The 63,290-nt window shown below is 33.2% G+C and overlaps 2 protein-coding genes, 1 long non-coding RNA gene and 1 pseudogene across 6 annotated transcripts; 1 reads left to right on the plus strand and 3 right to left on the minus strand.

Moving 5' to 3' along the window:
• The first annotated feature begins 33,305 nt into the window (after window positions 1-33,305).
• LOC18594603 (carboxylesterase 20 pseudogene) lies at window positions 33,306-34,636 on the plus strand (annotated as a pseudogene).
• Window positions 34,637-35,014: 378 nt separating this feature from the next.
• Window positions 35,015-38,461, minus strand: LOC18594604 (G-type lectin S-receptor-like serine/threonine-protein kinase At1g11330). 3 transcript variants are annotated; one of them, XM_088808336.1, is made up of 7 exons: window positions 37,281-38,461; window positions 36,864-36,974; window positions 36,522-36,730; window positions 36,196-36,406; window positions 35,777-36,014; window positions 35,517-35,667; window positions 35,015-35,423 (listed from the first exon to the last, which is right to left on the minus strand). In XM_088808336.1, exons 1-7 carry the CDS (start codon window positions 38,407-38,409, stop codon window positions 35,112-35,114), a joined length of 2,361 nt encoding a protein of 786 aa, XP_088664462.1. In that variant the 5' UTR covers window positions 38,410-38,461; the 3' UTR covers window positions 35,015-35,111. The 3 variants fall into 3 exon arrangements, with proteins under 3 accessions (XP_088664462.1, XP_088664461.1, XP_088664463.1); XM_088808335.1 differs by having other exon boundaries at window positions 37,122-38,461; XM_088808337.1 differs by lacking the exon at window positions 35,517-35,667 and having other exon boundaries at window positions 35,286-35,423; window positions 37,122-38,461.
• Window positions 38,462-46,038: 7,577 nt separating this feature from the next.
• LOC18594605 (G-type lectin S-receptor-like serine/threonine-protein kinase At1g11330) lies at window positions 46,039-49,749 on the minus strand. The gene is made up of 7 exons (XM_018125114.2): window positions 48,051-49,749; window positions 47,848-47,955; window positions 47,553-47,761; window positions 47,252-47,462; window positions 46,811-47,048; window positions 46,552-46,702; window positions 46,039-46,460 (listed from the first exon to the last, which is right to left on the minus strand). The coding sequence occupies exons 1-7, from the start codon at window positions 49,333-49,335 to the stop codon at window positions 46,149-46,151; spliced, it is 2,514 nt and encodes an 837-aa protein (XP_017980603.2). The 5' UTR covers window positions 49,336-49,749; the 3' UTR covers window positions 46,039-46,148.
• Window positions 49,750-57,988: 8,239 nt separating this feature from the next.
• Window positions 57,989-60,628, minus strand: LOC148761665 (uncharacterized). Of its 2 annotated transcripts, XR_016027574.1 has the most exons (4): window positions 60,506-60,628; window positions 59,773-59,856; window positions 58,840-58,903; window positions 57,989-58,045 (listed from the first exon to the last, which is right to left on the minus strand). It is a non-coding gene; the product is annotated as an uncharacterized LOC148761665 (long non-coding RNA). The 2 variants fall into 2 exon arrangements; XR_016027573.1 differs by lacking the exon at window positions 57,989-58,045 and having other exon boundaries at window positions 58,615-58,903.
• Window positions 60,629-63,290: the final 2,662 nt, after the last annotated feature.

The raw sequence follows: 63,290 nt of genomic DNA on the forward strand, positions 1-63,290 counted from the left end.
GAATTAAGTGATTTTAGTTAGGTTATATTGAAATATAGCAAAAATAAGCTAGAGAAATAATTTTCTCCCATTGAAACACATTATGCTGAATTTTCTAGGGGAATATTGGCTGCTGATCTTGATGTTTATTTGAGGAATTATGATGAATAATGATGAATTATGAGCCTAGAAAAATAATGGGAATTTTCAGAGTAAAAATATGAATTTTTACCCACTAGGGGTATTTTCGTAATTTGCTACCGAGATTGATAATTTGCACCACACTAAGGGACATTAAGTCAATTTGGGTGCAATTGAGGTATAGAAGCTGAAAAAAATTAATTTGGAGTTTAAACGGACGCGTATATCGATTTATCGGGTCAAAGACCGAAATAGGCTAACATCTCGTTTAGGCAAAATTTAGACATTTTGCACTTCATATCATGCATTAGTAGTATAAATTAGTTTATTTTGGTTTAGTACCAAAGTAGTAAACCTTTTAATTGTGCAATTTGTCAAGGTGGCGAATCCTCTAGCAAGGGCAAAGAAATCGCACTCAATGAGTAATAGTTGGAGTACCCGAATTTAGTTTTCAGAAACTGTGAGTAAACTTATTATCGTCTTAATTATCTAAAGTAGTTTTATACAATTGTGTGATATTTGGAAAATGGGTTTAAATGGTAAATTGCTATGTTTTAAGAGAAATTGTGATTTTATAAAATAATTTTATAAATTTTCTGAAAAATCGAATGCTGGTTTTGAAAATAGAATAATTGGAGACTGCCTGCTTGTGTTGTAAATTTATGGTTTTAAATTGAATGGCTTATGACAATAAATGAGCATGAATGGCTAAACTGATTTTGGTGTTAGAATTATTTGTACTGTGTATTTAGCCTTGAGAGGCTAGGTTGAGATAAATTGCCATGTCATATAGAAAAAGATTTTATAAATCAGGTGGTAGATAAAAGATTAGCTACTGCAGTGGTGGGGGGTTCCGTGGGCCATCCTATTAGAGGGGCACGATAAACTCCTTTATATTCTCACCTTGGTCGTAGAGGCGCGCAGGGTATCTCCTGAGGTGGGATTTTTGAGTGCATTTCACGTGGACCACCGCGTGAGAGTGAGACTCAGCCAACGCCAAGGAACGGCTATGTTTCAAAATAAAAATATGATTTATGTGAAATATGAATTTTAATAGCCTTGGTGGACTCGGTTGGATACCCTTGGTCTAGGTGTCCCCGAGTACAGGATTTGATATGAGCTAAGTTTTGAGTAATTCACGAGCCATATTGATTATTTGGTTGAAATGAATATTCGTGATGTGAAAAATTTGCTGAAATGAATTATTTTTAATTGTCTCCATTTACTCGCCTTTAGATAGTTTCGATGGTGTTTGTTTACTCGTTGGGATTTTATAATCTCACCACCCTCAATTCCCCACATTTCAGGTTCGGGATAGCCGGTAGATAGCCGATTGCATCAAGGACTTCAGTTAGTCTTGTATTGATAAACTTATAGGTTCACAGACTCGCATCTTATTGGTTAGTTGGGGGCTCACGTGTCATTATAAAAGTAATTTTATATTTTCGTTATCTGATTTAAAATATGTATGAACATATTTAGCTTTTACATCATGTTTTTGGCGAGTTTCGATATTATCGAACAAAAATGACAAAAATGACCCTGTGAGCTAGAAAATAATATTTTATTGTTTTAATTTGGAAACGACTTATGATTTCTTGAAATGTAAGATTTAATAACTGTCGCTCACCGGAGAGATGCGAAAGCTGATGCTAAGCCTTGTGGGGTTTCGATTGGCATTCGGGGTAATGAATGCCTATCGGGACGTCGCGGCGGTTGTCACGGGCCCGATGGAAGTTCCGGGTCGTGATAGAAATTATCATTATTTTTATCTTCTTCATTTATTTACCATCATAAACATCATTCATTCATTCCTTAGGCCTATTTAGACCTTAATAGCATCAAAAAAACCCACTCGTAGGAGCTCACCAAGAGAAATTACGAAATTACCCCTGGTCCGCATTATCGCGTCTACTTCTAGTTATGTGTCTATGGAGATCGAGATTTCACAAGTTCACTTTTGGATTACCCTTTTTTAACTCGAAAATTAACCTCAATTGACATCCGTAAACTTTATTAGCCACCGTATCAAAATACGGGGTACTACAACATCTATTCAGACGAATATCTTTAAAATTTAATAAACGTCTTTGAGACTTAATAGAAAATAATACATCCTTAAAGTAGTAATATATTAGCTCTTTTGGAGCCTTCAATTAATCTTGTACTACCAGATATTGAATTGACATTGCTTTTTTTTTGTTGTCAAGTAGGAAAAATATTTATTGTCTTTAAATATAGTATGTGTTATAGTAATGTCTGCTAAACATATATTTACATTATTGATTTTTGATCCAACAAGCTATATATCTATATTTTCTTCAATAAAATAAAATTTATACACTAAAGAAATTTACAAGTTAACATGAAATAACATTAAATATATAATTAAAACACATAATAAGAACATATCATTTAAATATAATGAAAACATATTAAAGCATCTTTCTGATATAGTTATACTGAATATACCAATTATTATTAAGTTCATTCTCGGATATTCCCATTACTAATTAAATGATCAATTCCTTTTACAGGACAAGAAAATCAACCATGAATATTTTCATTACCAATCATATAATCAATTCCTCTTTCAAGGTGGACAAAAATCTTAATGTGCTATATCAACTTGGCCATGATTAAAATCATCACAAGATGTTGTAGTTTTCGGTGATGCTTGATACAATTCAAGATGTACAACAGGTACGTAACCAATGGTCTTTCATGCCACATCAATGACAATATGTTTTCTATATTCCTCCTTTTTTTCATTTTGTATTTTCATTATTCATCCACTTTTGGTGGGTTAAAAGTATTTATCCACTTTTTGATGGGTTATTCATTTCTTGTAAAGCGCGACCTTATAAAATACTATTCATGACATACATGTGATAATAGCATGATTGCATGCTAGGAGAGTCCCGAAAAATTTACAAAAGTCGGTATTGTACCTAGAGGTACAACAAAGTTTATTTAATCCTCGAACTAGATCAAATAGGAATTTTAAGGTGAGATTAAGAGTTTCACAGTTCATGGATGACTTAAAATGGTAATTTGGAGTTTGAGGATCAATTTGGAGTCAAATCAAAATTTTCACTAACTACGGGCAAAATGGTCATTTGTCACTTGGGGACAAAATGGGAATTTTAGAAAAGATTTTTTTGACCCCATTTGACTTATTGGAGTATAATTTGACTTATTGAAGTATGATTTGAGGTTTAGAAGTGAAAAATTTTAATTTCGGTATAATTTGGAGTATAGGGGGAAAAAGGGAAATTTTGCCACCTCAGGGGCAAAATTGTAATTTTCCACCACCAGGATATTTTTTCCAGCACATGATCTTCCTTTGTCTTCATCTTTGACCCTTGACTAAACATGTTGTGGAGATAAAATGTTTAAATTTTTAAAATTTTAAAAACGGGCCAATGACATGATGCCATGTGTCATGCCTTTATTAATTTATTATTTTTCCTTTTTAAAAGGCACAAAATCAGCCCATCTTCCACCCCATGGCCGGCCAAACCAGCAAGAAGAGAGAGAAAACAAAAACAAAACCCTAGAGAGAGAAAATCAAAGAAAAAGTGTGAATTTTCAAGAAAATTAAGTGAAAAATGTGAGTTTTTTCTATTAAGCTTGAGTTTTCTTATTCCCAAGCATTTCTCTTTATTTTCCATGATTAAATTACATGTTTTCATGATGAATTCAATTCTGAAAAAATGGGTTAGGAGAGAGAAAGTTGTTGGATTTATTTGATTTGAATTTATGTTAGTGTTTTTAGTTAGTTTAGCATATTTAGAAACAAAACAACAAGAAAAGAATTTATTTTCTCCCCCAACCATTAATGGCTGAATTTACCATGTAGTGAGTGAGGATGAGTTTGATTTTATTCTAGGAGAATTGGTTAAGGAATGATGAATTATGAGCCTAGAAAAATAATGGGAATTTTCGGAGCAAAAATACGAATTTTTACCCACTAGGGGTATTTTCGTAATTTGCTGTTGGGACTTATAATTTGCACCACACTGAGGGACATTAAGTTAATTTGGGTGCAATTGAGGTATAGAAACTGAAAAGAATTAAATTGGAGTTTAAACGGACCCGTTAGGAATTTAATCGGGTGATAAGACGAATTAGGCCAATACCGGGTTTAGATAGTTACCAGTGCATTTTTGCATTCCATATCATGCATTGGTAATCTAAATTAGTTTAATTTTGATTTAGTACCAACTTGGTGAAACTCTCGATTTTGTATTGTGTCAAGGTGGTGAGTCCTCCGATAAAGGCAAGAAAATTGCATCCGAGGACCAGTAGACAGAGTGCTTCGAAAGTCTGCATTCTAGACATTGTGAGTAAACTTACTGTCATTTTAATTATCTAGGGTGGTTTTTAGATGCTTTCATGAATTCTATGGAAAAAGGAATTTAAAAAGATAAATTTTCATGTTTTATGAATAAATGAGTTTCAATGAAATTAAATTATAAATTGTTTTGAAATTAAAAGTGATTTTGAAAAATAGAGTACACGGAGACTGTTAATTGTGGCAATTTGATTGTTTAAATTAACTGACTTATGATAAATCGAGCATGATTGGCTAGTTGGCAATTGTATTGAAATGCGAATTGTTTGGTTACCTTGAAAAACTACGAATTACAAAATTGCCATATCATGTTATTGAGTTTTATTATATGGTGGATTATATATTAATTAATCACTGCAGTAGGGGGTTTCTGTGGACCAGCCTTTTAGAGGGGCACGGTAAACCCCATTATATTCTTACCTTGAACGGAGAGGCGCGTAGGGTATCTCCTGGGGTAAAGTTTAGGGTTCACTTCACGTTAAACCACCACGTGAGGGGGAACTCAGCCAACGCCAAGGAACGGCTATGTTTTCAAAAGAAAAACATGATTTATGTGAAATGTGAATTTTAATAGCCTTGGCGGTCTCGGTAGGATGCCTCGGCCAAGGTGTCCCCGAGAATGGATTTATGGCACAAGCCTAGATTTTTATGAGATTCATAAGCCTTTTTACGTATTTTGAACGAGATGTGTTCTAATTGTATAACCCAGTTTATGATTATTTACTTTATTGTCTCCATGTACTCAACTCTAGATGTTTATGATGATGTTTGTTTACTCATTGGGATTTTATAATCTCACCACCCTCCTTTCCACCCATTTCAGGTTCAGTATAGACTGTAGATAGCTGATCTCATCGAGGACTACAGTGGGATCTGCATTTTCCAAACCGTAGGCTCACAGTCCTCTTTACTTTTGTTTATTCGGGGGCACTCTTGTTATTGTAAATTAAATTAAATATTTTGGCTTACTGTATTTAAGTATGTATAAATTTATTTAGCTTTTACGTTATAAAAATTATTCACGTATAACTCTATAAATATTGTTTTATAAGAAAATAGAATATTTTACTTAATATTTCTTTTATTTTCTTATTATATTCAAATAACCATAATTTCGTTTTAAATGAAGATTTTAGACTTTTAAACTCATTTTGAATATCAATTGTGTGTTTTGTACTTGTATATTACGTTTTAGCCAGTTTTAAAATTTTTGAGAAAAATGACCAAAATACCTTTGTGAGACGAAAAATTAATATTTTATTTGTTTAAAGTTGGAAACGGCTTAAAATATTTTAGAACACGATATTTGACAATGGTTGCTCACAAGGGAACAAAGAAACTGATAGTAAAGCCTTGCGGGGTTTCAGGTTGACATTCTGGGCAATAAGTGTCTACCGGGATATCGCGGCGGTTGTCACGGCCTCGAGGGGAGTACCGGGTCGTGACAATTCGATTGGTATCAGAGCTTTTGATTTTCAAGATCAAAGTTTTTAGTTTTAAAGTTGTTTTAAAAATTTACAATATCAGTGTGGCCCCGGATTAAGTTAAGTTAGGTTAGGTTGGATAGAATGCATGCATTTGTATATAGAGCCTAAGGTTACCTAAACTTGCTCGTTTTTTTTTTATATAGATTATAATGCCTCCTCGACGCGGACGCCCACCTCTCACTAGATCGGTTGGGAGGGGAAGAGGTCGTTCCCAATGTCATCAGCCAGATACAGTAGAGGAGGAATCTGCTGCATCTACCATTCGGGCAGCACCTGCTGTTGAGCAGGCCGATAGTCCTCCACCTCCTCCATCTCCTCAGCCACCTACTGGTATTCCCGCCATGCCTACTGAGGCAACACAGGCATTGGCAGCTTTCTTTGCAGCAATAGCTGGTCAAGCTCAGACTGGTCAAGTTCCACCTGTAGTGCCTCCAGCTACTCCTTTAGTTCCACCACCAATACAGGATGTATCCATTTCCAAGAAGCTGAAGGAGGCTAGGCAATTGGGTTGTGTATCTTTCACTAGTGAGTTGGATGCCACTGTGGCAAAGGACTGGATTAATCAAGTGTCCGAGACTCTCTCTGATATGGGATTAGATGATGACATGAAGTTGATGGTGGCTACGAGATTATTAAAGAAGAGGGCTCGTACTTGGTGGAATTCGGTGAAGTCTTGTTCCGCTACTCTTTAGACATGGTCCGATTTTCTCAAGGAATTCGATGGTCAGTATTTCACTTATTTCCATCAAAAAGAAAAGAAGAGAGAATTTCTGAGTTTAAAACAGGGAAATCTAACTGTAGAGGAGTACGAGACTCGTTTTAACGAGTTGATGTTATATGTGCCGGATCTAGTGAAATCTGAGCAGGATCAGGCCAGCTATTTCGAGGAAGGGCTCCGTAATGAGATCAGAGAGCGAATGACAGTGATTGGTATGGAGCCACATAAGGAGGTGGTACAGATGGCTTTACGGGCTGAGAAGCTCGCGACTGAGAATAGAAGGATTCAGACTGAGTTTGCAAAAAGGAGGAATCCTGGTATGTCTTCTAGTCAGCCAGTAAAAAGAGGCAAGGACTCAGCGACTTCAGGGAGCACTACTTCTGTTTCTGTGACATCTCCTCGACCTCCATTTCCACCATCACAGCAGAGACCTTCGAGGTTTAGCAGATCTGCTATGACTGGTTCTGGGAAGAGTCTCGGAGGCTTTGACAGATGCAGAAATTGTGGGAATTATCATAGTGGGCTATGTAGAGGGCCAACAAGATGTTTCCAATGTGGACAGACAGGTCACATTAGGAGTAATTGCCCACAGTTAGGACGAGCCCCTGTAGCTGCATCATCTCCACCAGCTCGCACAGATATACAAAGGAGAGATTCTTCTGGGTTACCACCGAGACAGGGAGTAGCCATACGGTCTGGTGTGGAGAGTAATACCCTGTCACATCCACCTTCGAGACCACAGACTCGTACCGCGACAAGAGTTTTTGCTGTGACAGAAGATGAGGCACGAGTCCGACCTGGAGCAGTGACAGGTACTATGTCTTTATTTGATAAAGATGCTTTTTTTTTATAGATTCTGGCTCAGATAGATCTTATGTGAGTACGACATTTGCATCAATTACTGATAGAAACCTGTCACCATTAGAGGAAGAAATTGTAGTGCATACCCCTCTAGGAGAACAGTTGATTAGAAATACTTGTTATAGAGACTGTGGGGTAAGGGTAGGTGATGAAGAATTTAGGGGTGACTTAATTCCTCTAGAGATCTTGGATTTTGATTTAATAGTAGGTATGGACTGGTTAACTGCACATCGGGCGAACGTGGATTGTTTCCTAAAAGAAGTTGTTCTTCGGAATTCGGAGGGAGCAGAGATTGTGTTTGTAGGGGAACGTCGAGTATTACCATCTTGTGTAATCTCGGCCATCAAAGCTTCAAAATTAGTGCAAAAAGGGTATCCGACTTATTTGGCATACGTGATCGATACTTCAAAGGGGGAACCTAAGTTAGAGGATGTCCCAATAGTAAGTGAGTTTCCTAATGTATTTCCTGATGATTTACCGGGAATACCTCCTAATCGAGAGCTTGAGTTCCCTATTGATTTACTTCCGGGTACCGCACCTATTTCTATTCCTCCATATAGAATGGCTCCAGCAGAGTTGAAGGAACTGAAAGCCCAATTGCAAGATTTGGTGGATAAAGGTTTCATTCGCCCTAGCATTTCTCCTTGGGGAGCACCAGTCCTATTTGTAAAGAAGAAAGATGGCACTCTTCGATTGTGTATTGATTACCGTCAGCTGAACCGAGTGACCATCAAGAATAAATACCCTTTACCCCGGATAGATGATCTTTTTGATCAATTACGAGGTGCTATGGTATTCTCTAAGATTGATTTGAGATCTGGGTACTATCAGTTGAGGATTAAGGAGCAGGATGTACCTAAGACTGCCTTCAGGACGCGTTATGGGCATTATGAGTTTCTGGTGATGCCGTTTGGTTTGACTAATGCCCCGACAGTTTTTATGGATCTTATAAACAGGGTGTTCCATCCATACTTGGATAAGTTTGTGATAGTATTCATCGATGACATCCTGGTTTATTCGAAGAATGATGATGAACATGCTGCCCATTTGCGCATTGTGTTGCAAACTTTGCGCGAGAGACAACTCTATGCCAAGTTCTCTAAATGTGAATTCTGGTTGAAGGAAGTGGTTTTCTTGGGACATGTGGTGTCCGGAGCTGGAATTTATGTCGATCCCAAGAAGATTGAGGCAATCTTGCAATGGGAGCAACCGAGAACGGTAACTGAGATTCGTAGTTTCCTTGGCTTAGCCGGTTATTACCGGAGATTTGTTCAGGGATTTTCTTTGATAGCAGCTCCTCTGACTCGTTTGACTAGTAAAGGAGTTAAGTATGAGTGGGATGATGTTTGTGAGAATCGATTTCAGGAGCTAAAGAACCGGTTAACCTCCGCTCCCGTTTTTAACACTTCCTGTTAGTGGAAAAAAATTTGTGGTATACAGCGATGCATCTAAGTTGGGATTAGGGTGTGTGTTGATGCAGGATGAGAAAGTAATAGCTTATGCTTCCCGACAGTTGAAGAAGCACGAGACGAATTACCCTACTCATGACTTGGAGTTAGCAGCAGTAGTATTCGCATTGAAGATTTGGAGACATTATTTATATGGTGAGCGTTGTCGGATTTTTTCTGATCATAAAAGTTTGAAGTATTTGCTCACCCAGAAAAAGCTTAACTTGAGACAGAGACGATGGTTGGAGTTGATTAAGGATTATGACTTAGTGATTGATTATCATCCGGGAAAAACAAATGTTGTAGCGGATGCTTTAAGTCGTAAATCCTCATCGTCATTAGCAACACTTCGGAGTTCTTATTTTCCGATGTTACTTGAGATGAAATCTCTAGGGATCCAGTTGAATAATGGTGAGGATGGAACCCTACTTGCTAGTTTCGTCGTGAGACCTTCATTGTTGAATCATATCAGAGAATTGCAGAAATCTGATGATTGGTTGAAACAGGAAGTTCAAAAGCTGCAAGATGGAGAAGCTAGTGAGTTTAGACTCAGCGATGATGGTACTTTGATGCTTAGAGACCGAACTTGTGTCCCTAAGGATGATCAGTTGAGACGAGCTATTTTGGAGGAAGCTCATTCTTCCGCCTACGCTTTACATCCCGGAAGCACCAAGATGTATCGGACTATAAAAGAAAGTTATTGGTGACCGGGTATGAAACGAGACATAGCAGAGTTTGTAGCGAAATGTCTCACATGCCAACAGATCAAGGCGGAGCATCAAAAATCGTCAGGTACTCTTCAACCTTTATCGATTCCTGAATGGAAGTGGGAGCATGTGACTATGGACTTTGTATTGGGTTTGCCGCGGACACAAAGTGGGAAGGATGCTATTTGGGTGATTGTGGATAGATTGACTAAGTCCGCCCATTTCTTGGCTATCCATAGCACGTATTCTATTGAGAGGCTAGCAAGACTTTATATAGATGAGATTGTGAGATTACACGGAGTCCCAGTTTCTATTGTGTCAGATCGAGACCCTCGATTTACTTCTCAATTTTGGCCGAAATTTCAGGAAGCTCTTGGAACTTAATTGAGATTTAGTACTGCCTTTCATCCACAGACAGATGGTCAATCTGAGAGAACTATTCAGACCTTGGAGGATATGTTACGGGCTTGTGTCATTGACTTTATCGGGAGTTGGGACAGACACTTGCCATTGGTGGAGTTTGCTTATAATAACAGTTTTCAGTCTAGTATTGGGATGGCACCATAAGAGGCTTTGTATGGAAGGAAATGCCGAACTCCGCTCTGTTGGGATGAAGTAGGTGAGAGGAAATTGGTGAATGTGGAATTGATTGATTTGACAAACGATAAGGTCAAAGTTATTCGAGAGCGATTAAAGACAGCTCAAGATAGGCAGAAGAATTATTCGGATAAACGAAGGAAAGATTTGGAGTTTGAAGTCAACGATAAAGTTTTTCTTAAGGTTTCTCCTTGGAAAGGTAATAATTTGAAATTTCCAAGTATTAAATCTTATTTGATTATATTATTGTGATAATTTGTGGTATTTATTGGATGATGAAAGGTGTGATTCGATTCGCGAAGAGGGGAAAGCTCAATCCAAGATACATTGGACCTTTTCGTATCATTGAAAGGATTGGGCCAGTGGCTTACAGACTTGAATTACCCCCAGAGTTAGATCGAATTCATAATGTCTTCCATGTCTCGATGTTGAAAAAGTATGTTCCCGATCCCTCTCACATTTTAGAGACACCTCCCATTGAGTTGCATGAGGATTTGAAGTTCGAGGTGCAGCCTGTACGTATTCTAGATCGAAAGGACCGAGTGCTAAGGAACAAGAGCATTCCAATGGTGAAAGTATTGTGGAAGAATGCTCGAATGGAGGAGATGACGTGGGAAGTCGAGAGCCAGATGAGAAACCAATATCCACATCTTTTATTCGAATCAGGTAAGTGAAATTTTGAGGTCAAAATTTTATTTTAAGGGGGGTAGTGCTGTAAAGCTCGACCTTATAAAATACTATTCATGACATACATGTGATGATAGCATGACTGCATGCTAGGAGAGTCCCGAAAAATTTACAAAAGTCGGTATTGTACCTAGAGGTACAACAAAGTTTATTTAATCCTCGAACTAGATCAAATAGGAATTTTAAGGTGAGATTAAGAGTTTCACAGTTCATGGATGACTTAAAATGGTAATTTGGAGTTTGAGGATCAATTTGGAGTCAAATCGGAATTTTCACTAACTAGGGGTAAAATGGTCATTTGCCACCTTGGGACAAAATGGAAATTTTAGAAAAGATTTTTTTGACCCCATTTGACTTATTGGAGTATAATTTGACTTATTGAAGTATGATTTGAGGTTTAGAAGTGAAAATTTTTAATTTCGGTATAATTTGGAGTATAGGGGTAAAATGGTAATTTTGCCACCTTAGGGGCAAAATTGTAATTTTCCACCACCAGGATATTTTTTCCAGCACATGATCTTCCTTTGTCTTCATCTTTGACCCTTGACTAAACATGTGGTGGAGATAAAATGTTTAAATTTTTAAAATTTTAAAAACGGGCCAATGACATGATGCCATGTGTCATGCCTTTATTAATTTATTATTTTTCCTTTTTAAAAGGCACAAAATCAGCCCATCTTCCACCCCATGGCTGGCCAAACCAGCAAGAAGAGAGAGAAAACAAAAACAAAACCCTAGAGAGAGAAAATCAAAGAAAAAGTGTGAATTTTCAAGGAAATTAAGTGAAAAATGTGAGTTTTTTCTATTAAGCTTGAGTTTTCTTATTCCCAAGCATTTCTCTTTATTTTCCATGATTAAATTACATGTTTTCATGATGAATTCAATTCTGAAAAAATGGGTTAGGAGAGATAAAGTTGTTGGATTTATTTGATTTTAATTTATGTTAGTGTTTTTAGTTAGTTTAGCATATTTAGAAACAAAACAACAAGAAAAGAATTTATTTTCTCCCCCAACCATTAATGGTTGAATTTACCATGTAGTGAGTGAGGATGAGTTTGATTTTATTCTAGGAGAATTGGTTAAGGAATGATGAATTATGAGCCTAGAAAAATAATGGGAATTTTCGGAGCAAAAATATGAATTTTTACCCACTAGGGGTATTTTCGTAATTTGCTGTTGGGACTGATAATTTGCACCACACTGAGGGACATTAAGTTAATTTGGGTGCAATTGAGGTATAGAAACTGAAAAGAATTAAATTGGAGTTTAAACGGACCCGTTAGGAATTTAATCGGGTGATAAGACGAATTAGGCCAATACCGGGTTTAGATAGTTACCAGTGCATTTTTGCATTCCATATCATGCATTGGTAATCTAAATTAGTTTAATTTTGATTTAGTACCAACTTGGTGAAACTCTCGATTTTGTATTGTGTCAAGGTGGTGAGTCCTCCGATAAAGGCAAGGAAATTGCATCCGAGGACCAGTAGACAGAGTGCTTCGAAAGTCTGCATTCTAGACATTGTGAGTAAACTTACTGTCATTTTAATTATCTAGGGTGATTTTTAGATGCTTTCATGAATTCTATGGAAAAAGGAATTTAAAAAGATAAATTTTCATGTTTTATGAATAAATGAGTTTCAATGAAATTAAATTATAAATTGTTTTGAAATTAAAAGTGATTTTGAAAAATAGAGTACACGGAGACTGTTAATTGTGGCAATTTGATTGTTTAAATTAACTGGCTTATGATAAATCGAGCATGATTGGCTAGTTGGCAATTGTATTGAAATGCGAATTGTTTGGTTACCTTGAAAAACTACGAATTACAAAATTGCCATATCATGTTATTGAGTTTTATTATATGGTGGATTATATATTAATTAATCACTGCAGTAGGGGGTTTCTGTGGACCAGTCTTTTAGAGGGGCACGGTAAACCCCATTATATTCTTACCTCGAACGGAGAGGCGCGTAGGGTATCTCCTGGGGTAAAGTTTAGGGTTCACTTCACGCTAAACTACCACGTGAGGGGGAACTCAGCCAACGCCAAGGAACGGCTATGTTTTCAAAACAAAAACATGATTTATGTGAAATGTGAATTTTAATAGCCTTGGCGGTCTCGGTAGGATGCCTCGGCCAAGGTGTCCCCGAGAATGGATTTATGGCACAAGCCTAGATTTTTATGAGATTCATAAGCCTTTTTACGTATTTTGAACGAGATGTGTTCTAATTGTATAACCCAGTTTATGATGATTTACTTTATTGTCTCCATGTACTCAACTCTAGATGTTTATGATGATGTTTGTTTACTCATTGGGATTTTATAATCTCACCACCCTCCTTTCCACCCATTTCAAGTTCAGTATAGACTGTAGATAGCTGATCTCATCGAGGACTACAGTGGGATCTGCATTTTCCAAACCGTAGGTTCACTGTCCTCTTTACTTTTGTTTATTCGGGGGCACTCTTGTTATTGTAAATTAAATTAAATATTTTGGCTTACTGTATTTAAGTATGTATAAATTTATTTAGCTTTTACGTTATAAAAATTATTCACGTATAACTCTATAAATATTGTTTTATAAGAAAATAGAATATTTTACTTAATATTTTTTTTATTTTCTTATTATATTCAAATAACCATAATTTCGTTTTAAATGAAGATTTTAGACTTTTAAACTCATTTTGAATATGAATTGTGTGTTTTGTACTTGTATATTACGTTTTAGCCAGTTTTAAAATTTTTGAAAAAAATGACCAAAATACCTTTGTGAGACGAAAAATTAATATTTTATTTGTTTAAAGTTGGAAACAGCTTAAAATATTTTAGAACACGATATTTGACAATGGTTGCTCACAAGGGAACAAAGAAACTGATAGTAAAGCCTTGCGGGGTTTCAGGTTGACATTCCGGGCAATAAGTGTTTACCGGGACATCGCGACGGTTGTCACGGGCTCGAGGGGAGTACCGGGTCGTGACATTTCTGGTGAGTAGTGGGTTACGGTATTCATCCACTTCTGGTGGTAAAAATTATCCATCTACTTTTGGTGGTAAAAATTATCCATCTACTTTTGGTGGCAAAATTATCCATCCACTTCTGGTGGTAAAATTATCCTTAGATTCTAATAGTAAAATTATCCATTCACTTCTGATGGTAAAATTATTCTTAGATTCTGATGGTAAAATTATTATCCATGGTCATAATTATTAAATGATGTGGCATTCACTTCAGGGAATAGATAGATTCATGAAGATAGATTTATGACCATGACCATAATTATTAAATGATGTTGCATTCACTTCAAGGAATAGATAAATTTATAATAATTTTTTTTAGTAACTCGTTTGTCACATTCACTTCAGGGAATGGACATTATGATTTTTCATTAATAGCTATATAATAGTAAATTCACTTTCCAATCAAGGTACAGAATATAATATATACTATATGATAGTAAAATTCATATTAAAGTTGATTCTTAGAGAATGAAAATATTAAAGAGATATCAAGTCACTTACTTGATTTATTACAACCAAAACAATTAAAGATCAACCATTGAAATTCTTTCAAAGCTTGGAGATGATGAAAACAAAATAATAGCAACACTTACTTGATTTGCTAAAACTGTCATGACTCAAAACTCCCATCGAGCCCGTGACAATCGTCGCGATGGCCCGATGGGCACTCATATCCTGGAATCCCAACCGAAACTCCGTAAGGCTTAATATCAGTTTCTCATTGCCCCGGTGAGTAACCGTTGCCAAATATTATGTTCTGAAGGATTTTGAGCTATTTTCAACTTAAAACAGATAAAATAAAAGTTTTCGTCTCACAAGGGCATTTTGGTTATTTTTCACTAAAAATTTCGAAACCAGTTAAAAATGTAGTAAGCACGTACCAATCGCATAATTCACATTCAAAAATAAATTTAAGCATCTAAAATCTTTATTTAAAATGAAATTATAATTATTTGAATATAATAAGAAGATAAAACAAAGTATTCAATAAAATATTTTATTTTCTTAGAAACAGTAATTTTAGAGTTATACGTAAATACTTTTTGAAACGTAAAAACAAAATAAATTCGTCATATTGTAGAACAATAAACTATTAAATTTACAATATCAAGTGGGCCCATAATAACCAGAATTAAAGAAACTATGAACCTACAGTTTGGGAGACGCAAATCCAATGAAAATCCCTCGATAGAACCAGCTATCTACAGCCTACTCTGAGCCTGAAATGGGTGGAAAGGAGGATGGTGAAATTATAAAATCCCAATGAGTAAACAAACATCATCATAAACATCTAGAGCTCAGTACATGGAGACAATAAAATAAATCATCGTAAATTGGGTCACATCATTAGAACACATTTCATTCAAAATACGTAAGGAGGCTTATGAATCTCATAAAACCAGGCTTGTGCTATAAATCCATCCTCGGGGACACCTTGATCAGAGGCATCCTACCGAGACCTCCAAGGCTGTTAAAAATTTACATTTCACATAAAATACATTTTTCATTGGACATCATAGCCGTTCCTTGGTGTTGGCTGAGTTCACCATCACGTGGTGGTTTGGCGTGAAGTGAACTCAAATATCACCTAAGGAGTTACCCTACGTGCCTCTACAATCGAAGTGAACACATATAAACGGGGTTACTGTGCCTTTCTCATAGGCTGGTCCACTGAACCCACCTACTGCAGTAAGCTAATAATTATCCCACCAATCAATAAAATTCAGTAACATGATATGGCAATTATTGTAATTCATAGCCTTTCAAGGTAAACAAACAATCCGTATTTCAATACAATTGCCAACCAGCTAATCATGCTCGATTTATCATAAGCTAATCAATTTAACAATCAAATTGCAACAAATAGCAGTCTCCGTGTACTCTATTTTTCAAAATCATTATTAATTTCAAAACAATTTATAAATTAGTTTCATTGAAACACATTTATTCATAAAATATGAAAATTTACCTTTTTAAATCTATTTTTCCATAGAATTCATGAAATCATCTAAAAACCACCATAGATAATTAAAATGACAGTAAGTTTACTCACCTCACAATAGTGGGATTTCTACGTCTCTATTGATTCGTATACGCATATAATTATACCTAATTGCCCGTCACCTACTTCGTTCAACACGCTTTCCTAGCAACCATTTAAATTCAATACATTTAGTGAATCAATTCTACTTTTCTCTCTCTCATTCTATCATAAATCCACTCACCTAATTCATATCTTAATATATTTTTACTATAATTAATTACATCCTTCGTTCACATAATTCTTTAGAGTATTAACGCTGGTAACTTATTTATGGTATTAATGCCTATTTCAACCTTCTAAGCAACTTAAATTTACTTCATATCACTTACTAACCAATGCATAATTAAATAAAATAAACTAGCCTCCATATAGTCCAATTTCACAATAAATCATGGAGAAGAGTAAAGAATTTTACCCAATTAAGCTAGGTTGGCCCAAATCTCCACCTTCCTTTTCTTTTCGATTTTTTTCTTCCTTTGTTGTTTTTGGACTCTTATTCATGGACTTCTCCCATTTCTTTTTAATTAGGTCATGCCCATTCTTCCTTTATTAGGCCATGTCCAATTTTCTATCTTGTTATTTTCTTTTCCTTTCTTTTCTTTTCTTTTCTTTTCTTTTCTTTCTTTCTTTCTCTCCTACCGTCTAGCAGCCCTTGTTGTCTTCCTTTTTCTTCTCTTCACATGCACAAACCGTCCCACTCTCTTCCTCTTTCTCCCTCTCACCACTAGTCACCCTTTCTTGCCTTTCAACTTTTAATTTTTCAGCAGCTAAGGTTGCTTATTTTTGCTTCAAAATCAGCAGCTATGCTGCTCTGTTTTTCCTTAAAATTTTAGCAGCTAAGCTGCACCTTTCCCTCCAAAGATTTGCAGTCAAAACAACAACAATTAACAATCAAAACAGCACCTCAAAACCTTCAAATTCTGCTACAAAAATCTGTACTTTTTTACCTCCAAAATCAGCAGCAAATATGCACTTTTTGGCCTCTAAAATTAGCAAAAAAATGACACTTTTCAGCCTTCAAAACCAGCCCTTAAATGGCTATCTTTTCCTTCTTGAATGGTAGCAAAAACAGCCCCTTAACTCAGCTCTTTCCCTCCTCTCACTTTCTTTCTCACTCACGATTTTCTCTTTGTTTTTCTTTCTCTTCGTTTCTTCTTTGTTCTTTGGTTTCTTTTTTACACTCCCTCAACATACCTCTCTCTTCTTCTTGGTCTTCTTCATTTAGTTTGGTCAATTATATATATATAAAATTTATTTCTTCATGAATGTTCCACAAACTTCCACATTATTCCAATATGGCCGGCCACATCACAATTGTTTTTTTTTTCTTCCTTCACTTGTTGCTTCACATGGCCGGCCCCCCCTCCAATTCACCAAGTAAAGAGTCTTTGACTCTTTTATTGACCACATGGGCGGCTGCCCATGTTGGTCCTCTAATATGTATATATATATATATATATATATATATATATATATATATATTATACTATTATTACTTTACTATATGTTCATTTTATTTCTCTCATTAATTTCATTACATATCCTTTAACTTTTATATGTTAAATTCGATCCGTTTAATACATCTAAAAATTTCAATTTTTATCTAACTTCCTTTCTCGATGCATGTACCACCGAAATATAAAAATTGCACCTCAACGCGGTATTACCACAATATTTAAATATTTACTTATTCGCGTTGGTTCGACTTAACAAAACACGCGTATTTCACTTTTGTCGCTTATTTCTATAAAAATTCACTTGTATTTCTTCTCCCCCACTTGGATCAACCATATGATCCTTCTTCATGACTGATTTCGACATCCGGTTAAACATTAATATTTTAATATTATTTAATTAATAAAATATTATTTTATTCTAAAAATTTTATCTTGTCTCCTTAGTACCTAAAATACGTTATTATGCCTCACTCAACTTCCGAATCCCCTTTTATCTCACAAATTCTCCTCCGATAAAATTATTATTATTTTATTGTTATTTTTTCGCGTGCGAATCATTTTATTCGAAACTACTCCTTTCGTCTTTCTTCACATTTAAACATTATAATTGGCCTCAATTAGCATCCGATAAGCTTTATTTATCACCATATCAAAGTATGGGGTATTTCAAAAACTATAAATCAAAACCGAATCGTTGAAATCCTTTTGAAGTTTGAAGATGATGAAAACAAAATAATTCCAAAACTTGAGAGGTCAGAGAGGATCGTGCTGATAACATGTTTGAAATAAATCTTAAAAGAAAAAATAAAGATAACTTGAAAGAATAATTAAATAAGAGAAAGAAAGTGTTTAGGGGGGAGAAAAGAGATTTTATTAAAGTGTATATCTTTACAAATGAAGTGAAAGGGTCTATTTATAGGCTAACAACCCCATAAATCATAGTACTAATCTAATTCTATCTAAAAGTTCAAATCATATTACATTTCTTGTATCTTAGCTATTAGGCTATTTGACTTAATCTGCACTTCTTGGATCATAATATAATGGACATTCACATATTTATTCATAACACCTTGATATTTTTTTAATTGATAATTTTGCTATTTATTTTTGTTTTTAAAAAATTAGTATAAAAGTATAAATTAAAAATTAAAAAAGTAATATCGTAATCAATGTTATAGAGACCAAGGAGCTATGCCCCCCTTGAAAAATTTGAAAATTTTTCTATACATATATTATTTTCTCAAAAGAATTTATTTTTTCTATAAATAAATTAGTTAAGCCCCCCAAAATTTAAATTTATTGTTTTATATATATTCATTATTTTTATAACTCTCGTCTATTCATAATGTACAACAAAAAAGAATTGCATATACTATTACTAAAATCACAACTCTTTAATTTGATTTGCTCATCATAAATGATTTTTAAATTAAACTTTTAAAATTAATAAGTTTGTCATTACTATATTAGGAAAAAACACATGCACATTAACATATATTATTCTTATAACTAAAATCAAATGATAAATACTCAAGTTAATTTTGTGGCTTCCTTATTTTTTATTTTTTAATAAATCTATGTTCTACCATATCTTATATGTCAATTTTTTAAAAATTTTAATATACTAAAGTAATTAATCCTCATTGACTAATTTTTTATGTTCATAATTTAAATTCACTAAGTAAAAAATTAGAAGGCTTCAATATTTATGGTCTCAAAGCCTTCATTGTAATTTTTTAAGATATTTTTATATTATTTTTTAATAATTTAACTTTATATTTATTTATATGTTTTAATTTCAGACTTAAATCATTGAATATGATAATATAACATGTTAATAGAGTTGATAAAAACTTATAGCATTAGTTTGATCACTCTAAAATTAAATGTCTAGATCTGTCATTGGTTATAAATAATTTAAAATGAATAAATAATTAGTATGTTACATCAGTAATAACATAACCAATCTCAACAAAAATAGAATCATATATTTGTAATCTAAAAAAGTTACCGAGTTTATGTATAATTCTTCAAAAAAAGTTGGCGTAATACTCAAATAAATCTTTAAACTGTGCAAGAAAATTCAAATAAGCTTTTATTCTTTTATTGCGTTCAATTAAGCCTTTTGTATTTTTATTTTGAATCAAATAAGTCTTTATGACTAATGATTAACTAATTGTCATTAGTTAAAATGTCACTTATCATTTTATATCCACACGGTACTGACATAGCGTTAATATGGAAAGTGAAAAATGCCATATAGTCATATTATCATGCCAAATTAGCATGTTATCTTATCATTAATTATGATATATCAACATACCATATTATCATCAATTATGACATGTTAGCATGCTACGTTAGTGCCATGTGGCATAAAATGACAAATGACATTTTGACTAAGAGCTTGTTTGGTTTGGCTATTTTTAACTTAAAAACTATTATAAAGTTTTTATGAAATATAATATCTTTTAAAATTAAGTTAAAATTGTTTCGAAAATTTACTTTTATAAACTCTTTTTTTATAGATAAGTTGATTGGCAAAACAATTTATATAAACTCTAATTTTAATTAAAATTACCATAAAGGGATATCGATTGAGAGAGTGGGGTAATTTTTAGAAGGAAATGTCGAGATTATTTTTAATAGATAAGGATATTTTTGAAATAAAAAGAAAACTTTTTCTAAAAAGCTGGCATGTTTTTAAAAGAAGAAAAAAGAAAGCCCTTCTTTGTAGCTTTTCCTGAAATCTCTTTCTTTTTTAGATTTTGTTCTTTAAAAAAAAAGCTTGCTTTTTTTAAGAGCTTTTCAAAATCCTTAACATGGCTTTTGTTTTTAAAAAATAAATAAGCTAAAAAAAATAAGACCAAACAAACGCTAAATTAATTATTAGTTATAAGGGCTTATTTGACTCAAACTAAAAATATAAAGACTTATTTAACTCAAAATAAAAATACAATAGCTTGATTGAATGTAATAAACGTATACAAATTTATTTGAATTTTTTTGAATAATTTAAGGACTTTTTTATATATTATACCATAAAATTTTTTACTTATTTGCTTCCTTTGAAAGATGTGTGGTGCAAATAATGGTGAAGAAGAACACTAGGATTGAAGAAAAGATAAAATTTATGATGGGAGAAGAAAACTTGAATAGTTATAAGTTAACTATACCTTGAACATTTAAATACAAAATTGAAGTGCTCCTCAGCTTTGTAAAGTGAAATATGAATACTCATTAAAATTTTCAACTGTATTTAAGTTGATTAAATGTCACAATATTTTAATGATCAAAATACTTGGAAGGTCCCTGTACCCATTTGTTTTGTTCAATTTAACCTTTTTACTCTAATTTGAAGTAATTCAGTCTCTCGATTTTGAGAATTATTTTACTTTAGTTCCTCTCTCTAACAACATTCAATTTAGCTGTTAAATAGGATGACGTGATGTGCCACATTTTTGTTGACGTGGTGGTGTGGGGTAGCAACATGTTAACGTAGCACTGCCATGACACCTTCACATGCCGATGTGGCAGTGCCACATCATCCTTTTAAGTTTGGATTGTTGACATGGCATGTTAGGTGATGTGGCAATGCCACATCAACATATCAAAGTGATGTGGCACTACCACATTAGCATTAAGACTGAAGTTGTTGACGTGACACATGTTGGAGCCACGTGGCATATCAAGAGACTAACACGTCACTCCCTTCTTCTACAAAAGATGACTTGCCTTGCTAAGATTCGAACCAAGTCTTGTAGTAAATATACTAAGCTCCTTACCATCATACATAAGTCCTTGCTTTTAATAATTTTTTACTTTTTTTTCTCTATATTTCTTTCTTATTCTTTTTTCTAAAACTACGTCGTTTTGGATCCTTTTTACATTCTCAAAAACCCTAACTATAAAACTCTAAATATAAGAGAGAGAAAAAAAAAAGGTAGAAAGAGAGAAGGGAAGGAAAAAAATGAGAAAAAGATACTCTTATAACTAAACATTTGGAGAGTGTAAGAAGGTTCCAAAACAACATAGTTTCAGGAAAAAATAAGAAAGAAAAAGAACGAAAGAAAATAAAAGTAAAACTTATTGAAAATAAGAGTTTAGGCATGATGGTAAGGAGTTTAGTGTTCTTGTTAAAGGTCTTAGTTTTAACCTTAATAAAAGCACATTATTTTTTGGAGAAGAAGAGAGTGATGTGCAGTTTCTTAACATGTCATGTGGTAGCCTCTTAACATGCCATGTCAGCATTTACATCATTTTATTTAACGGTTAAAATGGATGTTATTAGAGGGAGGATTAAATTGAAGCAATTTTCAAAATCGAGGGGCTAAATTGCTTCAAATTAGAGAAATAGAATTAAATTGAACAAAACACATGAGTATAAGGACCTCTCAAGTATTTTGACCATTTTTAATTAAAAACAATAGTCTTAGAAAAAAAAGGAAAGAGATAACAAAAGAAAAAAATGAATTGGAGAAATAAATAAAAAAAGGAGTATATCTATTTTTTTTATTTAAAGTTGACTTATTACTAAAATCATTACTTTTTCAAGAGAATTTCAATAAAACCTCAAGGAGATAAAAGAGTATTGAAATGAGTGTATATTTAATGAAATTTAAGAAATTTTTTGTATTTTACCAAAATATGAATATATAGTGATATAATCCATGAATAAGACCCATAAAATCTTTCTTAAAAAAGTTTACATTACTTACACACAACACAACTAATAATGTAAATGACCCAATCAGTTAAATCAGGTTGTGGTGGTCACATAACTTCATTGCCCTATGTGTCTTTCTATCATTATGCAATAAAAGAGTATATTTAATAGATGGTCATTACCCCTATACAATAAAAAAATCATGTCAACTTTTGTGACCCAATTTTTGTCATTATTTTTGTTTCTGGTATTGTTAGAATGGAAAATATACAAAAATAATGAAAAAAATTAAAAAAGATAAAAAAAGGAAAATTTTTGTAAATTTTTAAAATAACATGACTATTTGAATAGTGTTATGAATATTTTTATAAATATCCATTTATGTTATATATATCTAGATTTGGATGTAGATTAGATTGGATCAAGATTAAGATTTAATACATCCATCTAATCTCTTAGTATTATCTTCATTTCGTAAATTATATCTAGATAAAGGGTTATTAGCTTATAAATAAGTCTCTCACTTCATTTGTAAATACATACTTGAATAAGATCTTTTTACTCCTTTTAAATACTTTCTTTTATAGTGGTTATTTGAAGTTTTATTTCATAATATAATATCAGCAGGATTCTCTAATCTCTCAATTTCTGGTATTAGTGTGTTTTAATCATCTTCAAAATTCAAAAAGATTTCAATGATTGGGTTTTAATTTTTGATTTTAGCAAATCAGGTAAAGCTTTGTTATTAGTTTGTTTTTATCATCTTCAAGCTTTAAAAGGATTTCAATAGTGAGTTTTTTTAATTTCTAGTTATAACAAATAAGGTAAATGACTTGATATCTCTTTGATATTCTTATTTCCTGGTGCAACCTTTTAGAGTTAGTTAAACATGTTTAGAAACAAAACAACAAGAAAAGAATCCATTTTCCCCATGAACCTTCAATGGCCGAAAGTTCCAAGAAGAAAAGTGAAGATAAATTTGCCTAATTGTGTGTTAATTAGTTGTGCTTGGTGAATTGAGGGATTGGAAAAGAAATGGAGCAAGTTGGAGTGAAATTGGACGCATTGGCCAATTTATTGGATGAAAAATCGACTTAGGTCAATACCGGGTCTAGATGGCTACCTATGCATTTTTCATTTCATATCATGCATATATATCGAGCCTGAAATAGCTTATGACTGTTAGACACAATTTAATTGAAATATGTGCCATGGATTATGGCTAGGTGGTGAGCCATTAGATACGGGTAAAAGACTGTACCCGCGGACTGAAAATAGGAGTATATCGACTCCTAGAACAGTGAGTAAACTTACTATCGTCTTAATTATCTAGAGTAGATTTATTTAATTGTGTGATTTTATAGAAAAATGGTTTAATTGGAAAATTATTGTGTTTTATGAGAAAATGAGATTTTATAAAATAATTTTATAAAATTTTTAAAAATTTAATAATGATTTCAAAAATAGAGTAATTGGAGACCTATACTATGATTGTGTTGTTTATCCATGATTTTACATTAAATGGCTTATGATAAATATGGGTATGACTAGTTATTTTTATGATTTAAAGAATATGTGAACTACTTTGATTTGCCTTGAATGTGTTAAGTGAGCCATGTCATACTATTGTGATTTTATTGGTTGGTGGATTATAAAGTGGGCACTGCAGTGACTGGGGTTCCGTGGGCCAGCCTAATTAGAGGGGCACGGTTCTCAATTATTGAGCTTACCTCGATTGGAGAGGCGCGTAGGATAACTCCCGAGGTAGGATTTGAGTACACTTCACACTGGTCACCACGTGAAATTGGGACTCAGCCAACGCCAAGGAACGACTGTGTTGTCAGAGGTGAAATGTGTTTGTGTGTGTGACAATAAACAGCCTTGGCGGTCTCGGTAAGATGCCTTCTCAGGGTATCCCCGAGAATGGATTTTTGGCAAGGGCTAAGTTTTTGAAAAGTGCATAAGTCATGTTGAGTAATTGGATGAAATCCAATTATTTATATGGGTTGGGATGAATTATTTTAATTGTCTCCTATTACTCGGCTTTAAATTATTTTGATGATGTCTATCTACTCACTGGGATTTTATAATCTCACCCCTTCTTCCTATACATTTTTCAGGCTCAGGACAATTTGTTGATAGTTGATTAAAATGAAAATTAATCTCGGAGTTGCATCTTAGAAAGTAAGGGTTCGTAGCCTTACATCTTTTTAGTCAGTTGGGGGCCCACGTGTCAAGCCCGACCTTATAAAATACTTTCCATGTCATTCATATGATTGACAATATGCTTGCATACTTGGAAAGCCCCGTAAGAAAAATAGTTAAAGACGACAATGTACCAAATGGTACAATTAAGTTAATTTAAGTCTCGAACTAGATCAAATAGAGAATTTAAAATGAAATTAAGAATATTAAAGTTCCAGAATGGTTTAATATGGTGATTTGGAGTTCGATGATCAATTTGGAGTCAAACCGAAATTTTTACTATCTAGGGGCAAAATGGTCATTTGCCACCTAGGGACACAATGGGAATTTTTAGAAAAGAATTTTTTTTTTGGCCCCATTTGACTTATTGGAGTATAATTTGAGGGTTTGGCAGTGAAAAAGTTTAATTCCAGTGATTTCTAGAGTATAGGGGTAAAATCGTAATTTTGCCACTCGCGGACAAAATTTGAGATTTTGAGAGAATTTAGATCAAATTTGACAAATTGGAGAATGGTATGAGTATAAGGGATGAAAAATATGTCTATGGGCAATTTTTCAGTTTTTGAGGCAAAAATGTAATTTTTGATTTTTACGGGGTAAAAAGTGTAAATTTCAAAAATTACTCCACCAAGACTTTGGATAAGTCTGAGAATTTTATCTAAGCTATGGATATGTGGGATAAGTGTATGGTGAAAATTTGGAAACAAATGGATGGCTAGAATTTAAGGAATTAATAAAACATTAAAAAAATAAATAAAATAATATTATATTATTTTAGCCTTTAAAAAAGTAAAAATTCCAGAATTCTCATCTTCTTCAGCTGTCCAAACCAGGGGAGAAAAGGGGGAAAAAAACAAATAAGAACCCTACCTGAAAATTTGGGGAAAATCAAGAGAAATCAAGAAATCAAGCATTGAAAAGGTAAATTTCATTGATTTTCCTTGGGATTTTCACTACCCATGCATTTTTTTTCTCATTTTCATGCAAAATTAGAAAGTGGGTATGGACACCCATGCTGGCCAAACCTCCATGGATGAGTTTTGAGCTTGATTTTTGGTTGATTTTAATTGAATTAAGTGATTTTAGTTAAGTTATATTGAAATATAGCAAAAAAAAGCTAGAGATATAATTTTCTCCCATTGGAACCCATTATGCCGAATTTTCTAGGGGAATATTGGCTGCTGATCTTGATGTTTATTTGAGGAATTATGATGAATAATGATGAATTATGAGCCTAGAAAAATAATGGAAATTTTCGGAGCAAAAATACAAATTTTTACCCATTAGGGATATTTTCGTAATTTACTATCGGGGACTGATAATTTGCACCACACTGAGGGACATTAAGTCAATTTGGGTGCAATTGAGGTATAGAAAATGAAAAAAATTAATTTGGAGTTTAAACGGACACGTATATCGATTTATCGGGTAAAAGATCGAAATAGGCTAACGCTGCGTTTAGGCAAAAATTTAGACATTTTTGCATTCCATATCAAGCATTAGTAGTCTAAATTAGTTTAATTTCAATTTAGTATCAATGTGGTGAATTTCTCGATTTTGTACTGTGTCAAGGTGGTGAGTCCTCCGATAAAGGTAAGGGAATGGCACTCGAGGACCAGTAGTATGAGTATTTTGAAAATTCCCACTCTAGACACGGTGAGTAACCTTACCATTATTTTAATTATCTAAAGTATGTTTTTATTCGATTTTGGTGAATTTTATGAAAATGAGTTCAAATGGTAAATTTTTATGTTTTGTAAACAAAATGAGTTCAAATGAAAATATTTTATAAATTGTCTTGAAACGAAATAACGATTTTGAAAATAGAATAATTGGAGACCACTGATATGTTGTAAATTTAAAATTGAATTAATGGCTTATGTTATTGTATTGGCATGACTGGCTGGGCTGTGTTTTTTATGAATTGTATGAATTGCTTTATTTTACCCTTGTAGGCTGGGTAGTAATATATTAACCCTGTCATGCTGTCAAAATTTTATTGTATGGTGGGTTTGACCTGCTGCAGTGGGCTGGGTTCTGTGGACTAACCTATTAGAGGGGCACAGAATCCTGTTATATTTTTACCTCGGTTGGAGAGGCGAGTAGGGTAACTCCCGAGGTATAACTTTAAAGTTCACTTCACGCCAAACCACCACGTGAAGGGGAACTCGGCCAACGCCAATGAATGACTATGTTTTCAAAATAAAAACATGACTTTCTAATAGTCTTGGCGGACTCAGTTGGGATAGCCCTCGGCCAAGGTATCCCAGATAACTGAGTATGATAATAATTTTTGGCATGAGCCAAGCTTTTTAAGAAATTCATAAGCCATACTGATTACTTGCTTTAAATAAATTGATTTCATTTTGTTGAAATAAGTTGAAAGATGATAAATTACAATTTGATGAAATGTTTTAATAGTCTCCTTTTACTCGACTTTAAATATTTTGAGTGATGTTTGTTACTCACTGGGATTTTATAATCTCACCACCCTCCTTTTCACCCATTTCAGGCTCAGAATAGATTGTAGATAACTGATATCGGCGAGGATTACAGTTGAACTTGCCACATCCAAAGACTGTAGGTTCATTTCTTTTGATATTTTTGGTCATTCGTGGGCTCATGTGTCATTGTAAATTAAATTCTATACTTTGGTTATCTGTATTACGGTATGTAAGAATTTATTTTGCTTTTACGTTATAAAAATTATTTATGCAGTGTTCTTAAAATATCGTTTTATGTGAAAATTAAATATTTTATTTAATATTTTTATTTTATTATAACAGTCATAATTCCATTTTAAACGAATGTTTTAGACATCCAAATTTTTTTTTGATTATGAAACATGTGTTTTCCACTTACATACTATATTTTTAGATGATTTTGAGATTTTTGGGGTAAATGACCAAAATACCCCTGTGAGACGAAAATTATTATTTTATTTGTTTAAGTTGGAAACAGTTTAAAATCTTTTAGAATGTGGTATTTGGAAACAGTTACCCACAGGGGAAATGAAAAGCTGATATTAAAGCCTTGCGGGGTTTCGGTTGACATTCCGGGTAATGAATGTCGATCGAGACGTCGCGGCGGTTGTCACGGGCTCGATGGAAGTTCAGGGTCGTGACACCACGTGTCACTATAAAAGTAATTTTATTCTTCAGTTATTTGATTTAATGTATGTATGAATATATTTAGCTTTTACACCATGTTTTTGGAGAGTTTCGGTATTTTCGAAGAAAAATGACGAAAATGCCCCTGTGAGCTAGAAAGTAATATTTTATTGTTTTGATTTGGAAATGACTTATGATTTTTTTGAAATGTGAGATTTAATAACTGTCGCTCACTGGGGAGATGCGGAAGCTGATGCTAAGCCTTGCGGGGTTTCGACCGGCATTCGGGGTAATGAGTGTCTATCGGGACGTCGCGGCGGTTGTCACTGGCTCGATGAGAGTTTCGGGTCGTGACATAACCCATTTTTCAGAATTGAATTCATCATAATAACTCAATATTCAACCATGAAAATCAAGAACAAAAGCATGGGTAAGCTAGGTATCAAGGAGAACTAAAGAAATTCTAACTTACCTAGCTTGTTTCCTTGATTTCTTCATTTTTTCTTTGATTTTCTCTCTCTAGGGTTTTGTTTTTGTTTTCTCTCTCTTCTTGCTGGTTTGGCCGGCCATGGGGTGGAAGATGGGCTGATTTTATGCCTTTTTATAAAAAAATAATAAAATAATAAAAGTATGACACATGGCATCATGTCATTGGCCCGTTTTTAAAATTTTAAAATTTTAATCCTTTTTATCTCCACCACACAATTAGTCAATGGTCAAAATGAGGATAAAGGAAGACCATGTGCTGAAAAAATGTCCTGGTGGTGGAAAATTACAATTTTGCCCATGGGGTGGTAAAATTACCATTTTACCCTTTTTCTCCAAATTATACCGAAATTAAAAATTTTCACTTCTAAACCTCAAATCTTACTCCAATAAGTCAAATTATACTCCAATAAGTCAAATGGGGCCAAAAAAATCTTTTCTAAAATTTTCATTTTGTCCCTAGGTGGCAAATGACAATTTTGCCATTGGATAGCGAAAATTTCGGTTTGACTCTAAATTGATCATCGAACTCCGAATCACTATATTAAACCATTCTGGGACTTTAAAATTCTTAATTTCATCGTAAATTCTCTATTTGATCTATTTCGAGGCTTAAATCAACTTTGTTGTACGTCTAGGTACAATACCGACTTTTGTAAATTTTTTGGGACTCTCTTAGTATGCAAACATGCTATCCATCACATGTATGTCATGACAAATATTTTTTTATAAAGTCGGGCTTGTCATCTTCTCCCCCACTTGGATCAACCATATGATCCTTCTTCTTGATTGATTTCGATATCCGGCTAAATATTAATATTTTAATATTGTTTCATTAATAAAATATTATTTTATTCTAAAAATTTTATCTTGTCTCCTTGGTACCCGAAATACCTTATTATGCCTCACTTTCAGAATATTTTATCCTAAACTACTCCTTTCGTCTTTTATCACTTTTAAACATTTTAATTGACCTCAATTTGCATTCAATCAACTTTATTTATCACCATATCAAAGTATGGGGTATTTCATGATAGGTGTAGATGCCATTTTTTTTTTATGATTTTTGTGATTTTAATTCTTACTTTCATTTTTATTTTGATTTTTCTTTTTAAGAAATGTTATTGGGCTTAATTTTCTGTTGGGCATCTCTATGTCTTGAAAGCCCACAAAAAGTTTTCATAGTTTCCCAATGGGCTTCTAAGACCATAAGGCTAGCAAGTCCAAAACTAAAAAAATTATCAAAAACAAATAAACAAAATATAATAAATAATTTTCTTTTTCCAAATAGGGGGAAATTGGAAATAACTGCCGTGGTAGCCAACTAAGGCTAAACTGGCACGTAATCAATCTTTTCCTTTTCCAAGTTGGATCGGCTCTTCTTTCTCTTAATGTTTGCCAATTTTAGCTACGTCTTTTTTTTTTTTTAGAATTTACCTCTCTTATCCCCCTCCCTCAAATGGTGAAGAATTCAAGTCAATTTTAAAAGTTAAACTGCCAAAAAGTCAAACTGCCAAACCCAAAAATGTTGCCATTGGCAGCATACAACTGCCAATAGTACCTTTGCTTATAAAAAGAGATCTCAAAAAAAAAAAAAAATAGAGAAAATAAAATCCTAAAAAAATTTTTCCTTTCAGCAATTGTGAAACTCAATATATATTTATATATATTCATAAGTAATGTTATGGGTATTAATATATAAAAAATTTAGTAATAATAATAACAGTGAAGGATACTTTAAATTAGTTAATAGAAAATAAAATATTATTAGCTTAGAAATTGAATTATAGAATATTCATAATTAGAAAAAAAATAGGATTTTTATGCATAAAGGAAATACAATAACATAGGAAATATATTATTTGGGTTATATTGATGATAAAATTTTTACCTAGGATGCATGAAGTCACTATACTATCACAGATTAATTTTTTTAGGTAAGAGATTTAACTAAAGCTCTATTAGTATGATGAGAGGGCTTTAATTTTTTAAGTCTCAATATTTTTCATCCAAGTATTACATTAAATTAGTAACATGAAAATATAGGAAATTGTTAGCTTAGAATAGAAACATAGAACATTTATATCTAAAAGAAACAAATAAAAAATAAAATAAAATATAGAATATTTATTATTCTAAGAAATAATGAAGTATTTGATAATACAAAATATATTATTTGGATTATATCAAAGAGGGAATTTTTACTCGAGCCGTGAGAAGTTGTAATCTCGGGTTAATTTTCTTAGGTGGGAGATTTGATTTGAACTCTAACAGTATTGTGAGAAGGTTTTAATTTTGAGTTTCAATATCTTAATTCAAACAAAATGTTTTTTAAATATTAATAAAAGATATTAAAAAATGAAAAATAATAATAACAATCCTAGATATATAATGTAAAAGATGATAAATATTGAAAGCTATTACATGTCACGATCACGTTGTTTATTTGTCCTTGCATCCATTTAAATATATTTTGTACACGAGTTGAGGCCCCCATGATAGGACTTTTCGAAAAAGCTTGCGAAAGGCGAGTTCCCTTGAAAAATTCTCTAGGTGAAAGAATATTTTTGGGTTCCACCAGTATGATGGAGGGATCAGAGAATGTTCTTAATAAGAAGTTTTTACTTGTATTAAGGTTTGCATTACATGAAAACGTTTCTATTCGCAAATGTTTATCTTGATAATAGGATTTTTTGATAAGCTTACGAAAACGAGTTTTCTTGAGTAAATCCTTAGGTGAGAGAGTATTCTAGGTCCCACCAGTATAATGGGTAGATTCGGGAGATATTCTCAATAAATTGTGTTCATTTGATATTTATTGAGATTTATACCCTACATTTCATATTTGCAACACGTGTAAATCATACAAATGAACCGAATAAAGGACTTTAGGTCATGAATAAAATTAAAAATAAAATAATGAATAATGATTAAGAAAATATAAGAATAAAATTAAAAATTAAGGTTAAAATAAGATAACATATGATTAAATGATATTGTTTGTAAAACGAGCGTCATGAGGTGTTAATCTTTCCTCATGCGTAACCATACTTTCAAACCCAATTTCAAAATTCGTAGACCAAGTTTTTGTTCTTTAAACGAATCTAAAATCAATTTAGGACCATGTTATGTAGAATGAATTTAATAAATGATCAATCACACCTTATAAAAAGATTAGTGGTGACTCCCACGCTTTCTTGTTGAGGCGGATGGGTTATTGGACTTGCACGTAGCAACAATAGGTTTCTACTTAAATAACTTAGTGCTTGATGCACAAAGGGCTTATAAACATGAAAAATCACAAGGTATACTTGTTTTTATGAGAAGAAAAGCATCTAATAGATTGTTTGCAATGCACACATACTCTTTTGGTAGGTTTTTGTAAGAGTAACCAAGTGTTTGCTGTGAGATGAGCTCATAAATATGTAAAACCACAGTAAGTAGGTGATTTTATGCCATCAGAAGGCATAGATTTCGTGTTTCTCAATACGAATCTTCGATGTTGATAGGTTTTATGCGACAATAACAAAGTGTTTGTTGTGGATGAATCTACAAACACGTAAAATCAAATGAAGATTTGGTTTCGTGCAAAATAAAAGCATCTATATCTTATTTTTCAAGCAAATTTTCTATTTCGATAAGTTTTTTTTTTTTATAATAACGAAGTTTTTCTTGCGGGACAAAATTATAACCATGTAATACCCCCAAGAAATAAGTGGATTTGTGTGAAAGGAAAGCAACTACTTCATAAATCCCAATGCAAACTTGCTATATCAATTGTTATTCTGTAATAATGAGAAATTGTTTTTTGTGGCATGAACTTACAGCCATGTAAAGCCATAAGGAAGATGTGGTTTTGTGTAAAGGAAAATCATATATTTTACATTTCTGAATGTAAACTTTCTGTTTGATAAATTTTTCGTGAAAATATCAAAATATTTGCTGTGGGGGTACTTAAAAACATGTAAAATCAAAATGAATACTTGGTCCTGTGGGAAGGAAAACCATCTATTGCAATTTCCAATACAAACTTATTATTTTGATAGATTTTTCACAAAAATAACAAGGTGTTAAATGTGGGAAGAACTTATTTACATGTAAAATGACAAGGAATACTTGGTTGTGTGAAGGAAAAGTATCTATTATATGCTTTCAAATGCAAACTTTTTGTTTTGATAGTTTTTTCTTAGCAAAAATTGCAAAGTGTTTGATGCTGGTGGAACTTATATTCTTGAAAACTTATAAGAAGCACTTGATTTAGTGCCAAAAAAAAAAAATCTATTACATCGTTTTCAAAGTAAACGTTTTACATTGACAGGTTTTTTGTTATAAAAACAAAGTCTTTCTTATGGGATGAACCTATAAATATATAAATTTACAAGGAAGAAATGTTTTGACAAAATAAAAGCATATATTTTACGTTTTTCAATGCAAAGCATCTATTTTGATAAGTTTTTCTTATTAATAACAAAGTATTTGATGCTGGTGCAACTTATATATTTATAAAATCATAAGAAATACTTGGTTATTACACGTTTTTCAATACATATTTATTATTTTGATAAGTTTTTTTGTAAGAAATAATATAGTGTTTGATCTAAGAATGTCTGCCAAAATATCAAAGTGTTTGATATAGGGAGTGTTATGAGCATGCTGAATGACAAGAAATACTTGGTTTTTAACCATTAAAATAATCTTAATTATAATTAAAAATCATCGTAATTATTGTTGTCGATATAATTGAGATACCTATAATTACAGGCTTAAATAACCTTGTCCCAATGAAAAAGAAAATCAATTTTTTTGCACCCTTACTAATTTAAAAGTTGTTGACCATTATCTATACATGTACTTCTCAATTATTATGACATAACATGCACAACGTGATAATTAATTTAATTAAAAAATATTATAAATAAAATAAAATAAAATCAGATCATATCATATAACATAACATATGTGTACCTTATCCGGAGATGTAAATCTAAATCATATAATATGATTTAATTTCATTTTCAAATAACAAATATAATATATATATATATATATATATATATATATATATATTAAGATATATGTCTAAATGTGTTGAAACTATTACATTTTGTTATCAAATAAGATTCTGTACCAGTGGAAAATATTTTCTTTTCTATATTATTGTAGTATAAGTTTTCTTCAATTTGACTTCATCGGATAATAGAAACACTTGAACCTGTGATCTATGTAGCTGATGACCTTTTATTTCCATCAATTCACCAAAGTTAGGTATAATTAAATGATTATTTCTTCATTTACACATCACAAACCCCTTTTTCTTTTCTTGAAACGTAAGCCACACATGAAACCTCACCGAGAACGTCAATTGGCCCAATCCAAGCCTTCTCAGAGAACTCTACTACCATAAATACTACAATAAAGCTGAGGAGTTCCAACAGAATTACTGAGTACAATGTCAACGCAGACCATCCCTTCCAGTTCCATCTCTGATCCATTCAAACGCCTTCAAATCACCCTTAACCCCGATGGAACGCTAACTCGCCTTAACATTTTTGGTAGAACTCCAGCCAAACCAGAATCTTCCGATAACTCCACAGCAGTTCTCTGTAGGGACATCCCCATCAACTACTCAAACAATACTTGGGCTCGAATTTTCCTACCCAAGCAAGCCCTCGATCACAGTTCCACATCCGCTAAGAAGCTGCCGGTTTTGGTGCACTTCCATGGTGGAGGGTTCATTCTTTTCAGTCCAGATGAAACCATGTCTCATGAATTTTGTTCCAATATGGCTAGTGAACTCTCTGTTATCGTCGTATCAGCTAGCTACCGCCTGGCTCCAGAGCATCGGTTGCCAGCGGCATACGATGATGCCATGGAAGCCTTGTCCTGGATCAAAACCAGCCATGACAATTGGTTGGAAAATTATGCTGATTTCTCCCAGATTTTCTTGATGGGTGGTAGTGCAGGTGGGAACATTGCATATCATCTAGGACTACGCGCAGCTGAACAAGTTGACAGTCTGTCGCCGTTGAAGATCCAAGGGCTAATATTGCACCAACCTTTCTTTGGTGGGGTTGAAAGGACTGAATCAGAGTTCAGGTCAATTAATGATTCCATATTTTCTCCATGCGATAGCGACTTGATGTGGGAGTTGTCCTTGCCTATTGGCGCTAACCGTGACCATGAGTTTTGCAATCCAACAGTAGCCCATGGATCTACAGCTTTGGAGAAGATCAAGAGGCTAGGATGGAGGGTATTTGTCACCGGGTGCGATGGGGACCAATTGATAGACCGTCAAATTGAGTTGGTGAAGATGATAAAGAAGAAGGAAATTCGAGTGGTAAGTCGTTTTGTTGAAGGGGGTTTCCATGGGTTTGAGCTTGCCGATCCCTCCAAAGCTAAGGCATTGTATGTTGCCTTAAAAAATTTCATATTCTCTTCAATATAAGTTCTGATAATTAGGCAAAGGATAGGGGGAACTGTTTGAGTATGATTCCAGCCAAATGGAAAAAATAAGAAAGAATAAAGATAATAATAAACGAGAGAGGATTTCTTGTCACTTGTTGACGGCCAAACAAGATTTTCTTTTTATTTCTTAATATAACTATTATGTATGTTCTAACTTTCTTATGGTTTTTAAGTAAAGTAAGTTGACATTGCTTCCAATATAGTTTGCTGCCATTTACTCTGTTTCCATCCCCTTGATCAGATTGGTGTTGTGATTTACAAGCATCAATTCATTAAACCGAAATATCTTGTCCAGGATGCATTGTTGGTAGACTTTGTAAATAGGCATACTATTTGGTCACATTGCTGTACTGGATTAGTGGCAGTACATATAATATAAATATATTCACATTTTTTTTAAATTTTATTTAAGTTTTAATTAGAGTCTAACTCATGCTCAAGTTAAATTCGAACATTTTACTTCAATTGATGTTAATCAGTTTAATCAAATTGAGTTTAAATAGTTAGATTGTCATTCGAGTGGGCACACATATATAAAAAAAAAACAGCTCGCCTCAGCTTGAGGGTTGGGTTTTTTAATTGAGCCAAGCTGTAGCCTAACACTTGCATGCAATTGTTTATGTGAAATCTCTCATATGTTTTAGGTTGCTTAACGTACCATCAATCTATCTTCTTATCGGCCATCAAAGTCTGTAATAGTTACATCATTCACCGAAAATCTATCTTCATTACTTGGGAAGGACTCAACATCTTGGTTAATTTGTCTTTCAGTGAAAGCAGGTTGTTTTGGAGGAGGAAGATCCACTATCTCACTGTAAAGCATTGAAACTACTCTTGACATTGTAGGCCTGTCTTTAGCAAATTCTTGAACGCATAACAATCCCACATGTATGCATCTCAAAATTTCTTTCTCATCATAGCTCGGATCAGAAACCTCCATGTCTACTAAACCTAAAATGTTGTCTTCCTTCCACAATTTCCATGCCTGAAAACACAAAAGATTGAGATAACTGTATTAGACGCTTCAAAATTAGCACTAATTGGGCCATAATATGAGGCAATCATTATGTAGACTTACATATCCCAAAAGGCTAAAAGAATGCTGATTGTCATAAAAGCTTGTGTTTTTTCTTCTGCTAACAATCTCTAGTAATATAACTCCAAAGCTGAATACATCGGATTTCTCTGAAAATTGTCCTTGCATAGCATACTCAGGAGACATATAACCACTATATTTTAACATAAAAAAACACCATTTATATCATATTTTACACACATGTGTACTAGTAGTGTATTATGAAAAAGAAAAATTAGTTGATGAGAGAAACTTCAACTTACTAAGTTCCTATCACCCTTTTCGTGTTGGCTTGATTTTCATTCCCTCCAAAAATCCTTGCTATCCCAAAATCTGAAATTTTTGGATTTAACTCTTGATCCAGTAAAATATTACTTGTTTTTAGATCTCTATGTATAATCCTCAGTCTTGAATCTCTATGGAGATAAAGTAAACCCCGGCTAATTCCTTCGATAATGGTGAAGCGTTTATTCCAATCCAAGACTTCTTGTTTGATTGGATCTAAAAAAAATGATAAAACCAAAATTAACCATGTATTGCTATAGCCAAATCACTAAAACAAAGTTGACCAATTAATCTTTATAATGGATTTATCTTGAACATATTCTGATGCATAATAAACGTGTATGGCTACATGATTCTATAAAGGAAAATGATAGAAAAGGGACTAGCATGTTCTAACCGAAGAGAAAAGCATCCAAGCTTTTGTTGGGCATATACTCATAGACTAGCATCTTCTCTTCTCCTTCAACACAGCAGCCAAGCAATCTAACAAGATTTCGATGTTGGAGTTTAGAAATCACCTCTACCTCATTCATAAATTCTTCTAATCCCTGGCCAGAGGCTCTTGACAATCTCTTCACTGCTATTTCCTTTCCATCTTGTAATGTTCCCTGGACAGAAAAATTAGCTCGGTTAGTAAACTTTTGCATTTTTTGTCAAACTTCAGCAACGTAGTAGAAAGTCATTCAACAGACTATAATATATTTGCTGAAAATGGACGATTACCCTGTACACTGGACCGAAACCACCCTCTCCCAACTCTTTTGTGAGATGAAAGTTGTTTGTTGCAGTTGCTAGTTCCTCAAAATTGAATAGTGGTAGCTGCTGGAGTTTGACTTCAATTAAATTTTCTCCAACCACATTGTCAATAGTACATTTTTCCACGGATTTTCCTATGTTGAATAGCCGCTTCTCTTTGGTTTTCTGTTTCCTGCCTGAGATAGAAACAGTGAGAAGCATTGAATTGACATTTGACAGTTACCTAAAAAAGTGTCTTCCAGCAAGGATGATTAGAACAACAATGGTCTACATTTGACATTTGACTGCCAGCAAAGATGGACAAATTACCTCTATATTTAGCCATCCAGCTCCACAAGAAAAATGTAGAGATTGTAAAGATGATTATGACCCCGATCATTGCTACAATAATAATAACTGCACTTGTGTCTTTCTTTTTATCTGCAAATTGAGAACAGCAGTGAATTGATTTATGAAGACAAAACAGAATAGAGAAGATTCCAACTCTTCACAGGATACAGAGAACATCAAACTTTTAACTTCTAACATTTGTGTAACGACTATCGGATTGAAATTAAAACAAATTACCAAGTTCTGAAGATGCCACACGAATGTAAAGATCCACTCCACGACTGGAGTATTTTTGTATGTCAATTAAATCCCCGCTCCATAGCATACAACCAATGCCAGCGTCATATGCATAAGCCACACATGAACAGTTTTTCAAGCATTGATCTTCGCAGTTACCTTTAAGTGCAGATGACCACTCTGGAAAGGCTGGCACTTTCATCATCTCTAGCTTCAAAAACCCATGTTCTTTGCCTACTTCACTCCCACTGTTTACTTTTTGGCACTGTAAAGGGGTAGTCCTAACACATCCACTTGTCCAATTCTCTCTATTCCATTCCTCCCTATTCTTCGGCTTGAACCCCCTTAAACAACTGCAAATTGATGGTTTCTTTGCATCACAGCTACCAAATGCTCCACACTTTCCATAAACGTCACAATCATTTTCCGGAAGAGGAAACTTGTTTTCCCAGTCCCCCTTCCCTGCATCCCAATGTCGTTCTACCATTTTTCCTTGAGAATCAATTTCAAAATATAACAGCATAGACTTATTAGAAAAAGCATAACTAAGATAATAGGTTTCTTTTTCGTCATCTGCAACAAGATAGAATCCATCAAGATAAACAGAATTCATATGTATTAAACCAATAAAGATCCGACCATTCCATGGACCACTCCGACTATATGGCTGATTATTGTTCCAAATGATGAATTCTGGAATGTTGAGAGGCTCAAGGCTAATAGAGAAGTTACCGTCAGATGGATCAGAAGGGCTTTTCCAGGATGACAGCTGCACTTTCTGACCCGCTCTTAGATCAGTACTAATCTTCATGGTGGGAATGAAGGAATTAGAAGGATTTTGAAAACTCTCCCAAATGCTCATTCCCATATCATCATCATTCTTCAGGATAAGGTTTCCAGAGTCTAAAAGCAGGGCACTTGTATTAGAAACCAGATTTGTAACATTTGATGACCAAAGAATCTCCTCCTGTCCGTTCAAAACAACAAGGTTGCCATCCTCGGATATCTTCACCATCCCAGAGTAGTCCTTGAGAGGCTTGTTTCTGTTTGCTACCCATACCACAGTTTGTACAGGTATGTGATTGTACGATATCCCTACATAGCGATTGGTAGAATCAGAAAGGTTGAAGAATCCCAAGCGGAAAACTCCATTCTTGGAGATTATAACTTCAGGATCTTTGATGGAATTGGATGGTGTGATAGCGTCTAAAGCAGTGCCAAATTGTAGGCAAAAATAAGATAGTAGAGCTAGAGCTAATAAAACTAAGCCGATAGAACTATTCCCCATTACTTACATTCTTGTTTTTCGTTTAGTATGCAGGAAAAGCTATGAGTATATTTCTTCCTCCTTCTCCTTTTTTCTTCCTTTCTCTTCTTATCAAAATTTAAAAGCTCTAATTTTTCAACACGATTTAGTTGTGGTGAAGCGGTGATTATAGACTTGGACCATCTGAGTTGACTCATTCTTCACATCATATTTCAACAGTTAATAGTCAAATGATTAATTATGCTCACTTGTTTAATTAAACCTCAATCCAACTTAAATTTGATTTGCACTGAATGTAGCATAAACAGAAATTTTGTGTACACACCTTCTTCTTTCTAACTAGAACAATCTTTGAGATCTAAGTTGTTAAAAGGTTCTCTATTTTCGTATCTTTTTGTTACAGTGTTGAATACAATAATATAAGAGGACAAAGAGAAAGTTTAAGAAAACTATTTTGGGCGGTTCATTTTCTAAGGCTAGTATTACGGTTGACCCATGAAAGAAGGGATTTTAAGGCAAGCTGCTCTTATAATCTCTCCACTTTGTTTCCTAATGGCCAACACTCCCCCTCAAGTTGCTGCATACATGTCTCCAATGCCCAACTTGTCAAGTGAGTTGTAGAAGTTTTTCCTGGAAAGAGCCTTCGAGAGTATGTTTGCCAATTGGTCTTCAGGTCTAACAAATGGAAATCTGATTATTTTGGCTTCAAGATTCTGTTTGATGAAATGTTGATCCACCTCGACATGTTAGTATGATCTTGTTGGATTGGATTATGAGAAATATCAATTACTGCCTTGTTGTCACAAAACAAGTTTATTTCGGAGCTAGGAACAAAGCCAATCTCAGTTAGCAACCTTTTGAGCCCAAGAAGTTCGCAAAGGCCCTTGGCCATTTCTCGGAACTCAGCTTCAGCGTTGGATAATGCCACTACCTTTTGCTTCTTGCTTCTCCAAGTAACGAGATTGCCTCCTATGAAGGTAAAATAGCCCGGAATGGACTTCTTGTCAAAAATATTTCCTACCCAATTAGCATCTATGTAGCCATCAATGTTCAGATGATTATTCTTGGATAACATAAGCCTTTTTCTAGGAGAGAATTTTAAATAACCAAGAACCCGAATTACTACATCCATATGATATTCACTAGGACAGTGAATAAATTGACTCACTACGCTTACAGCGTAAGCAATTTCCTAGTGTGTATTCGATAAGTAAATAAGTTTTTCAACTAATCATTGGTACCTCTCTTTAACGATTGGCGCATGATCTAAACACTCTCCAAGCTTATGACTTTGATCAATTGGAATATCAGCTGGCTTACAGTCCAATAATCCCACTTCAGACATCAAATCTAGCACATAGTTTCTTTAAGAAAGAAATATGCCTTGTCTTGATCTCACTACTTCAATTCCCAAAAAATATTTGAGTCCTCCAAGATTCTTCATTTCAAATTTGGTTGCCAATTGCTTTTGGAGTCTAGAGATTTCTTCCAAGTCATCCCTTGTAATAATCATATCAGTTACTGTTGTGGAAACTGTCGAATTATCTCTAAAGAGTTGCCGAAGATCTTACCAAATTAATAGAATAAAGAAAGAAAGAAATCAAGCACACCCACAAGAACACAAGAATTTACGTGATTTTGTCTTTTGATGACCTACGTCCACAGGCACAACAATAGATAAAGATTCACTAAGAGAAAATCAGGAGATTATAAGAACAGTATCAAATTCACAACCCTTATCCCACGTACACCTAAATCACTCTCTCTAAATCTAGGTGATGATTATTCTTCAACCCCATAAGGTCCTTTTATAGGGGCCAAGTACAATAATCTTATCCTAATATATTAGGATATTTTATTCTAGTCAACTAGATTTAAAAACTATTTTAATAAGATATACTAGTTTAATTAGAATTAAACAATCCTAATCATACTAGAATTCAAGACTATCTTAAAATCTACATAGATTATTAGAGTTGTTACTTTTCCTAATTGGTGTTTTAGGAATAAAATATGATCTAAGTTGCTTTGTTGGAAGCCATATTTTTCATAGCCAAGCTAAATCGACCAAACCATGCCCGAGGTGATCGTTTAGTCCATACAATGCCTATTGTAACTTACAACAACCTTAGCCTTTGAAGATGTAGTGTACCCTAGTGAAATATCCATGTAAACCTCCTCTTCGAGATCGCCATGGAGAAAGGTGTTCTTTACGTCAAACTGATACAACTGTTAGTCTAAATTCACTACAAGAGACAACAAGACTATAACAGTATTTAGTTTTGCCACTAGTGAGAAAGTTTCCTGATAATTTATGCCATATGTTTGTGTATATCCATTTGCCACAAGCCTTGCCTTATATATGTCAATGGATCCATCTGCCTTATGTTTAACGGAAAAAACCCATTTGCACTTTACTACCTTTTTTCCTTTGGTAATGGGATGAAAGTGCATGTTTTAGTCTTCTGCAAAGTCTCCATTTCTTTCTTTATAACTTTAGCCCACTTTGGATCTATTAAGGCTTTTTGTATTCTGTTGGGAACATGGCATAAGGGTAGAGTATGCACAAATGCCTTCAGAGGTTCTGACAATTTTTGAGTGGTCACATAATTGGTAATTGGATGCTTTGATCTCCTTTCCTCAAAGTCTGAAGAGTATCTATTTGGTGGGTTGCCACGATTATGTTTGAAAGGTAAAACACAACTAGTAGAAGCATCCAAGTCATTAGTTTATGAAGGTGTAGTGGGAAAGCTTACCTTAAGAATATTCTCAAGAGAAGGGTCTTCGGGTATTGAAGAGAAAAGGATTTCATTTTCAGATTCAAATAACATAGATTCAACTCTTTCAAATTCAGATGACATAGATTTAACTCTTGGAGACATATTGGCATCCATTCTTGGAGAGATATCAACATTACCATTCATTTCCTCGCCGACTATCATTCCATCTCCATTACAAATTAGTGCTGAACTTTCTTCAAATCCTAACCATTCAAACTTGTCCAATTCTGCATTTCATCTCATATCTCCCTCTAAAGAGATGAATTAGATACCGATGATGGAAAAAGGCGTTTGACTCTAAAAAGGTAACATCCATAGTGACATAAGTGCACTTGGTGGTAAGGTCATAGTAATGATAGCTTTTTTTATGTACGGTGTACCCCCAAAAAATACAACGGACTACGCAAGGATATAGTTTAGTTTGTTGATTTTTATGAAAATGAACAAAAACGATACAACCAAAAACTTTGGGGGGAATTAGCAAAATAGTGGGCAAGGAAACGTGATTAGAAAACACTTGTAAGTTTTAAAATTTATGACTTCCAAACGCATCTGATTCAATAAATGTGCTGACATGGCAACAACGTCATCCTAGTGCTTACTAAGTATATTTGCCCTCATCAATGGCGCACATGCTATCTCTAAGATATGATGATTCTTCCTTTCAGCGACGTCATTTTACTGTGGGATTTGAAGGTATGAAATTTCATGTAGAAGACCATGGCTCTTGAAGTAAGCTTGAAATTGTTGATTAACATATTCACCACCATTGTCGGAAAGAAGTATTTTAATTTTAGTTGCAAATTGGATTAGAATCATTACATGAAAAAGATTAAAAAGCACTAAGTACCTCACCTTTATGTTTCAACAAGTAAAGCCAAGTATCTACAAATGTCACAAACCAACAAATGCTAGTAGAAGTAGGAGGGGTCCCTACACATCTGAATGTATTAAGAAAAAAGGGATATCACTTTTATTTAAGCTTATTGGATAACGAACTCTATGACTTTTGGCTAAAATGCACGTATTGCATTTAAAATCTGAATTATGTAAATTTAAAAATAAGTCAGGAAACAAGTGCTTTACATAACTGAATGACGGATCCCCCAAATGACAATGCCATAGCCAAATCTGTCTCTCCTTAACACTAGTCGTATGTTGCATGTTATTTGTTCTACTCGTACTAAAGTCGTCCATGTAACACAATACCCCCCTCTTAGTACCATGCCTAATGACCTCTTTGGTGAGAATATCTTGAGGAAGACAAAAAGTAAGATATATAAGTACCACACAACTAAGTTTCGTAGTAACTTGGCTTATAGACAACAATTTATTTGAGAGAGATGGAATTAGTAAAGTATGAGATAAAGAAAGAAAGGGTGATAAAGCAACAGTTCCAGCCCCTATTACTAGATATGTGACACTATTAGCATTAGCAATACTCGCTCGCCTTGGTTGAGTGATCTCTGAAAAGTCATTGGAGTTGAATGTCATGTGGTTGGTTGCCCTTGAGTCAATCATCCAATCACTATCATCACGTTTGTTAGAGTTAAGTAATGCTTGACCATAGTTACCTTGATTATTAAGAGTTGTTAAATCACTTGAAGATTCTACTTGTTAAGTGAAGGATAATTGAGTTTCAGCAATTATTGAGGCAACCTTACCCAAGTCGCCATCAGAGGCAGCGGCTTCACAATGTTTTCATGCCTTAAGTTCATTCTACTAGTCTAGATACCCATGTAACTTATAGCAAGTTTCATGGGTAGGATTCATATTTCCAAAATGAGTACACCCCCTCTTTCTAATTGTACTTTAGCCTTGGATGTTGCATTTAACTTTCCATTACTCATAGAAAGAGACCTTGTTTTTTATGGTGGTTATTGCTATCTTATCTTGATTCATTTAAAGCCATAACAACACCAATTGTAGTTTTTATGCTTGTTATCATTATTGCATGCCTGATATCTTCTCGTAGAACATAAGCATAAGCTTGTTCAACTGTTGAAATGGTTTCAACTACAACACATCACTTTGAATCTTGTCCAGTTGGTCCTCTAATCCATCAAGGAAGGTACATACTCTATCTTCTTTTAAGATGGAATTATATTTCTATATATCAACAACACATTCCATCAAATTAGGATGACGAAAGTTAATTTCTCTCTACAAGCCTTGATGTTATCATTGTAATATATTCAATGGATCTTCCAACTTGTCTCATTCTAGCCATTCGTCTCATAGATCATACACTTGGAATGTGTTAGTCCTATCAAAATAAGTTGTAACAATAGAATCCCATTCTATTTTTGCAGTTGGAAAGTGAATGAAATTGTTGATCAAGGTTGCATCCATAAAGTTGATCAACCACCCCTTACAATTGCAGTCTCAATTCCTTATTTTTGAAATGTTGGGTCTGTTTGTTGAGGTTGTGGAAAGTCTCCATTAATATATCACAATTTGTTTTTGCTTGAGATATACATCTCAACAACTTGGGACCATAAGGCATAGTTGGTGCCATCCAACTTAATGCTGATTTGTGTAGAGAATAAATCATTGCTTGGTGCGTGTGGTTGAAACTGATTTCTGGTTAAAAACTCCATCATCCTTGCCATCAAATCTTTTAAGATGGGGTTTGTATAGTTGCTGTTGTGTTTCACCTCATCAGTTGGTTCTACCATGGTTTCCGATCAGTTTTGAAATTTTTGTAGTAAAAGTCTTAAGATTTTGCTCTAATACCATGTTAAAAAGTTTTTTATTTTCATATTCTTTTTATTACAGTGTCGAATATAATAATATAGGAGTACTTAGAGGAAGTTTAGGAAAACTATTTTGGGTTATTCATTTTTTAAGGCTAGTATTATGGTTGACCATTGAAAAAAAGGATTTTAAGACAAATTGCTCTTATAATCTCTCCACTTTGTTTCCTATTGACGAGTCCTCATGCCACCATAAGTAGGATATATGACTTTTTGAATAAAGCCAACTTCAATGAACTTATTGACCTCAATCTTGATTTAGAAAATTAAGTTATGGTTAAAACTACATTGAGCTTGCTTGATAGGTCGAACACCTTTCGTTTACAATCGAATAACGCACAACAAATTTAGGATCAAGTTGTTGAAAGGGGTTTCCATGGGTTTGAAGTTGTTGATCCCTTCAAAGCTAAGACATTGTATGTTGTCTTAAATGAAATTCATATGCTCTTCAATATAAGCTTTGCTAATTAGGCAAAGGGTAGGGGGAGCTGTTTGAGTATGATTCCATGTATAGTAGCCAAATGTGAAAATTAAGAAAGAAAACAAAGTGCATAAAGAATTAATGATAATATAAGAGAGAGAGAGGAGATCTTGGTACTTATTGACGGCCAACAACTTTTTCTTTTTATATTTGATTTCTTAAATGACTATATTATGTTATAACTTTCTTTTGTTTGCTAAGTAAACTATGTTGACCGTTGCTCCAATTCTTGGCTAACTTCCAAATAGTGTGCAATATTGGATAATAGTCATGATCAAAGAAAACTCACCAGCATAATTGTGTGTAATAATAGTCTTGGATTTAATAACAAATTGACTACCAATTTACTTTTCAAAAAAAAAAAAATAGACTACCAATTTGGTAAAGACCACAAGCATTCTAGTAGTAAAGAGAAAAACCAAGCCTTTTTTATCACTTTTTCTAAAAGTAATCTTTAACAGTTGGTTTTTTTGGGTTAGTGCAATGATCTAATTGCCAATAAACAAAAAAAAATTAAAAATAAAAACAAAAAAATTGAAATTTTTTAAATAAGAAAATAAGATAAAAGGAGTAATTGGTTGTAGTATATTTTTTTTATTTTAGACATATAATTTATTTAATTTTAATAATTTCATGAAAATATATATTTTTTCACTTACATATATATATGTATGTATTTCATATCTTTATAATTTGAATGTTAACTGATTGAGAATCGATCAAATCATGATTTACAAATATATCATTTTTTAATATTATTATTATGAAACTCAAATATTATATTTAATAATCCACATGCAACAACAGATGTGTAACATGAACTAAACTAGTAAGATATAAAGGAGCTAAGTTATTTGTGAGGTAGATCTTGATGAATACGTCCAACTAGGTTCCAGCTTTTCAATATTCAGCTCAAGTGACTCTCAAGCCTAATTGAGTTCTTATTTTTTTAATATTTTATATATGTATACATATATAATAAAATATATTCACATGTTATCTTAATTATATAAATTTTAATTATTTCAAGCTTTAGGTCAAGCTCAGGATAAATTTGATTATTTTATTTTAATTGATCATAATCGCAGTCTAGTCAAATTGAGCTTAAATAGTTGGATTATTTTTTGAATCTACCTAAAAAAAAAACAGCTTGCCATTTATATGCTTGACTCGGTACGGCTACACCTCCAGAATCCAATTGTTTATTTGAAATCCCTCACTTTTTTTTTAAAGTCACTTAACTTAATTTATCTTTTTAATTTAAGATTATATTTGATACACTAACAATTTATATAATCTATAAAAAAATTATTTCAAAATTTTCAAAGGTACCTTAATTTATAATTACATATTATATTACACCTTTAAATTAAAACAAAAGTTTAATTTATATTGAAATGATAATAAAAGCAATTTGCTTGTTATCGGCCATTAAAGTCTGCAATAGTTACATCATTCACCGAAAATCTATCTTCATTATTTGGGAAGGACTTAGCATCTTGCTTAAGTAATTGGATTATTTTTCAAGTCAACTTCTAGAATCCAATTGTATATTTGAAATGCTCATATTTTTTTCAAGTTACTTAACGTAATTTATCTGTTTACTTTAATATCATATCTGATGCACTAACAATTTAACTAACAATTTATATAATTATAAATAAATTATTTTTAATTTTCAAACGTAACTTAATTTATAATTGCATACTATATTACATCTTCAAATTAAAAGCAATTTGCTTCTCATCGGCCAACAACGTCTGTAACAGTTACATCATTCAACGAAAATCTATCTTCATTATTTGGGAAGGACTCAGCATCTTGGTTAATTTGTCCTCCAATGAAAGCGGGTTGTGTTGGAGTTGGAAGATCCACAATCTCACTATTAAGCATTGAAACTACTCTTGACATTATTGGCCTATCTTTAGCAGATTCTTGAACGCATAAAAATCCCACATGTATGCATCTCAAAATTTGTTTCTCATCATAACTCGGATCAGAAACCCCCATCTCTACTAAACCGAAAATGTTGTCTTCCTTCCACAATTTCCATGCCTGAACACAAAAGATTGAGATATAATTGTATTAGATATTTCGAAATTAGCACTAATTGGGCTATAATAAGGCAATCATTATGTAAACTTACATATCCCAAAAGGCTAAAAGAATGCTGATTGTCGTAAAAGCTTGTGTTTTTTCTTCCGCTAACAATCTCTAGTAATAGAACTCCAAAGCTGAATACATCGGACTTCTCTGAAAATTGCCCTTGCATTGCATACTCGGGAGACATATAACCACTGTATTTTAACATCAAAATAACACCATACATTATATTTTACACATACGTATAGTAGTAATTTATTATGAAAAAGAAAAATTAGTTGATGAGAGAATCTTAAACTTACTAAGTTCCCATGACCCTTTTTGTGTTGGCATGATTTTCGTTCCCTCCGAAAATCCTTGCCATCCCAAAATCTGAAATTTTTGAATTTAAATCTTGATCCAGTAAAATGTTACTTGCTTTCAGATCTCTATGAATAATCCTCAATCTTGAGTCTCGATGAAGATAAAGTAATCCTCGACTAATTCCTTCAATAATATTGAAACGCTTTTCCCAATTCAAGAATTGTCGTTGGACTTGATCTAGCAAAAATTAAATAAAAAGACCAGAAATTAACCATTGATTGCTGTAGCCAACTTACTAACTCGAAGTTGACCAAACAAAGCAGTGCAATTAATTGTCAAAAAGGAATTAACTTGTTTCTATGTTGTGATGGATAAGAAACGTGTCTGGCAACATAATTCTACAAAGGAAAATGATAGAAAAGGGATTAGCATGTTCTAACCGAAGATAAAAGCATCCAAGCTTTTGTTGGGCATATACTCGTAGACTAACATCTTCTCTTCTCTTTCAACACAACAGCCAAGTAATCTAACAAGATTTCGATGTTGGAGTTTAGAAATCACCACCACCTCATTCATAAATTCTTCTAACCCCTGGCCAGAGGCTCTTGACAATCTCTTCACCGCTATTTCCTTTCCATCTTGCAATGTTCCCTGCATAGAAAAATCAGCTAGTTAGCAACCTTTTTGTTTTAGATCAAACGTTGAGCAACTTAGTAGAAATGTCATCTGTCACACGATTACCCTGTATACTGGACCGAAACCACCCTGTCCTAACTTTTTTGTAAGATGAAAATTGTTTGTTGCCCTTGCTAGTTCCTCAAAATTGAATAGCGGTAGCTGCTGGAGTTTAACTTCAAATAAATTTTCTCCAACCATGTTGTCACTAGAAAAATTTCCCACTGCTTTTCCTTTGTTGAATAGCAACATCTCTCCAACTTTCTGTTTCCTTCCTGAGATAGAAATTCGTGAGATGAAGCAATGAATTGACAGTTACCTAAAAAAATTGTCACACTACCGGTAAAGATGGATACATTACCTCTATGTTTAGCCATCCAACTCCATAAGAAAAATGTAGAGATCGTAATGATGATTATACCCACGACCACGGTTACAATAGCAATAACTTTACTTTTCTCCTTTTTATCTGCGAATTCAGAAACCTAGTTAATAAAAGTGCAGCAGCAAAAGCATATAATTGAAGCAATTTAACAATATCTGGTCGAACTTCAAACAATTTACCAAGTTCTGAAGATGCCAGTCGAATGTAAAGATCCACTCCCCGACTGGGGAATTTCTGTATGTCAATTAAATTTCCGCTCCATAACATACAACCAATGCCAACATCATATGCATAAGCCACACATGAACAGTTTCTCAAGCATTGTTCTTCGCAAGTTTCTTCAAGTGGAGATGACCACTCTGCAAAGGCTGGCACTTTCATCATCTCTAGCTTCAAAAACCCATCTTCTTTGCCTACTTCACTGCCATTGTTTACTTTTTGGCACCCTAATAGGGTAGTCCTAACACATCCACTGGTCCAATTCTCTCTATTCCATTCCTCTCTATTCTTAGGCTCAAATCCCCTCAAACAACTGCAAATTTTTGGTTTCATTGAATCACAGCTTCCAAATGCTCCACACTTTCCATAAACATCACAATCATTTTCTAGCCAATTGTTGCCCCAGTCCCCCTTCCCCTCATCCCAATATCGTTCTACTAATTTTCCCAGAGGATTAAGTTCATAGTATAGCAACATAGACTTATTAGCAAGAGCATAAGTAAGATAAACGGATTCTTTTTGGTGATCTGTAACAAAGCTAAATCCATCAAGATATACAGAATTCATATTTAACATTCCAATGAAGATCTGACCGTTCCACGGGCCACTCCGAATATACGGCTGGTTATTGCTCCAAATGATCAATTCTGGAATGTTGACAGCCTCAAGGCCAAAAGAGAAGTTACCGTCAGATGGATCAGAAGGGCTTTTCCAGGATGACAGCTGCACTTTCTGACCCGTTCTTAGATCAGTGCTAATCTTCATGGTTGGCGTGTAGGCGTTAGAAGGATGTTGAAAACTCTCCCATATGCTCGCTCCATTATCATCCTCATTATTCTTCAGGACAAGGTTTCCAGTGTCTAAAAGCAGGGCACTTGTATTAGAAGCCAGATTTGTAACATTTGATGACCAAAGAATCTCATCCTGTCCGTTCAAAACAACAAGGTTGCCATCATCGGATATCTTCACAATCCCAGAGGAGTCCTTGAGAGGCTGGTTTCTATTTGCTACCCATACCACAGTCTGAACAGGTATTTGATTGTACGATATCCCTACATAGCGATCGGTAGAATCAGAAAAGTTGAAGAATCCCAAGCGGAAAACTCCATTCTTGGAGAGTATGACTTCAGGATCTTTGATGGAATTGGATGGTGTGATAGTGTCTAAAGCAGTGCCAAATTGAAAGCAAAAACAAGATAGTAGAATTAGAGCTAATAAAACTAAGCCGATCGTTGTTTTCCCCATGCCTTACTTTCTTGTTGTCCTTTGAGTGTGCAGGAAAAGCCATGAATATATTTCTCCTCCTTCTCCTTACTCTGACTTTTCAACACGATTTAGTTGTGGTGGAGCGGTGATTATAGACCTGGACCATCTGAATTGACTCATTCTTCACACCATTTTTCAACAATTAATAGTCAAATGGTGAATTATGCACACTTGTTTAATTAAACCTCAATCCAGTTTAATTTGATTTTGTTGTGATTTGGATAGTTTCCAGAAAGATGAAGAACCGAGACTTTTGCCATAGAAAACATGAAGAAGGAGGAGGAATTTAGAAAGGGGTATGCTCAACCACCCACAGAGATTCTTCTTCATTTCAGTATAAGAACAAAGCTTGATACCCGTACAATCAATCAGAAACAAAATGACAATTGAGCAATTTCATGGAATATTTTCCTGTGGCCGATTAGCAATTGTACAAACACTCGTGGCCGTTATAAAACAGGCTAAACAAAACGACCCCCTTCCTAGCGTTTAAGGAATAGCAACAACTATAACAAATATTAAAATAAAATTGGTAAAGTCTCATTTAAAAACTATCACGTGAGTCCCTTTTCTTTTCTTTCTTCAAACCCGTTTGTTTGGGCCTAAACTTTATTAAACACTAAGCTTGAATCTATTTTATCAAAGTAAAGATTAGGGACGAAACTAATCAACTTTTGTTAGGAGTTAGAAATAAAAGAATAAGTGTTAAAAATTTTAAAAAATAATATATTGAACTTAATTAATTATTAAAAAATTGATAATAAAAAATAATTTTATATAACATGTAAATTAAAAAAAAACTTACAATAATATTTTAAAAAAGTTATACTCCATTATATTTTCAGAATTTAAATTTATTAATTAAAAATTATGTAATAAAAAATATCCATTTCTTTAAGATTGAGTCTTAGACATTTTGATTCACATTGCTCTTGTTAATGAGTTGAAATATTGAGGCTTGATGGCTCAAAAGTTTGTTAATTATTTTCAACCTACTTATACTTTAATCAAACTTGAAAAAAAAATTAATACATTCAACATCCAATATTTTTATTTTATTTCTATTTAAACTTGTAATACTGAATATAAAACTATAATGCATAAAATATAAATAGTTAAATATGATATACAAGATTAATAATTTTGTCTTATATAATTAGGATTGTTTAAAGACTATATATTCAATATAATTTTCTTTCAACTAAATATAAAACATAAAGCATGTCACGACCCGGAACCTCCCTCAGGCCCATGACAATCGCCGCGACGTCCCGATTGACATTCATTATCCGGAATGCCAACCGGAACCCCACAAGGCTTACATATCAGTTTCTTTCCTTTCCTGTGAGCAATCATTGTTAAATATCGAGTTTTTAGAGAATATATACTATTTTAGATAAAAAAACAATCAAAATAAAATTTTCGCCACACAAGGGTAGTTTGGTCATTTTTTTCTCAAAAATTTCGAAACTGGCTAAAACGTAATATACAAGTACAAAACACATAATTCATATTCAAAATGAGTTTAAAAGTCTAAAATCTTCATTTAAAACGAAATCACGATTATTTGAATATAATAAGAAAATAAAAGAAATATTAAGGAAAATATTCTATTTTCTTATAAAACAATATTTATAGAATTATACATGAATAATTTTTATAGCGTAAAAGCTAAATAAATTTATACATACTGAAATACAGTAAGCCAAAATATTTAATTTAATTTACAATAACCAGAGGGCCTCCGAATAAACAAAAGTAAAGAGGACTGTGAACCTACGGTTTGGAAAATACAGATCTAATGGTAGTCTTCGATGAGATCAGCTATCTACAGTCTATACTGAACCTGAAATGGGTGGAAAGGAGTTGGGTGAGATTTTGCAATCCCAATGAGTAAACAGACATTATCATAAATATCTAAAGGCGAGTAAAATGGAGGCAAGTTTAAACAACAAATTTCAACCCATTTCATAATGTTTCCAATTTATTTCTTAAACCATAAAATATTTGTAATTTACCAAAACAGTTGTTAAGGCTTATGTCTTTTATTAAAACAAGGCTCAAGCCAAAACTAATCCTCGGGGATACCTTGGCCGAGGCATCTACCCAAGTCCGCCAAGGGTGTTAAAATATTCACACGTGAAACACATTTTTATTTTTAAAAACCAGCCGTTCCTTGGCGTTGGCCGAGTTACACATTCACGTGGGGGTTCGACGTGAAGTGAGCTCTAATACTACCCCAGGAGTTACCCTGCTCGCATCTACAACCGGAGTAACTATATAACTGGGTTTACCGTGCCTCTCTAATAGGCAATCCACGGAAACCCGTCACTGCAGTGACTAACCCACCAATTTTAATAAAATTTCGACAGTATAACGTGGCTTTTATTTATTTATCCAGCCTGCATAGTAAAACAACTTACATAAATTTCCCAATGCATTCACAAAATATAGCCACATATACTCATTTCTCATAAGCTATTCCTAGGAAAATATATATTTTTCAAGTCAATTTGTAGCCTCCAATTACTCAATTTCATAATCAATACAATATATTTTTATTTATCACATTTATTCCTAAAACATCAAAAATCCCGTTTTCATTTCATAAAATACATAAAGGGCATTTAAAAATAAACTCTAGATAATTTACAATAATAATAAGTTTACTCACTGTTTGTACAAACTAAAAGCTTTCTAAACGCCCCGATCACTACTCGTCGGGTACGACTTCTTTGCCTTTTCCGGAAGGCTCTCCTCCTAGACACATTACAAAAATTTACACAATTCATCACATTGATGCTAAATCACTATATAATTAACTTAAATCCTATACTAATGCATGGTATGAAATGCAATAGCCTAAAACGGCTTAAACGCGGTATTAACCTATTTTTGACACTTTGCCCGATAAATTACTAACGCTCTCCATTTTAGCTCTAAATCATTCCATTCTCTCTCCAACATTTCTAACCATTAAATATCAGCCAATAACCTTCTAAAAACAACAAAATCAGCTCACTCCCTTCCTTGGAAAATTCGGCCAAAAATGGGACATTAACTCGGTTAATTTTTTACTTTGTTTTTCTATCACGTTTAATCGTTTTTCATCATTTTCTCTTCATTTCCCTTAGAATAAAATCAATTCATCATCATTGTACAGCATTGAGCATCCAGCCAAGAGTGGGTATTGTGAAAATTTAATGATTTTTTGCCCAATTTAATTTCTAGACACATTTAACTAACTAAAACTATCAATTTAACTAAAAATCAAAACCTAAAAATTTCAATTTCTCTCCCCTAGAATTTCATCCAGCCCTTGATATCACTTTTTGATCTCTCTCCTCAAGCATGCTAAATGGAAATAAAGGCATAGGAAAGGTAGAAATCAAGCTAAAATCGAAAAATCTTACCGTTAGACGCGTAAACGGTCGAAAACCGTGAATTTCCCTTTGAATTTTCTTGTTTCTCTTTGGTTTTTCTTTTTTTCTTCCTTTCCTCTCTATTTCCTCTCTTGTTCTTCCTTATGGCCGGCCAGCACTTAAAATTTGGGTTTAAATGGGCTGACTTGTCATTAAAATAATATCATATCATTAAAAAAATGCCACATGTCACTTTCCCATTGGCCCATTTTTAAAATTTCATCCATTTGTTTCCAAATTTTCACCATACACTTGTCTCATATATTCATAGCTTAGATAAAATTCTCAGACTCATCCAAAGTCTCGGTGGAGTAATTTTTGAAATTTACACTTTTGCCCCCGTAAAAGTCAAAAATTACATTTTTGCCCCAAAAATTGAAAAATTGCCCATAGACATATTTCTCATCCCTTATACTCATACCATTCTCCAATTTGTCAAATTTGATCTAAATTCTCTCAAAATCTAAAATTTTATCCGTGGGTGGTAAAATTACGATTTTACCCCTACACTCCAAAAATCACCAGAATTAAACTTTTTCACTTCCTATCATTAAATTATACTCCAAATAGTTAGTCTTGGTCAAAAATTTTTCACTCCATGATCAAATTATTATCTTAGGTGGCAAAATGACGATTTTGCCCTTAAATATCAAAATTTCCAATTTTATTCCAAATGAACCCTCGAACTCCGAACAATAATTTTTAGTCATTCCTGGACTATAAAATATTAAATTTCATCCTACAATTCTTATTTGAACTAGTTCGAGGTTAAATCAATTCAAGTGTACCATTAGGTACAATACCGAGTTTCGTCTATTCTTAGGTGCTTTTCCTAGCATAATAACATACTACTCAGTGCATGTATGTCATGACATGTATTTATAGGGTCGGGTTTTACAAAGCATATATGAAAGATATACTCAAGATAATTTTCTTTTAAATAATCAGAATTAATTAAAAAATTATACATTGATGAAATTTTAAGTAATAGTGCAACACTACAATTTATATTTGAGAATTACATAATAATTTATTAATTTTAAAGATTAAAATCATGAAAAATAAAATCCACATAATAGAAAAAAAAAAGAATGTAGCAAGTAGAAGATAGAACTCACATGTAACATAACCAAAAAGAAAAGAAAAAGAATATGGCTGATAGCTCGTAGAAATTTGAAGAAGAAAATCTAAACTTAGAATATATGGACAAATGATATAAAAATATAATTAAAAATAATAATAATAATTGAAAGAAGAAAACAAAAAATGTCACGACCCGGAACCTCCCTTAGGCCCATGACAATCGTCGCAACGTCCCTAATTGAAACTCATTATCCGGAATGCCAACCGGAACCCCGCAAGGCTTACATATCAGTTTCTTTCCTTTCCTGTGAGCAATCGTTGTTAAATATCTAGTTTTTAGAGAATATACACTATTTTAGATAAAAAACAATCAAAATAAAATTTTCGCCACACAAGGGTATTTTGGTCATTTTTTTCTCAAAAATTTTGAAACTGGCTAAAACGTAATATACAAGTACAAAACACATAATTCATATTCAAAATGAGTTTAAAAGTCTAAAATCTTCATTTAAAACGAAATTACGGTTATTTGAACATAATAAGAAAATAAAAGAAATATTAAGAAAAATATTCTATTTTCTTATAAAACAATATTTATAGTGTTATACGTGAATAATTTTTATAGCGTAAAAGCTAAATAAATTTATACATACTGAAATACAGTAAGCCAAAATATTTAATTTAATTTACAATAACAAGAGGGCCCCCGAATAAATAAAAGTAAAGAGGACTGTGAACCTACGTTTTGGAAAATGCAAATCCAATGGTAGTCCTCGATGAGATCAGCTATCTACAGTCTATACTGAACCTGAAATGGGTGGAAAGGAGTTGGGTGAGATTTTGCAATCCCAATGAGTAAACAGACATTATCATAAATATCTAAAGGCGAGTAAAATGGAGGCAAGTTTAAACAACAAATTTCAACCCATTTCATAATGTTTTCAATTTATTTCTTAAACCATAAAATATTTGTAATTTACCAAAACAATTGTTAAGGCTTATGTTTTTTATTAGAATAAGGCTCAAGCCAAAACTAATCCTCGGGGATACCTTGGCCGAGGCATCTAACCAAGTCCGCCAAGGGTGTTAAAATATTCACACGTGAAACACATTTTTATTTTTAAAAACCAGCCGTTCCTTGGCGTTGGCCGAGTTACACATTCACGTGGGGGTTCGACGTGAAGTGAGCTCTAATACTACCCCAGGAGTTACCCTCTTCGCCTTTACAACCGGAGTAACTATATAACTGGGTTTACCGTGCCCCTCTAATAGGCAGTCCACGGAAACCCGTCACTGCAGTGACTAACCCACCAATTTTAATAAAATTTCGACAGTATAATGTGGCTTTTATTTATTTATCCAGCTTGTATAGTAAAACAACTTACATAAATTTCCCAATGCATTCACAAAATATAGCCACATATACTCATTTCTCATCAGCCATTCCTAGGAAAATATATATTTTTCAAGTCAATTTGTAGCCTCCAATTACTCAATTTTATAATCAATACAATATATTTTTATTTGTCACATTTATTCCTAAAACATCAAAAATCCCGTTTTAATCTTGTTCTCATAACATAAAATACATAAAGGGCATTTAAAATAAACTCTAGATAATTTACAATAATAATAAGTTTACTCACCGTTTGTACAAACTAAAAGCTTTCTAAGCGCCCCGATCACTACTCGTCGGGTACGACTTCTTTGCCTTTTCTAGAAGGCTCTCCTCCTAAACACATTACAAAAATTTGCACAATTCATCACATTGATGCTAAATCACTATATAATTAACTTAAATCCTATACTAATGCATGGTATGAAATGCAATAGCCTAAAACGGCTTAAACGCGGTATTAACCTATTTTTGGCACTTTGCCCGATAAATTGCTAACGCGCTCTATTTTAGCTCTAAATCATCCCATTCTCTCTCCAACATTTCTAACCATTAAATATCAGCCAATAACCTTCTAAAAACAACAAAATCAGCTCACTCCCTTCCTTGGAAAATTCGGCCAAAAATGGGACATTAACTCGGTTAATTTTCTACTTTGTTTTTCTATCACGTTTAATCGTTTTTCATCATTTTCTCTTCATTTCCCTTAGAATAAAATCAATTCATCATCATTGTACAGCATTGAGCATCCAGCCAAGAGTGGGTATTGTGAAAATTTAATGATTTCTTCCCCAATTTAATTTCTAAACACATTTAACTAACTAAAACTATCAATTTAACTAAAAATCAAAACCTAAAAATTTCAATTTCTCTCCCCTAGAATTTCGTCCAGACCTTGATATCACTTTTTGATCTCTCTCCTCAAGCATGCTAAATGGAAATAAAGGCATAGGAAAGGTAGAAATCAAGCTAAAATCGAAAAATCTTACCATTAGACGCGTAAACGGTCGAAAATCGTGAATTTCCCTTTGAATTTTCTTGTTTCTCTTTGGTTTTTCTTTTTTTCTTCCTTTCCTCTCTATTTCCTCTCTTGTTCTTCCTTATGGCCGGCCAGCACTTAAAATTTGGATTTCAATGGGCTGATTTTTCATTAAAATAATATTATATCATTAAAAAATGCCACATGTCACTTTCCCATTGGCCCATTTTTAAAATTTCATCCATTTGTTTCCAAATTTTCACCATACACTTGTCTCATATATTCATAGCTTAGATAAAATTCTCAGACTCATCCAAAGTCTCGGTGGAGTAATTTTTGAAATTTACACTTTTACCCCCGTAAAAGTCAAAAATTACATTTTTGCCCCAAAAATTGAAAAATTGCCCATAGACATATTTTTCATCCCTTATACTCATACCATTCTCTAATTTGTCAAATTTGATCTAAATTCTCTCAAAATCTCAAATTTTGTCCGTGGGTGGTAAAATTACGATTTTGGCCCTACACTCCAAAAATCACCAGAATTAAACTTTTTCACTTCCTATCATTAAATTATACTCGAAATAGTTAATCTTGGTCAAAAATTTCACTCCATGATCAAATTATTATCTTAGGTGGCAAAATGACGATTTTGCCCTTGAATATCAAAATTTCTAATATTACCCCAAATGAACCCTCGAACTCCGAACAATCATTTTTAGTCATTCCTGGACTATAAAATATTAAATTTCATCCTGCAATTCCTATTTGAACTAGTTCGAGGTTAAATCAATTTAAGTGTACCGTTAGGTACAATATCAGGTTTCGTCTATTCTTAGGTGCTTTTCTAGCGTAATAACATGTTACTCAATGCATGTATGTCATGACATGTATTTATAGGGTCGGGTTTTACAAAAAAAATTTGAGTTGAGTAGGTATCTGGGATATTTTTTGTTATTCTTTATTTGTATTAATTATTAAATAAAAAATTATTTTGAGGGAGCCATTACAAGAATAAATTAAAAATTTTAAAAATTTTATATGGTATAAAAAAAATTTTAAAAATTTTGGAGAGCCGTGCTAAAGGAGGCTCTGCCCCTACTAAGGGTAATTCTTCAACACACTTCCTTGGTCTTGTTTGGTAAACTCTCAATTTATTTCTCAAAAACTCAAACCTGTCTTTGCTTACTTCTTTAATGAAAATATCAATAAGTTGAAGATCAGTGTGCCAATATGCAAGCTCAATTTCACCATCCTTTATAGTTTCTCTCAAAGCACGAAATTTGACACGAATATGCTTGGTATGATCGCGCTACACAAGATTTTTAACTATTGCTGTAGTTGACTGGTTATCAACTGTAAAACCCGACCCTATAAATACATGTCATGACATACATGCATTGAGTAGTATGTTATTATACTAGGAAAAGCACCTAAGAATAGACGAAACTCGGTATTGTACTTAATGGTATACTTGAATTGATTTAACCTCGAACTAGTTCAAATAGGAATTGTAAGATGAAATTTAATATTTTATAGTCCAGGAATGACTAAAAATGATTGTTCAGAGTTCGAGGGTTCATTTGGGGTAAAATTGGAAAATTTGACATGTTCCTTAGATTTTCTCAAAAGGGAACCTCTTATGCTTACATTAATATTATTACTATCTGTACTTTTTGGACTACTCGATTCGAGTTGCCATCGGCTCTTAGCAGTAGAATCTAGCGATCCCTCGCTAATATTATGAGAGGCGTCGGGACTACCGTCTCTCCTAGACATGGTGTATGTGTCACCAGCGCACCTCAAAACCTATATGCAATCAAATAGTAATTGTTTAATTATTTATGCATCTAAAAAATAGGTAGATTTCTATATGTAGATGCATACATTCTATTCAATCTAACCTAACTTAACTTAACTTAATTGGACTTGGGGCCACGCAGTGTCAGTGTAGATTTCTTAAAACAACCTTAAAATCAAAAACTTTAAAATCCAAAGCTTTAAAATCAAAATATCTGATCTTTAAACCATGCTCTGATACCAATCTAAATTGTCACGACCCGGAACTCCCCATCGAGCCCGTGACAATCGCCGCGAGGCCTCGACAGACATTCTTCACCCCGAATGCCGATCGAAATCCCGCAAGGCTTAGCATCAACTTCCGCATCTCCCCGGTGAACAATAATTATTAAATCTCGCATTTAAAAAAATCATAAGTCATTTTCAAATAAGAACAATAAAATATTATTTTCTGGCTCATAGGGGCATTTTCGTAATTTTTCGTCAAAAATCTCAAAACTTGCTAAAAATGTAGTAGGTAAGTAGAAAATATATATTTAATGATTTAAAAACAAAATAAGTATCTAAAACGTTCATTTGAAAGCAAATTGTTAACAACTAGTACTATTCAAAAATAATCAATAAAATATTCTATTTTCTTATAAAATAAATTTTTATAGAAATATTCGTAAATAATTTTTCGCACATGAAAGTAAAGTAAAAATTGTATGAATAGAAATACAGATAACCAAAATATAAGTTTTGATCTGCAATGACACGTGGGCTCCAATTGACCAAGAGGATGTAAGACTGTGAACTCTTACTTTCTATAATGCAGTTCCGAGCTTAGTTCTCGTCCTACTCGACTATCTACAAACTGTCCTGAGCCTGAAAAATGTATAGGAAGAAGGGGTGAGATTTTATAATCCCAGTGAGTAAACAGATACCATCTAAAGTATCTAAAGCCGAGTAAATGGAGACAATTAAAATAAGTCATCATACCGTAATTTCATTACCTTTCAGTTCATTTCAACCAAATAAAATCAATCCATATAAATCGAGTAATCAACTTGGCTTATGAATTTCTTAAATCTTTGGCTCGTGCCAAAACTCATACTCGGTGATACCTTGCGCAGGGCATCTAACCGAGTCCGCCAAGGCTATTAAAATTTTGTATACACTTAAAATATATTTTAGTTTGAGAAAAATACAGCCGTTCCTTGGCGTTGGCTGAGTTCCCCTTCACGTGGTGGTTTGGCGTGAAGTGAACCCTAAACTTTACCCCAGGAGATACCCTACGCGCCTCTCCGTTCGAGGTAATAATATAATGGAGTTTACCGTGCCCCTCTAATAGGCTGGTCCACGGAACCCCCTCTGCAGTAAATAATTAATATATACTCCACCAATTTAATAAAATTCATTCTAGCATGACATGGCAATTTATCGCAATCTAGCCTCTCAAGGCTGAATACACAATACAAATAATTCTGACACCAAAATCAATTTAGCCATTCATGCTCATATATTGTCATAAGCCATTCAATTTAAAACCATAAATTTACAACACAAGCAGACAGTCTCCAATTACTCTATTTTCAAAACCAGTATTCGATTTTTCAGCAAATTTATAAAATCATTTTATAAAATCACAATTTCTCCTAAAACATAGCAATTTACCATTTAAACCCATTTTCCATAAAATCACACAGTTGTATAAAACTACTATAGATAATTAAGACGATAATAAGTTTACTCACTATGTCTAGAATGCAGACTTTCGAAGCACTCTGTCTACTGGTCCTCGGATGCAATTTCCTTGCCTTTACTGGAGGACTCACCACCTTGACACAGTACAAAATCGAGAATTTCACTAAGTTGGTACTAAATCAAAATTAAACTAATTTGGACTACCAATGCATGATATGGAATGCAAAAATGCACTGGTAACTATCTAAATCCGGTATTAGCCTAATTCGTCTTATCACCCGATTAAATTCCTAACGGGTTCGTTTAAACTCCAATTTAATTCTTTTCAGTTTCTATACCTCAATTGCACCCAAATTAACTTAATGTCCCTCAGTGTGATGCAAATTATCAGTCCCAACAGAAAATTACGAAAATACCCCTAGTGGGTAAAAATTCGTATTTTTGCTCCGAAAATTCCCATTATTTTTCTAGGCTCATAATTCATTATTCCTTAACCAATTCTCCTAGAATAAAATCAAACTCATCCTCACTCACTACATGGTAAATTCAGCCATTAATGGTTGGGGGAGAAAATAAATTCTTTTCTTGTTGTTTTGTTTCTAAATATGCTAAACTAACTAAAAACACTAACATAAATTAAAATCAAATAAATCCAACAACTTTCTCTCTCCTAACCCATTTTTTCAGAATTGAATTCATCATGAAAACATGTAATTTAATCATGGAAAATAAAGAGAAATGCTTGGGAATAAGAAAACTCAAGCTTAATAGAAAAAATCTCACCTTTTTCACTTAATTTCCTTGAAAATTCACACTTTTTCTTTGATTTTCTCTCTCTAGGGTTTTGTTTTCTCCTTTCTCTCTCTTGTTTCTTGCTTGGCCGAATGTTGAAGAAGAAGAATGGGTGGGCTGATTTTTTTTATGCCTTTTTATTGTTTAATGAAATAATATTATTTTATTCATATTTTAAATATTTTATTAATTCATTTTTTTTCTAGCCATCCACTTGTCCTATTTTTTTCACCATGCATTCCCTTTGACTTATCCAAGTCTTAAGTGAAATTTCCAGATTTTTCCAAAGTTTTGGTGGAGCAAATTTTTCAAAATTACACTTTTGCCCCCGAACTTTTCAAAAATTACATTTTTACCCCAAAAATTGAAAATTTTCCATAATGCATAATTTTCACTCCTCATACTCATTTCACACTCCAAATAATTAAATTTGATCAAAATCCTTTCAAAAAATTAAATTTTCGATTCCGAATGGTAAAATTACCATTTTACCCTTTTACTCTAAATTATACCGAAATTAAAATTTTTCACTTCTAAACCTCAAATCTTACTCCAATAAGTGAAATGGGGCCAAAAATCTTTTCTAAAAATTTCCATTTTGTCCCCAGGTGGCAAATGACCATTTTACCCCTAGATAGCGAAAATTCCAGTTTGACTCCAAATTGATCCTCGAACTCCGAATCACCATATTAACCCATTCTGGGACTTTAAAATTCTTAATTTCATTGTAAATTCTCTATTTGATCTAGTTCGAGGCTTAAATCAACTTTATTGTACCTATAGGTACAATACCGACTTTTGTAAATTTTTCAAGACTCTCTTAGCATGTAAACATGCTATCCACCACATGTATGTCATCACAAATATTTCTGTAGAGTTGGGCTTGTCATCTTCTCCCCCACTTGGATCAACCATATGATCCTCCTTCTTGATTGACTTCGACATCCGGCTAAATATTAATATTTTAATATTATTTTATTAATAAAATATTATTTTATTCTAAAAATTTTATCTTGTCTCCTTGGTACCAAAAATACCTTATTATGCCTCACTTGACTTCCAAATTGCCTTTTATCTCATAAATTCTCCTCCGATAAAATTATTATTATTTTATTATTATTTTATTATTATTTTCTCACTTGCGAAACATTTTATCCTAAACTACTCCTTTCGTCTTTTATCACTTTTAAACATTTTAATTGACCTCAATTTGCATTCAATCAACTTTATTTATCACCATATCAAAGTATGGGGTATTTCAATCTCCCCCACTTAAATAGAATTCGTCCTCGAATTCCCGTCGATGTTGCGTTATCAATCTCCTTCTATGATCCTACTCCTTGTTCCTTCTATAGGGACATTCAATTTATTTCCCTCGTTCACCTTCAGTTCAATTAAATGCTTTATTTACGGCAATTATCATCCTTTAGAATCGGATCAGTAATACTTTTCACAACCATGATCTCTTATATCTAGACACTAAGCATGCCTTTATCACCATTATTACATTTGAACCATAACTTCATCTCAATTATACCGATTTCGATCACATATCATACTTACTTATGTATACCTATTCATCGTTTTATTAATTTGCTCCATACCAATTTTCTCAACCTTGATTCATCCATCTTATACTGGTCCAAACCCTTCCTTTAATGGAGTTCCATTAAAAACTTAAACAATTCAAGGTTTACTTTCAAAGTCATTAATAACTTTAATCGTTCATTACATGTCTGTTAACACTTTAGCTCACTAACCTCTCTGGACACTATTTCAAAATCTCCCAATTACCGAGAACCATTCTTCACTTCAGTTAGTAAAATTATCAATTTCATATATACATAGATACATGCATTTTCAAATCTCAACATCTCTCTTTATATATAGGAATCCATGTGTTCACATGCCTTGGACTACATTCCCCCTTTATTCATCCATATCCTAATCCTAGTTTCAATATAATAATTCTTATAGTGCATGTCAACCTTCTTATTATACTTGTGTATAACTTCATATCATTCATATCATTTCCAACCATATGTTTGAGTTTCCTTATACTATATATCATTCATCACAATGTCATCTCCATTGAATTATAATCTATTATGCGTGTATGCTTTATAATCCTATTGATGCCTCAAAGATTTATCTCAACTTGATCATTGCATCTCATGCAATACCACAATTCCTAAGAGTCATCCTTTTTGTCCTTAATCATCTTTCATGCCTCTATATTACCTTGTATCTTTCTTGCATTACGATATTGATTTGTCACTTAAGACTCAAACCCAGTTGAATCATGTATGCCTTAAGCATTTTCGAATTCCAATTTCCATAATATGTTAGGAAAGTTTCATTATCGGACTTCATTTTCAAGGTCAACTTCTATCATCCTTTGTTCCACTCCTTCATATGAACATAACACCATTCTTCCTTAACTAATTTATAAATTGTACTTGAAATTGTAAAACTTAAAACTAGATTCCCCTCAAGTATTTTTCAATATTAATACTAATATCAATCTAAGCTTACAGCTTCCTTTTTATAATCACATAACTTAGTGCTTGCTTTAACGAGATCCAGAGCAAAACTTCTCTTGAGTATTTCCTTGGGAATATCTATCTTAAACTTATGTCTCACAGCATGTGATCCCTTAACTTGTGATTTAGCCGTTAGGCTTCTCAGCAAGTTTTAAAAATTTTGCGTTTCATACTTGCTGTGTATGATTATAATCTCTTCTCAAAGATGTTTATGTATTCCTAAAACACTTAAT

The sequence above is a fragment of the Theobroma cacao genome, chromosome 7 (assembly GCF_053813885.1).
Source record: "Theobroma cacao isolate CCN51 chromosome 7, ASM5381388v1, whole genome shotgun sequence".
NCBI classification, from domain to species: domain Eukaryota; kingdom Viridiplantae; phylum Streptophyta; class Magnoliopsida; order Malvales; family Malvaceae; genus Theobroma; species Theobroma cacao.

Excerpts from the sequence above, each read along its gene's own strand:
- LOC18594604 (XM_088808335.1), bottom strand. The coding sequence starts at position 38,409 with ATGGGGAATAGTTCTATCGGCTTAGTTTTATTAGCTCTAGCTCTACTA. Across the intron at positions 36,407-36,521 it reads GTTTCGGTCCAGTGTACAGG|GGAACATTACAAGATGGAAA; the intron begins GTAATCGTCCAT and ends TTTTCTGTCCAG. Across the intron at positions 35,424-35,516 it reads CTTTTAGCCTTTTGGGATAT|GCATGGAAATTGTGGAAGGA; the intron begins GTAAGTCTACAT and ends TTGTGTTTTCAG.
- LOC18594605 (XM_018125114.2), bottom strand. The coding sequence starts at position 49,335 with ATGGGGAAAACAACGATCGGCTTAGTTTTATTAGCTCTAATTCTACTA. Across the intron at positions 47,956-48,050 it reads ACTGGCATCTTCAGAACTTG|ATAAAAAGGAGAAAAGTAAA; the intron begins GTAAATTGTTTG and ends CTGAATTCGCAG. Across the intron at positions 46,703-46,810 it reads AAAAGGGTCATGGGAACTTA|TGGTTATATGTCTCCCGAGT; the intron begins GTAAGTTTAAGA and ends GTTAAAATACAG.